The sequence below is a fragment of the Urocitellus parryii genome, chromosome 11 (assembly GCF_045843805.1).
Source record: "Urocitellus parryii isolate mUroPar1 chromosome 11, mUroPar1.hap1, whole genome shotgun sequence".
In the NCBI taxonomy this organism is placed as follows: domain Eukaryota; kingdom Metazoa; phylum Chordata; class Mammalia; order Rodentia; family Sciuridae; genus Urocitellus; species Urocitellus parryii.
The window spans coordinates 30,710,188-30,782,276 of record NC_135541.1 but is presented as its reverse complement, the minus strand read 5'-3'; the positions used below and the strand labels follow the sequence as shown (position 1 = coordinate 30,782,276).

Below are 72,089 nucleotides of genomic sequence, written 5' to 3'. Positions count from 1 at the left end.
CAGCTAAATGAATTAGGTGTGGATTTAGCAATCCACCTCTTTTGATGTCTTTGATTTGCTATAACAGAAATGCCATTACCTCAATATCTGAAAGCAGGACTTCTGAAAGATGATAGAGAAGAGATGGAGCCTGGGGAATTCAGTCCATAGGCTAGACTATTGTGGACTGCTTGCCCAAGAGTTTTTTTGTGAAAACCAATTATCTTGACTAAATGGGGTCACTCTTATGAAGCTTAAATAATATTTCTTTGAATTATGCTTCTACTTTAAATATGTTTCAATAAGTTAACTTACTTTTTAGTTTTCAAGGACATGGTGAAATTCACTGACTCAAATAAGACCACCATCTTATCTAGGTTTAATACTTTTTTGAGAAATTCAGAGCCCCTCTTTCTTTATTTCAGTAAATTTTCCAAGGAGCTTGTGAGGCTAAAATATCTGAAATAGCAAAACAGATAGGCTTGGCATTTTCCTTTGTGATCAAGGAATAACTTGATCCTTGAGTTTAAAGTACTAGCTGGCCTTAAAACTCTTGGCTCAGTGTCCTTTTTCCAGAAGCAGGTACTCTGAAAGATCTCCACAGTTATTCTAAGAAAAATTCTGTTCCAAGCTATCCTCCTTTATCACTAAAGTGTGAAACATTAGGAAAAGAATTTGGAAGAGAAGGATGGTATTAATATATCAGTCATCTCCTTTTCTGGCTATACAGGCAAAGTAGTGACTTGATATTTAGTATATAGAACTTAAAAATATCTTGTGCTAATGAGGGTATTAGGATGTGTGTGAGACCTCTGGAGTATACTCAAAAGAGTACTGACCCTCAGAACAGAAAATTTGAATCCTGGCTCTAAAATTTAAACAAGTCACTTATTCCTTTTGAGCCTTCATTTTCTCATAAAAATGTATTTGTACCCCCAAGCACTTTGGGTATTCCTCTAATGTTGGTCACACTATATAGTAATCAATGCCTCACTTTTCCTCTAGACCAAGAATTTAGGGTCTTCTATATACAGTGGTGCCAAATGCAAGACTGGCACATGGTAGAGGTTCAATAATAATTTGTTTAATAATGGTTACATAAATTTTATTGCAAGTTGTAAAGACATTGTATAAATAAATATTGCTATTAGCATATGTTCTGCTCCTAAGGTACAGTGCAGAAATTTCCATGTCCTAATCTTTTTTTTTTTTTGATGGTGGTGCTGGGGATTGAACCCAGCGTCTTGTGAATGTGAGGCAAGCACTCTGCTGAATGCGAGGCAAGCACTCTGCTAACTGAGCTGATTCCCAACCCCAATCTCCTAATCTTATATATTAAAAAATCAACTAGGTAATTCTTTTGAGAATTAACATATTAAATTTTAAACAAGTTGCTTTCCATGTTGAAAGAACATGAATTAGGAATTGTAAGTTATTTGCTACACTTCCTCCCATTTATGTAATAAAAGTATGTCTGCTTAGCTTGTATCTCCTAAAAAGCCTAAATTATATAATGATTACAATCCCCTTTTAATTCATACAGTCCTCAAGATATAGTATTTTCAGGACTTACCATTTTTATGTATTCATTAGTTAATAATTGTAAACTAGGTTATTGTGTTTGTCTTATTTTTCTCTTCCACTTCTAATTCCTACTTAATGCATACTGACTTCAGAAAAGAAAGAAAACTTTCCTTCTTTGGGATTTTCAACCACCTGAATATGAACATTCATGGATGGGTTTTCTTTACAATCTTACTGAAAATGTGTAAGAAATTCAGTAACATGCTTTGAGCTTCTTTAGTTTAGACTAAATGGGAAAATATTTTTACTATATGAGATAGGTATATTCCTGCAACCCATGTGTAAATCAAATGCCACATTAAAGTACTTAAGGAAGTCTATTACTTGAAATGAAATCATTCAGCAAATATCTTTGAAAGATAAATAAAAATATCTAATTTCATTTTTCTAAATTTTCATATATTGGGCATGTATGAAATACCACCTCAGTTTTAGGGGGGAAGTTTTTGTTGCTAAGTATTTTGAGGAGCTTTCTTTCTTGAAATTTTCTTTGTTAGATTGAAGAGGTAGACACAGTGGAGTGCCTGAAATGTACCAGGTATAATTTTTTTTTAAGAGTTGACTCTTTTTTCCTTTTAATGCCTTTATTTCTATTTATTTTTATATGGTGCTGAGGATCAAACCCAATGCCTCACACATGCTAGGCAAGCACTCTGAACTGAGCCACAACCCAGCCTGTGCCAGGTATATTCTACACAGATATGAATAAGACCCAATCTTGGAGTTTACATTTTAGTAAATTGTTTTTTATTGGTCCTTTGTATCAGTTTTTGGTTTAAAAGAAAGTAAGTAATAACTAATCATGCGGTCTATGACCTAAAAAAAAAAAGTAGGTTTTATTCTGAAGGACCAGCCATTATCAATATTTTATTTTCCATTAGAAGGAAAAATGCTTTTTAAAGAAGAGAAAGCACTCTCTCAGGACTCTGCCTTCATGCTGGTAAATCTCTCAACCATTCAAGAGACATTGTTTCCTAAAGAAAAGGCCAAATATCACCCTGTACTTCACCTAGCATGATCCTTTATCTTCTACTTCATCTGGAGCTTTTGGGTTGATATTGGATTTTAGAAAACACTTTGCTATTTATGAAAAGTATTAAAAACCTCAGTCCTCGTAACAGTTTTGAAAAGTGATAAGACCCCTTGCATTTAAAACTATTACTTGTATGATGTCTCTTGAGCATTAATGGAGCAAGCTTTATAAATCTTCATTGATTAATTGAAAAACTCCTTATTTGAGCTGGTTAGTACTAAGCATTTATGTATCTCTTCTTGTGTGCTTGGCCAACTGTGTTAAAAACTTTACATCCATTCTCTTACTTAATTCTAACAATCCTGGGAAGTACATCTTATCACTGTATTACAAATGAGGAAACTGAGTTCAAAGAATGTGAATAATTTGCTCAAAATCAAAATGTTACAGAGTTTCATATTTAACTCCTCTGCTCATGATATTTTTTTATTTTTTAGCTACCTGACTTAAAAAAACTGCAATGCCAGTAGTGAAATAGCTCTAGTTGGTCTAGTTGAAATGAGGGCTTAGTGTTAAATATATGCATTTAGTATATAAAATAACAGTGGATTTGGTAATATGAATTTGATCATTATCATCCCAGAGTTAACTTTTATTAATTTATCTTCTTTCCAACTGTGTGATTATTTTTTCATCTTGGAATCATGAGGGAAGCTTATTTCTATTTATGATTTCTTTTTTTCCTTTTAGTGGAATCTAATCAGAAAAGCTCATTCCAGGAAATACCCAAACTTAATGAAGAACTACTCAGTGAACAGAAACAACTTGAGAAGATTGAGTCTGGAGAGCTGGGCTTGAATGATGTCTGGCTCAACATCACAGAAATGAATAAGCAGGTAGCAGTGATTTTATTTCTGTATTAGCTATGAGGGTTGTGAATTTACTTCAGGTTGCTAATTTTTTAAATTGGGGTTTTACATACTATGATCCCAACACATTTAAAATATGTATTAGTTATGCATTTGCCAAATATTTAAAATTTTAACCCTTTCTTAAATAAACAAAGTTCCTCCAAGTTAGAGCAGTGTAGAGGGAGTTGGAAATTGTTGAGTTGGTGTTTCCTATGAGGCAGTATAGGTATCATAAAAAAGGAGTGTCATCCAACCCCCAAGAAAAATGGATAACCTGTTTTTATTGGATTCTGAGAGCTTTGTTTTATTTAATAGAGTTAATAAACGTACAGTTGCAGCCTTGGGATATAGTGCTGTATACTATGCTAAACCAAATCTGGAAATCATACCTAGTGGTGGTTATTCTAGAGTAGCTTAGGAGCAGGTGGTAAAGTAAGCTAAATACTTTGGCCAGGCAAAGAAGCCTAGAATATAAACTTTTCCAGTCCCTAAGTTGGCTAGAGTTCAGTAGGCCTTAATTCCTAAAGAGTGAATGTGACAGGGCTGGGGTTGTGGCTCAGCGATACAGCACTCGCCTGTCGTATGTGAGGCCCTGGGTTTGATCCTCAGCACCACATAAATAAATTAATTAATTAAATAAAGGATGTTGACTATGCATCTCATATATATTAGGAGCTATTGTTGTCATTGGGTCTTGTAGCCTGTGTCTGCAGTTTATTCAGTTTATTTGGGAAAGGTGTCATCATTGAAAAGAAAACTCAAGTAACAAATGAATTAAAATAAAAATGAGCAGTTTGGCTAGAGAATACATCAGGTGAAAGCAGACTACACTGAAACTCTGAAAGATAATTAGCATCTCTCCTGAGGCAATCAAATTCCAGTATATCCCATCTCCTTATAAATCATGGAGTTTTTCTGAGATAAAGATGAGATTGTTTAGCATGAATAGGCAAAATGCCTAAAAATAGGTGTGTCATGTTTGTGGAACTAAGAGGATATTCTTTTCTTCAGAGGGGAGTCACAAAGTTCAGAATGAGCCAAACAGTGGGAGTTTGCTGTGGGAGAGAACACTGTGCTAGAGGAAGTACTTGTGATTATTTCTGAAGCTACACCTTTCAACAGTTGTTCGTGAGCTGAGTAGTTCAGTACTTAGGAACAAAGATCAATGACCTGGGCACCACATGGCTTCCAAACTTTTGCCTGGAACCCACAGTAAGGAATGTTTTATATAATGACTCAGTAATCACATTCAGACATATGTGTTGTAGTTTGAATGTGTCCCCCAGTAGTTCATGCATTGAAATTTAATCCCCAGATTAATGCTAATGGTATATTAATTGAAACTTAATCCGCCAATGCTAATGGTATATAGGGGTAGACTTTTTTGGAGGTAATTAGAATTAAATGAGGTCATAAAAAATAGGACCCCCAATGATGGTATATTAAGAATGATGGCACACTGTTCTGTCTCATCACGTTCATTTGATGTCCTCCATTATATTACCATGCAGCAAGAAGGCCCTCCCAGATGCTGGTGCCATGCTCTTGGGCTTTCCAGCCTCCAGAACCATGAGCTAAATATAAATAAACCCCTATTCTTTATAAATTACCCAGTCTCTTATGTTCAGTTATAGCAACAGAAAATGGTCTAAAATGCTATATGTAACTGAGATAAGTTTCTGAAAACAGTGACACACCCTAAATATGTATGATGCCTTATGGCTTGTTATTTCCTATTCAATTCTATTTTGGAGTTTTTAAAAATTATTTATGAAATAATTGATAGGCTATAGTACCTAGTACTTACTAGTTGCCATTTATGCTTGGACTCCGTAACAAAATAGGGACAAGCAGGTATTCACTCCTTTCATGCAAAAAGAATAGGATAAACTGTGGCCTTGCTTACATTCACACAGAAAATGAGCAATTTGGGCAGAGATTATATCAGGTGAAAGTAGACTACACTGAAATCCTTTGAGATAAAATTAATCTCTCCTGAGGCAATCTGAGGATTCCAGTAGCTAGTCATGGAGTTAACTATTCTGAGATGAGGATGAGATTGTTTAACAAGAAGAGGCAACATCAGCTATTTCCCATCTCCTTATAAATGGCATTGTATGAAGAATCAAAGGGAAATTGGTTCTTAGTATGAGAAGACAGATTTTTTTTCACATGTTTGGGATATATTTTGATTTCCAAATTCTCTTTAACCAGAAATCTGGACACAAAAGAATCACTTTTATTCCTGGCCTGGCCATTATTTTTAATGCAAAAAGTATCTGGGAAGAAGGCTGGGGCAGTTGCTCAGTGATAGAGTGCCCACCTCCCATGTGTGAGGCACTGGGTTCAATCCTCAGCACAACATAAAAATAAATAAAGATATTTTTTTTTAAAAGTACCTGGGAAGACAGGTATATCGAGAAGTTTACTTCAGTCCTTGGGTTTTATATATGAAACTGGGAAGATTGAATTGCAACCTTTTCCATTTTAGCTTCAATATACCTTCAGAAATGCTGGGAGTGACTAATGAAGTCAGCCTAACACAGCAATTCTTTACTGGCCTGGGCCCAAACAGTGATTGGATGGTGGTGAAGCAGAGTTTCATGTTGTTTCCAAAGGGAGTCAGCAGCACTCTGAGTGTTTTTCTAATGGCATCTCTAATGGCATTTGTCCTAAACCAAAATAGTTATAAAAATAAAATTAATATTTAACTATGTTTCTATATCTAAAGGTAACTGTCCATTAAGATGCTTTTAGTGGCATTTTTAAAAGTAATTCAAAGTGACTTAAACAACAAGAAAATGTATTTCATCACTTAACAAAGCACTGTCCTTACCACAATGTAAGTTGAAGTTAATGCAGTTTTTAAAACAAAAGCTATCAGTTTGGAAAGCATAAAATCGTATTTTCCCTTGAAAAGTCTTTAAACTAGTAGTTGAAATGTATTCATAAAAACCTCTGAATTTATATCTATTTCTTCTTGACCATTATAGGGACTCTTCTCCCTTTTCTTTGAAGATTATTAATGCCACAAATGTTTACTAAGCTGTTTTTATGAAACTAAGTCTTGGATTCTGTTTTAGTCCATTCAGGTTACTATAGCAAAATACCTTAAACTAGATAACTTACACACAACAGCAATTTATTGTTCACAGATCTAGAGGCTTGGATGTACAGAGTCAAGGCACTAGCAGGCTTGATGTCTAGTGAACATTCATTTTTCTGCTTCATACATCCTGCCTTCTTACTGTGTCTTCCCATGTCAGAAGGGGCAAACAAGCTACCTTGGATCTCTTCTGTGAAGACACTAATTTCATTCATGAGAGTGGAGCCCATATCATGTCTCAGAGGCTCCACCAATTAATGCCACCACATTAGGGATTAAGTATCACCATATAAGTTTTAGGGTGACACAAAATTCATAGCATAATAGATTTAAAACCAAAAAGATGTAATTTCTTTCCTCAAGGGTCTCACCAAAAAAGTGGAAGTTTTTTTTTGTTTTTTGTTTTTTGGTACCGGGGATTGAACTCAGGGGTTCTCAAGCACTGAGCCACATCCCCAGCTTTATTTTGTTTTTTTATTAAAGACAGGGTCTCACTAAGTTACTTAGCACCTCGCTGTTGCTGAGGCTTTGAACTCATGTATCTCCTGTCTGAGCCTCCAGAGCCGCTGTAAGTATATATTCAACCAAGGCTGGGGTCAGTTGAGATTTCCCAAAGATGTTGAGCTGAGTCCTGAAGGACAAATAGGAGTTGGCCAGGTAAATTTTTGAGAAAGAGAAGAGGGTACTTAGCTTAAAGCATTAGTATAGCCTGTCCTCCTAATTTGTAAATTCCATATTTGCAAATTCATATGCTGAGTAAAATTTATTTGTAACTCCAAAGTCTATATTTGGGAGGCTTTTGTAGTCATTCACTGACTTGTTCACAGAAGTAAAAATTTGAGTCACTCAGTACACATTTACAGCTGAGGTTGAACAATGCAACACACTGCTTTCTTGTTTCAGGTCTTATACTATAAACAAGTGTCTTCTTTATAGTATATTTAATGCCACATTTTTCCTATTTTTATACTTTTTGTTGGTGATTTTACTGTTTCAGTGTCGCCAAGGCCTAGAGATAAAGTTCTATGGTGTTCTTAAATGCAAGGAGACTGTGGTATGCCTTTGAAGTAAGTATATATATATATATATACTTGCTTCCTTCAAGCATGACTTGAAGTAGTGCTGTTAGTGAGTGAACAATATGCATTAAATAATATTTTTAAACAAAAACATGCATAAAACAAAATTATGTATTATATTGATCAGTTGACAAAAATGTGATGAAAAAAAGGTCTGGTAGGAACGTAACCCTGCATTTCCCCTAGGAACAGCAGTTTAGTATTCACTAGTTCAATATTTGCTGCAACTTTTCTAGAAGATAACTACCACTACCAATGAAAATGAACTTTATGTGCAAGAGAATAGATGAATAGAAACACAATGTGTTTAGGGAATTTTAGTCATTCATTATAGCTCTATCATAATAGAAAGAGTCCAGAGATCAAATCCCTCAACAAGAACCATTAACAAAAAGAACCTTGAGTGCCCTTCTATAGTACTCCCTATATCTTTACGCACTTGGTCCAAATAACGTGTGTAATGGTTATTTGCATGTGTATCTAATTGCACTAGAAGGTTATATAATGTATTCTGAACCTTAAACATGATGATGAAAGTGATAGTGATGATGGTGGTGGTAGGTTACCAGGTAATGATAATTGCCGTTATTGAGTATTCTCGTTGTGTATTCCACTATTAGATGCACTGCATCTGTGATCGTCTTTATTTATATAGCCCTATAAAGTAGAAAATGGTATCTCCATTTTATTCGTAAGAAAATTAAGGATCAAAGAGGTTAAGTAGTTTGCAGAAGGTCACACAGCTGTATAGCAGTGCTAGAAATCAAAATACATCTTGAGAGCCTTTTTCCCATTTCCCATTCTGCCTCCCATCTTTATGTCCCTTTCAGGATTCAATAGGTGCTTGGTAGATAAAGTTGAAAGGATAAGATGCTGATGGAAGGTTCCTATTCATCCTCATTTACTCTTGATGAGTGTCTGTTTTAGTAACTTTTTTCCTTACTGTTTAAAGAACACTTAATTTCAACCTCAAAGCAAAAAAATTAAAAGAGCACCATTTTTTACTTTATAGTATAAAGTGATCTCTTAAGCAGATGATTTACAGTGGCTATTTTTAATTTTGCTAATGAAAAGTCATGTAATATGCATAAAAGTCATGACTCATCTTTTGGCTGAAATATGAATTTTTTCTTAATGGTTTCTATTTAATTCAACTTTAGATTCTTCAGATTGCAAAATATGACTTAGTGATAAGTTCTGTGACGCTTAAATCAAATCTGACATTCCAGAATGCACGTTTTAGAAGGCAGGGCAGTTTCAGAGATAGTAACGAGAGGGTGCCCCTCATCTCTCCTTTCCAGATACACACATAGCTTTGCTATAGTTTTCTCCAGATTTTTGCATTAGTCCCCCGAAGAGAGGAGGGCTGTAAGATGGAATTCAACCTTGTAATTTATAGGACTATAGCTTAGAGACTGACCATGTGTGATCCAGGTCTTTTTTTTTTTTTTTAATGTTTTTAGTGGTAGATGGGCACAGTACCGTATTTATTTCTATGTGGTGCTGAGGATCAAACCCAGTGCCTCACACATACCAGGCAAGTGCTCTGCCACTGAGCCACAACCCCATCCCGATCCAGGTCTTTTAAGTTTGTTAGGTAACTGCCAAGTTGATGGTCAGCTCTTCAGAGCATACTCTTCAGTGGTGCAACTGAAACCCTAGGCCTAGAGTGTTTGTGTTATGAGGAGAGGGGAAACAGTACCTCACCTGATTCTACCTACATTGGCTTCTAGCTACTTCTCTGGTTTGGGGTAAAATGACACCTGCTAAATAACCACACTGGCCTTTTGTGAGGCCGAAACCATTCCTGAGCTACTTCTGACTAGTTCTGCCATAACCTCAGGATGTCGTGGAATCTGGGACAATAGTTTCTACCTAGATCACTCTACCCAGAGAAGTTTGTTGTCCCTTTAGAAGGCCAGCTGTCATGGGAAGGAATTTGTTCCTTCTGGTGGCCAAAAGGTAATCACATAATTAATAGGGCATTTGAAGTAACTATGTTCTTACACATCAAATTGGTTTTGAGCCAACTGTATATATACTGTGGGGCACTGAGTAAAACATAACTTGGTGAGTGAATTCCTTCCTCCTCTTTATGATTGGATGATCTTAGAAGGTCCAGTATAGGGCATGGAAGGAAGGGGCGGCTGAGGAGACCCTCCAAACCTCTTCCAAAGTTATGTGGTAACTTTTTCATATATGTGTATTTTTTTCTCATCTCTTCTCTTTTTAAAAATTTCATAAATAATATATGAATATAGTCTTAAGTAAGATTTAAATAATAAAATACATTTCATTGTTATTATTATTAAATAATTTTATTATTTGTTATTTAGTCCCCATCTGTTTGTACCCTGATCTGTCTCACACACACACACACACACACACACACACACACACACACATACATTTGTGTTTCCTTCCCCTGTAGTTGTCTATTATCAATAATATGAGCTGCATCTTTCTATTTGTCTTCCTAAGTATTTAGAAAACCATGACAGCTTTTAGTAAGAATTTGCTTATTGGTTAGCATGTGTGTGTGGAATAAGTGGTATTCCTTAATATGTGTTGTTCTATAACTTGTAGAACATGTATCTTCATTCTTAGTGATAGATATTTAGATGGTTTCTAGTGCTTTGCTATTACACATAAGGAAGACCTTAATATCTTTGTGCATATATCTTTGTATACATGAGCAATAATATTCAGGGTAGCTTTCTAGAAATGAAATTGCTGAATAAAAGACATAAACATTTCAAATTTTGAAGGTTGTTCCTAGATAACTTTCTAACATAGCTTTTCCAATTTATAATCCTGTGAACAATGCCTGAGAATGCCTTTTTCCTTATGTCTTTTTCAAATCTTAATATTATTCATAGCCTCTTAAAGGCCTGAGTGAAAACCTTCTTAATGTCATTGCTACTCTATTTAGAGTTTTATAGATTGCTGAGAATCTACCTTTGTGGGCTAAGGTTTCTCACTTTTTTGTTTTTAGAGTTAGGATGCTGATGAGTGGTCTGAATATTTTGGAACACTTATGGAAAATTCCCTAAGTGCTCATTAAATTGTACTACTAAAAAACTGTTGCTTATTTAATGTTTTGTTTATACCAGGTACTGTGCTTTAGTTACATATGTATTTAATCCTCATAACTTATATTAGTCATCTGTTGCTGATTTACATGTTGTCCTAAAACTTAGTGGCTTAAATCAATAACACTCAGTATCAGAATTTCTGTACTTGGGAACTGGAGAGTAGTTCAGCAGAGTGGTTTTGACTAGCATCTCTAAGGTTGCACTGAAGATATCAGCAGGGCTTCAACATATGAAGGCCTAACTCAGCAAGAGATCTCAGTTCTTCCTAACATGTACCTCAACCTAGGAATGTTTGTGTGTCCTCATAATATGGCAGCTAGCATTCCCAGAATGAGTGATCCCAGCAAGCAGAGAGGAAATCATAATGCCTTTTATGTATGACCTAGTTTCCAAAGCTGCCGATTCTTACATCCATTTTATTCTGTTCACTAAAACAAGTCAGGTTAGTCCAGAACTCACTCAAGGAGAAGGGAAAGGAAGGTAAGACTGTCAAAGATTTTGTAAACATATTTTAGAACCATCACACATCCCTCTGATATGGTTGTTAAACAGTAGTTGTTATGCCTACTATATTGAAAAATAAGTTTTACTACTTATCAGCCTTATCTCCTGCCTCCTGGCCTCTCCCCCTATTCTGCTTGGACTACCCATCTCAAGGTTCATCCCAGACAGAGTGTTTATTCTCAGCCATTCATTTATTCCACGAATGCCTACTAATTACTGTCTTCGTGACAAGCATACTCTGGAAGATACAGCAGAAATGGTCCTTGAGCACATGAAGCTTACAGTCTTGTGGAGGAGAGAAACCTTAATCAGATAATCACACAAATAAATAAGTCATCACCTTGAGAAGTACTATGAAGAAAAAGTACCCCTGAGCTTATTTATGCTGTTTGTTCATTACCCATTCCTCAATGCCACTGTCATCCTTCTAACCTCAAAAGAATGCCTGTTTTATCTTTTTGTTTATAAAAGTTAACTTTTCCATCAGAGTCTGAGTTAGGACAGGCTTCAATAAAGCCTGTCCCTTCCCACCTAATATTATTTCAGAACTTTATCCAATATCACATTTAATACTTAATCAGTTGTTTAATGTGACCTCTTTCTCAGCTTTTTTTTAATACTTTTATTTATTTATTTATTTTTATGTGGTGCTGAGGATTGAACCCAAGGCATCACGAGTGCTAGGTGAACGCTCTACCACTGAGCCACACCCTAGCCCCTCAGCTTCTTGAGGTAGTTTTCCTTAATTCCTCTCTCTTCCTCACCTCTTCCCAGCAAATCATGTCAGTCACAACTTCTACCACTAACTCTGCTACCACTGAAGTTCAAACTACCATTGTCTTTTACCTACACTACTCAAATTGCCTTTTTTTCTGGTTTCCATATGTCTACAGAGTAGCAATAGTCATCTTCCTACAGGTTATCTTCAGTCATGTAATGATTCTGCTATACCTTTTCCCATCATAGCTCAAATACAATTCATATCTTTGTTCTGATTTATAAAATTCTGCCTGTTCTGGCCCTTTCCTGCGTCTTTGGCTTCACCTCCCACCCCCAAACCCTCCTCACACACATTATTTGGTCCTACCACCTGACCTTTTTTCTATTCTTTAAATATGTCAAGCTCTTTCCCTAGCAATTTACCCTGAAATATACGTCATCCAATCTTTGTATGATTAATTTCTTTTTATTATTTAGATTTTAGTTTAACTTTCTTTTATAGAGGCCTTCTCTGAATTTGATCGAAAGTAGCTATTCAGTCACTCTTACCAGGTCAAGTTATTTTAATTTTCTTCTAATGCTGTCTACCATCTGATATTTTTCTTATATGAAATTGTTTATCTACTTGCACCGAAACATAAGCATCGTAAGATTCCTGATATCTGTGTTGTTCACCATGGGTATATAATAGGGTTTAATAAATATTTGTTGCATTAAAGTGAATGAAAAATGGGCAAGTCTTTGAACTTACCTGTCCTAAAGGGAAAGAAGGAAATGAGAACTTGAATTCCTGAGTTCCCAAGTTCTTTATTGGATTCCCTTACCCAAACCAAGCTGCTGCTCATTCCAGGAGTTCTGTTAACTTCTTTGCATAGTATTTAGTACTTTCTGATTCTCTTGTTTTTCAGTCACCTTCTGCTGAGTTGAAAGCTCCATGAGAGCAGAACCCTGTCATCTTATTTGCCACTGTCTCCTCAGTGCCTGTACCAGTGTTTGGCACAGAGAAGATGCCAAGCATCTGTTGAAGGAATGATAGGGAATATGGTTCTTTTTTGTCTAATATCCTCCTGGTTCCTGCCACAGTCCTTGGCCTGTGCCTAGAAACACTGAAATGTTTACTCTATGGCCATTCTTAATATCATTGCTTGGTAGATCTGAATTCTCATCCTAGAATTTGAAATAGGAAAGCAGTGTGGATCTGAGAATCTTTGAAGAATGTTTTTTAATTAATTTTTTTATTTATATATGACAGTAGAATGCATTATAATTCTTATTACATATATAGAGCATAATTTTTCATATCTCTGGTTGTATATTCACACCAATTTGTGTCTTCATACATGTACTTTGGATAATAATGTCCATCACATTCCACCATCATTTCTAACTCCATGCCCTCTCCCTTCCCCCTTTGAAGTTTTTTGAGCTACACTACAAGCCTCCTTAGAATATTATCTCTGCAGCCCGAAATTGAACATTATAAAAGTTACCCCAGTCTTCATGCAAGAGAGAAGTTCAGCTATTTAGAATTCTACCCCTAAGTAGCAGAAGAGAAGCCACATTTTATTTTTATTCAACTCCTGTTTTAATACATTCATTGAATCAGTCAATGAGTCAGTGGTATTTATTGAGCCCCTTCAGGGTACAAAGTAGTGCTTTGGCTGAGTTATTGAGTTTGAAATATTAATCACATTATTAAACCAAAACCAAATCCCTAAGTAGTTGAAAGTACTGTTCAAATTGTCAAGGTATAGTTCCTTAGACTATATTTTGTAATGACGGGCTTTTATTTTATAAAATATGTTCCCACATGGACTGGAACAAAAGTCAGTTAAATAACTGAGGGTGTTATATTTTACCAAAATGAAACCTTGAAGTGGTCCTTGATCATTAGCTTTCTTCTTGTCTAACTATTGAAGGATTGTATGTAATCACTGCATCTTTTGGGTAATTTAAGATTTTAGACCTTATAACTGCTAGGACTAGGATAAAGAATAATAACCTCTCTTTCCCTCTTTGGCACTAGTTTAAATTGGGCAGGGAAAGAAAGGGTATTATTGCTGCCTCCTGAATCTCAACCCTATCCAAGATACTTTTAGTTCCTTATTCCTGTGAACTGAAAGTGTACCTTGACTTCATCAGCCTTGTAGTTTGTGAAGGAAACATATCTGTGAGTTCTGTTTTCATTGTTTGTTTTTCCTTTTCTTTCCAGATTTCTCTGTTGACTTCTGCAGTAAACCACCTTAAAGCCAATGTTAAGTCAGCTGCAGACTTAATTAGCCTGCCTACCACTGTAGAAGGACTTCAGAAAGTAAGTGCTTTATATAAGTACTGAGGACTTCTAGCTTCAAAGTTTTCTTTGAAAGCCTGGCATCTAAAATCAGCTGCTCAGAGAGGCAATAATAGAATCTTATCATTGTGTTCTTCAGAGTTCAGAAAACTTTGTTTTGGTCTGGTTAATTAGACCTTTAATTTGCAACATGTTACTTTAATGATGGTTTATAGGGTTCACACATTTTTGTCTATTGCAGTCCTAGATTTACATTGCTGGGACTCGTATGTTAGCTTATGGTCTTGCTTTTCAACACTTGCCTTTTCAGTGTTTCATTCATGTAGTCTTTATGAAAGCAAACCATTTGTACATGAGTGTTACCCTAAATCTCTGCTATTTTCCATGGTTTAAAAAGAGTTGGTTTGGGCTGGGATTATAGCTCAGTTGGTAGAATGCTTGCTCGCATGCACAAAGCCATGGGTTCAATCCCAGCACCACAAAAAAAAAAAAAAAAAAAGAGTTGGTTTTTGTTTTTGTTTCCAGAGACACAGAGAGATGTATTTAGGAAATCAGATACACATCCAAAGGAGAATGAGGGCCATCTCCAGAGGAAAAGATAGCCAAGAGTTGGGTATTTTCCCTTAAAAAAAGATGTAAAGGAAAGTAAAATGTAAGAATTTAAGGAGCAAGTGTTGCTAAAGATGTGAAGCAAACACTCCTGCTGAGAGTTTAAATTGGAAAAAATATAACTTTGGGAAACAATTTGACATTTTATAAAGGTAAATGTACACATCCTCTGAGCAATTCACTTGTAGATATATGCATAGATTCTAGTTTAGAATTCTAGTTTAGAATTTCTCTTTACGTGATCCGTAGGATTCAGACCTAGAGAAGGAGGCAAGAACCAACCAGATGGATGATACTTAGGAATCCTTAGAACTGGATGGGGGTTGGAAGGGGAACGAATGTACCTAACCGAACATAAGGAAATATCCCTGCATCCGGAAATGGAAGAAAGGATTCAGGAGTAAGAGAATCCCAAAGAGTGGGTATTAAGTCTAGGATCTTTGGCTTTTTTCAAAGTTCGTGTGTGGTAAGTTTGATTCAGTTATATGCCAGTCTTTATAAAAATTTCAGTTGTTTCAGTAACAGTGAGAAATTCCTGAGCCGTGAATAAAACAAAACTTGCTATTTTATAGACACAACATCATATGTGCTCAGTTGTCAGTTTGCTGTTTGTCTGTTATGGTGATCTGTTTTAAACATTTAAAAAAAAAAAAAAAAGGTAGAGACATCTTTGATGAAGCCAGATTCTTGCTATTATTCCCAAGAGCCAAGTAGGGAAAAGGCCTCTGTAGGCATTAGTACAAAAGCAACTCTGGCAGTCTTTCATTAAAAAAGGAAACTGACTTATTCTTACATTCATTAATTCAACAAATATTTGTGCAGCTTCCTCCAGTGTGTACCAGGCTCTTTGCAGTTGGTGGCAATACTAGTTTCAGAGTTTGATTCCAGAGTTTACATGGTTGTGTCAGCTGCTTTCTTTAAAAAAAAAAATCTCTAAACAAGAGCTTACTATCTTCGGGCATCCTACTGGGCTCATACATCCAGCCAGTGAGGATTCTCTAACAGTAGGTGTCTTTGAATGCCTGTAGCTTTTGTAACAACAGAGCTTACATAGCATTCCAACTTAGAGACTTCTACTCTTGTGTCTTTGCAAATCCTTATATTGGTAATGCTAGATACTGCTTTTATTACAAGTGGCTCACTTTTGAAGCAGTAAGTCATCTCAAAGACCTGACTTCAATGCGTCTCATGTATTTATTTTCTTTTAGTGTTGAAAATGTTATCTTTTTTTCCTCTTGGATTCTTGTATATCAGTATGATAAAACATTACCTTGATTAAAAATACTAATATGGGGGGGCTGGGGATATAGCTCAGTTGGTAGAGTCCTTGCTTTGTCTGCGCAAGGCTCTGGGTTCAGTCCCCAGCACCAAAAAACAAAACAATCAATCAAAATACTAATATGACACTATAAATTGTCAGCAAGTTTTTATAAAAGGCCAGAACCCACCAAATGGTGACATTCTTTAATGTTCCCTTAAGACAGGGTTTTTTAAAAAGATGGCTTCTGAATCCTGTCCCCAGTACACTTAGGCTCCTTAGGCCTAATGAAAGCAAAATAAGTTACTCCATGTACTCAGCTCTACCCAATAGTTGCCGACAGGATTCTATAGAAATGGAATTTTTCTTCATCTCTGCAATGCTGGGTTTTTCAGAACCAAAAATAGTTCCTACCCATTTTTGCTCAAAAGTCATCATTTGCCTCTGACCCAGTGGCAGTCCACAGTGTTGTACCTAGCCATCTGCCTGCCCACAGCAGGGCTTGACAGAAGCAGTTTGTAGATGAACCTTATCTCTTGGCCCCACATTTATAAACCTCTACCACGCGGCCTGCGCAGTGGTTTCATTAATGAGGTTCTAGGCATAAAGTTAGTTAGACGAGATCGAAATAAAAACACAAGACTCAATTACCTTAATTTTATTGCTAGGTCCGAGACGGCTCCCCTCTCTGGTTCGCTCCTCTAGCCGCCCAGCAGGGCAGCAAGGATTACTCAGGGCTAGCAGGAGAGAGAGAGAGAGCACGCCGGGGAGTAGCCTTTTATTAGGGAACCAGAGATTCAGGGGAGAATTCCATCCAATGAAGGTTGAGGGGGGGCTGCACTCCAAGGTCAGGGTCAGCGATTGGGTCCCCGGGGTCAGTGGTCAGGCACACCCCCACACGGATGGGCTCTCTCATCAGGAGAGGGACAGGAAAAACTTCGACATGTGCCAAAGTGCCTCAGACCCTCAACAGGAGGCACCCGATCACGTGTGAGAAAGGCTTCCCACATAAACCAATATCTTTTCTTTAGAAAAGATTTTATTTTCCTCTAGAAAAAGTTCTTTAAACTGAGAAAATTTGTTAGTTTTATATATGTAGGAAATTATACATATTAGAATTCATAGTTTGAATATATTTGAAGTAATTAAAAACACTTATCTACATTTGGTTAGTTGTTTAATGTAAATTAAAATCACAATATGCCATTGTATGTCCATTAGAATGGCTAAAATTGAAAGGACTGATTGTACCAGTTTCAGTGAGGATATGGAGTAATGGGAATTCTCATACACTGCTAGTAAAACTGCAAAATGGCATAACCATTTTAGAAGATGATTTGGCAGATTGTTATAGAAATTAAAGCATAGATTTGCCATATTATCAGCGACTCGCTTCCTAGCTATTGTGTTGATGAGAAAGCATATGATGAAGGGAAATGAAAACATAAGTCCACATAAAGACTTATAGATGAATGTTTGTAGCAGCTTTATTTGTAATAGTCAAATAGAAAACAACCTAAATGTCCATCATCAGGTAAGTAGAGAAACTGTGATATGACCATACGATATAATGTAGCATCCTGAGTAGCTACAACATGAATGAATCTCAATTATGCTGAGTGAAAGAAGCCACAGTTTAAAAGTTTGTACTCACTCACTGGTTCTACTTATATAAAATTCTAGAAAATGCAACTGATACAGAGTGACAGAAAGGGTATCAGTGGTTGCTTGGAGATAGGATGGGAGGAATTACAAAAGGCATGAAGAAACTTCTGGGAGTGATAAGTGTTTATTGATTTAATTGTGGTAAAAGTTTTACTGCTATATTTATGTCAAAATAATCAAAGCATTTTGAATATATATGGTTTCTTGCATGTCAGTTATATCTTAATAGAGCTATTAAAAAGGGAAAAAAATTGACATCCTTTCATGTTTCTGTTCAGAGTGTAGCTTCCATTGGCAATACTTTAAACAGTGTCCATCTAGCTATGGAGGCAATACAGAAAACTGTGGATGAACACAAGAAAACCGTGGAATTGCTGCAAAGTGATATGGTAAGGAGATCAGCAGATACTAAAAAAGGCAGCATGCTTCTCACCCTTTTTTGTAAAAGAGTCATGATGCCAACTTTCCACTCATCTGAACAGGCCCTCTACATACTTTTTAAAAATATCTAATAAGCAATATGTGCTGACTGTTCTGCAGCCTGTGAAGTAAGCAGTTAATGAAAATAAAACTGAAAACTGGGTCTTTTGCAAACATGGTGCTGGAGGAAACAGTGAGAAAACACTGTTCCTGAGGATAGAATGGGTAGGGTGGAAAATAGAAAATAAGGAAAAGGATGTGGAAAATTGTCTCAATTTATTGCTATACAACAAACCACCTCAGTTATTATTTCTCATTATTCTGAGCATCAGGAATTTGGGCAGGGCTTTTAAACTCTCAAGCACTGAGAGGCCATCAGAGGATGAAAGGCCATCTTGGATGTTCCAGCTCCAGCCTGGTATCGATGGAATGCAGCTAAACATGTGATCTCAGTCTATACCACATAGAGCAGGACCAGCCCTCCTACCTCAGCTGAGCACAGTCACAGAATCATGAGAATAATTGTTGTTTATTGTTATTTTAAGCCACAAAGTTTGAGGATGATTTGTTATGCAGCAACAAATAGCTAAGATGGAAGTAAACCCCTACAGTGCCCAGTAATTGTTTTTAACTGTCTCTGGGTCTCCTAATGCTGTTACATGTGTCTGCAATCATTCAGAGACCTAAATTAATCACTTAGGGGTAACAGCGCCAAAAAGGATTTGTGAAGGGTGTAAAAGGATGGCACAGCCCTTACTGTCTTGCTGAAGAGATGAGTTATATGTATGAAAGCAGGACTAGTCAAAGCACATACAAGCACATACACTAATTTCTAGATCTGACCCACGTGCTCTCTACAAATTTCAGAGATCTGAGTTTTAAATTGGGTAGTTTGTACCAAGGGGACCAGAGCTCTATCAGAGAGCTCAGGAGGGAGGATTTTTCATTTTCTTCAAAAACAAAAATTCTTGTTATTTAGTGGGAACTAACCCAAAGGGAAAAGCATTGATCTAGGCATCGAGACAATTGACTTCTAGTTGGATCTGCCACTAAGGAACTCTGACCCATAATAATAAAGACCCCTTTCACTCACCAGTTCTTTAATCTTGAGCATGTTTTCAAGTAATTAATCATTTTCTGAAATACTTTTTCCTAATTAAAAAAAAATGTCTGCTTTGCTTTCTAGAACTATTGGTTTTCCTTCCTTTTCTCTTTAATGTTGCTTTTTTTCTTTCTTATAAAACCAGGGTTGATAAATGCCTACATTGTCAGATTTCAAGGAAAACAGTTTACTCTCACCAATTACATTCTGTTGTAAATAAGTCTGCCTCTTTTTAAACTTCCATGGCTGCCAATAGTAATCCTCCTGCTGACGTACTTTATACTAAGCCATATTATAGGCTGTGAAGGATTAATCTGTGCAGTTTTTCCCACTGATAGGAACAAATGTATATAAGATTTAGACTGAGTTGGTCACAGGAATGTTCTGGTGATTATGTAGTTTCTCTGGGAGTATGGTGATGGGGGAGCAGAGAAATGGTTTGTAGGGAGTTCATTCCATTAGAGACTGAGAAGCAGACTAGGAGGATCTCAGTTTCTTGGGGCAATCTGGGTGCAACTGCTCCAGCCCATGCTTTGGGCTAGACATCCCCAAAAGTCCGTGATGCCTTCAAAGCCTAGCACAAGACTAGTCACACTATATATTCTTAAGGAATGCCTATAGATTAATCTGTGGGTGCACTCTGGGGGAGGCTAGAATGTTACAGGATCTTCCCAGATAGTTAAGTAGACCTAGTAACTGTTGCCTACACTAAGCTCCGTTTATGTTAACAGAATCGGCACTTCTCAAATTGGACCAATGGAAGCAACAAAATCATTCCAGCACCCTCAGCTACATCAGAACTTGATAATAAAACCCACAGTGAGAATTTGAAACAGGTACCTTTGATCTGTGGCCCACAACGGGGTGTGATGGAAGCCTGAGGAGTTTGGGCCTAGCTTCATGGTGCCTCAACAGGCACATCAAACCTCTGTCTACTTGCTGGAGAGCAGAGAGGGATGCATGTTGAAATCTTGGGATCCAGAATCCTGCCCTGTCTTTTCTTTGGCACTCTGCTTTTTCCCCTACATGTCAATCAATGGAGTAAATTCCTTTTCACATCTTGAAAGACATAGAATAACCAGATTATCCTGAAACTATGAAAAATAGCAATCTAGGCAAGTCAAAGATGGATGGATAGCAGATTAATCCAGAGTGATGGCTATTTTAAACCACAGTAAATTCTAAGAATGTTAGGAAGCATATCCTTGAAAATCGGGATTTTCTAAAGTCTAAAGACGAAAGGCAAGAGAGGAGAAAAAAGAATATTGAGTTCGGAATCACATTAAAGAGAATAAAGGAAATCTTCACTAAGAAGAATTTCTGTCCTGAGTTTAATGCCCTTTAAAACCTATAGTCATCATTCCTTTTTAAGTAGCAATCAGTTCTAGAGGATGTCAATAAAAATAATTGAATCTTGTACTAAATAATGCACTACTTGTTATGGTTTTGTTACAAGCCAATTCAGTAATTGGTATTGTTCCTAAGGTAGTTTTGTACTGACAAATTAGGTTAATGGAACTTTAAGTTAATAACCCAGCAGGTTTTCCTGCCAGCAGGTGAGGTAAACATTGGGAAATTAATTCTCAAATGCTCTGCTTTCTAGGACCAGAGAGTGAATCATGTAGGTAGTCCTCTTTTCCTTCCCCTCCTGTCAAACTGAGATCAAACAATTCCAGAGGGCGAAAACTAGGAACAATTTAGTGTGGAAGAGACAAAGCAGAGACAGACAATTGATAGTCACAACCAGGAAAAGGAGTTTACTTCAGTAACTTGACATAATAATGGTTATTTGGTGTTGTTCCTCTGCTTTGCCTAATATTCATCTTTAGCTGGATTCTGCAACTTGCTTTATTTCCACTCCAGGATATCCTGTACCTTCATAACTCTTTAGAGGCGGTAAACAGTACCCTAGTAGCATACCAGAGACAGAATGATCTTAAACTCGAGGGGATGAATGAGACACTCAGTAATCTCATTCAGAGAACCAACCTGATAGAAAGCAATGTGGTTTTTGCTCTGAGTGAAGTAGAAAACACAACAAACCTGACCTCCAGCATGGTAAGCCTTTTCAGATCTTTTGTGACGTGTTTTGTGTTGCACTGTTTTATTTGTATCTAGATGGCGTTCCATCACCTTTGAGGACAGTCTTCTGGCATATTTGAAAGGCTGCACATTTGTAATGTGCTTAGTCCATGTCTGTGTTAGTATTTACACTAGGTCTATGATGTGAATGGCACAGCAGTGCTAGACTAGATTTGGAAAGAGAGATGTGGCAGAATCAGGTTGTTTGTCAAGGCCTCACCACAAGTTGTTGGCAGAAATGACAAGTTATTGTTACCAGTGCCCCAACTGGTAGGGAAGTTCTGTCACATACTTCCAAAGGCAATCTTGTTGATCTTTTTTATAAGTCATTAAAGCAGGAACAGAGACAGTGACAGTTATGAAAAATCTTCTGCTATTTCTTTTTTTAGAGGGGATGGGTGTTACTGGGGAGTGAATCTAGGGGTGCTCAACCACTGAGCCAACATCCCCAACCCTTTTTTGTATTTTATTTAGAGACAGGGTCTCCCTGAGTTACTTAGGGCCTCAGCCTCCTGAGCCACTGGGATTCCTCCAGGTGCACACCACCACACCTGGCTAGTTCTTTAAGCCTGAATTTGACTTTCTGAATTATCTTACTTCTCTCTGCATATAATGTCAGGAAATCTATTTAAAATAGATTAGGTCAGATCAACTCAGCTTACGAGATGACCAAGTCCAGTACCTCATTTTAAATATAAGGAAACCAAGTAACCTACTAAATCACTGATGCCCCCTTTCTCTGCAGTTTTCATGTTCTCAATGAATAGAATGTGATTTGTTTTGGTTTTGTTGTTGTTATTGTTGTTGTTTGTTTTGTTTTAATTACCTTTTACATACATTGTATGGGTTCCCTGTAGATTATTTTCTTAACAGCTATAGGCCCTACCCTTAAAAGATTTCATACATATTTTTGTAAAGATATGAAACCAAATACAGGAAACTGTACTATAAATTCAAGTAACCACCAAAGCTGTAAGCAAGCCAACACAAATTCAAACCCTGGCAGATGGCAAGGAGTGTTTGAACTGGCTCTGCCACAGTGGAGCCTTGGCAAGTTGCCTGGATATGGCTTTGAGGGGTAGAATAGGACGACCTCTCCTCCTCCTCTCCTTCCTGCTTTACAGGGGTGTGTAATTTACTACAAAGCTGTGAAGATTAAAGGAGCCCTATTCTTTTAAAGCCCTTTTGAACTCAGCTAATCTAAGTAGGAGCTGAGAACCTTGAATGATTTGATGAATGTTATACCTTGAAGGTTTCAAGGCTTCTTGTGAAAACTTAACACCCTCAAACTTCCTGTACTGTCTCTGCTTTCCCATTTCATTTTTCTCTAACATAAAAAACTGGTAATAGTATACATCTGTCTTACTACTTTTTCTAATGGCATCCTACCCAGCCTAGATCTGGATAAAAATTCTGTCACCTTTTATACTTCATAGTTTGTGATTGAAACATCTAGAAGCACCATTTTCCACTTGGTCTCTCTGTAACCTTCCTCCCTCACTCTTCCCATTCTACCACTCCTCTGCCATTTCTCTTGAAAGTGTTTAGACTCTTTAAGTGAGTTTGACCATTTTTTTAAAAAAATACTAGATGTCATTCAAATTTTTTAATGTTTATTTATCTTTAATCTTTCCTCTTATTCTTTTTGCCCTCTAAGATGAGTGATAGAGCTGCCATTCTGAAAAGAGAGTCTTTGGATCAAGGGGCCAACAGAACTGATATCATAAAAACCCAAAACATAAAGGTAAATAAGAGGAAGTTTAACCTAAAGTAAAAATAAATGCATCAGCATCTCTCTGCTTGTGACATGCTACTTTCTTCTCAAAAAGAGCACTTTGGTCTCACATGCTAAAACCTCAAGACAAAGCAATTAGTAAATTAGTATATTAGTGAATAAATGAATATCAGGCATGTATCTTGTGCCAAGCTGGGAGGGCCATGGTGAGCAGGATAGACATGTGATCCTTATTCTGGTGAAGCTCAAAGTCCATCAGTCAAAAAATCTGACACAGAAGTACATAGATAACTAATCATAAGTCTGATGAATGCTATAAAGGAAATATATAGGGTATGTTGAGGGGGATCAGGAAGGCTTCCCTAGGGAAATGACTTAAAACAGTTGCTTATTTATGATGGAGGGCAAAGGTATAGATCATCTAAAAATGGTGTCCAGCCTCAAAATCATTTCCTGCGTTTTGGTTGCAGTCTTAATACAGACATTAATTCACTTAAGTGTCAGTCAGTTCCCTTCACCTGTACCTTTCTCTTTTTTGTTCTACCCAAACATATTGTAACTATTAGGGTAGCGATAGAAGAGAGAAAAATACATATTGAATAAAAGAAATGTGAGATGAATTGATGTTCTAATACCTGTGAGATCAGATCTTTCTATAGTAGCATAAGCAGTTAGAAACTGGCCTTATAGAAGGCAGACTTTTCTCTTTATAATTAAATTTATTTTTATGTGCCAATCTGGATCTTCCTAGGGATAAAACAAAGTGTAGGGTGAAAACTTTTTAAAAGATTTAAACAAATAAGACTTTGAATTAAAACTATTACAGCTCCTTTATGTTTCTGACAGTTGTTGCTATCCATTGTCCATCACCATAGGGGAACAGAGGGAAGTATAGAAGAATACTTGTGGTTTGTTTGTGTTCAGCTGTTTTTGTTATTTTTTCTTATTTGTTTTTTGGGGGTTTTTTAGGGTGGTGCCGGCATAAAGCTCTACCTCAAGAGGTCTGGTCACAAGGCAATGTGAGATATTTAGGACAGTTATTTCCTTCGTGTGATATAGCTCCTAAAAAAAAATACCCTCCTCATTTAGGAAATGGGTGTCATACAGGTACCTGAGCAAGGGTACATTTTCTTTCTTGCTGATCATGCATGCCTTCTCCCATCAGCCAAATGTTCACAGCAAATCAGATCATCTGGAGCATAATGTTGCCTTAATGGTCTAGCCTCAAATCCAGCTAGACACATATCAACACTGAACAACAAAGATATCCCTGGTATTTGTTCATTCATTCCTTCAATGCCTTTAGAGGGAACTTTCTCAGGGTCAGGTAAATAGTGGAGACTCAGGTGAGATCTTACTTCTACCTTAAACCTTCTTTGATCTTTGTTTTGAGCAGAAGGAAGAGAGTCCAAATTCTCAGGTATCCAAGCTGCGAGAGAAACTGCAGCTGATCAGTGCTCTCACAAACAAACCTGAGAGCAACAGGCCTCCAGAGATTGCAGATGAAGGTGAGCACTGGGCTGGCTTGTGAATATTTCACGCAGGCTTGGGCAGCTTGCTCCCACACAGGGAGTGGGAAAGGTGTTTCAGCAGCACTGATCGAACCGAGTGAGTGATGCCTGAGCGCACCGAGATGAAGCTGATGCACTTTGCTTTCATTTAGAAAAAGCCCATTTTGTACATGATTTGTACTCTGGTCTATTAAGGGAAGAATGGGTAATGTTTAGCTGGAAATAGACTTCTCCATGCTGTCTGCATCCAATTATAGGCAAAAATGTTACTGTCATAACATATTAAACCAGCCCTAAATGTTGTTTATGGGATTCTTCATTTCTGTATAAAATTTACTTAAAAATAAATTTTAGTCTTTCTGTAAATCATTAAGATATAATGGTAGGATTATTGGTTTAGAAGGGTGCTTGACTTTGGGTAGGGACATAACTAATTAATATTAGTAGATGCATTTACCTCCATTATGGACATAACAAAGGCACTAGACTGTGTTGGCTTTGACCCCTCCTCCAACAATTATTATTCAGTTTGAAAAAGCAATATAGCCTCCCTTGAATTCTTTTGGTTGAGAAACAAACTACAATGGGAGGCCTTGTCCTAACATTTGGTGCTATATAATCTTATGGTGACCCTCTTTTAGCACCAACTTACCTTGTAGCATGTATTCCCAGACCAGGCTTATGCACATCTCCCAGGATGTTAAAGATCTTTAATATCCAGCTTCTATGCTGTTGTCACTTGGCTGCTTAAACTCCTACCATCTACATATGTATAATGCTAACTTGTACTATGGTTGGAGTATCTCTTATCCAATGTTTGAGACTGGAATTATTTCAGATTTTCAGATTTTGTAATATATATATATATATATATATATATATATATATATATATATATATTGGGATATATATTTTTGGGTATGGGTAGACAAGTCTCAACATGAAACTTATTTATGTTTCATATACACTTTATATACATAGTCAGATAGTTGTTGTTTGGGGGGACTTTTTTTTCCTATTGTTTTGTTTTCTGCAGTTCTGGGGCTTGAACTGAGGACCTCACACATGCTAGGCAGGCACTGTGCACTGAGTTAGATCCCCAGTCCCTGATAGTAATCTTATGCGGTATTTTTATGCTCCTTTTTTGGGGGGTTGGGGGGACTGGGGATTGAACCCAAGGGCACTTAACTACTGAGCCACATCCCCAGCCCTTTTATATTTTATTTAGACATAGAGTCTCACTAAGTTGCTTAGGGCCTCGCTAAATTACTGAGGCTCAAGGTCCTCCTGCTTCAGCCTCCTGAACCACTGGAATTACAGGCATGTGCCATGGTGCCCAGCCCACCTTCATTTTGACTATGACCCATTACAGGATGTCACATGTGGAATTTTCCACTGGTGTCATGTTGGCACTCAAAAAGTTTCAGATTTTGGAGCATTTCAAACTTTTTAATTAGGAATTTTCAACCTGTATCCCATATTCCAGCAGGACTTCTACTTGAAAACTTAATGTAATGTGATCTTGATTCACCTTCACTTGTCTATATACATCTCAATCCAAGTCTTTAACTTCACATATCACTGTGCTTCTTAATTCTCAACTATTTCTCTTAAATTAAGTACATATCAATTGCCCTAAAAGGTGACCTTTAATACTAATTTAATTGGGTGTTAATTTGATTATACTAAAGCGAACGTGTTTGTTACAGAACAAGTACAGAGTTTCACATCAAAGCCATCAACATTGCCAAAATTCTCACAATTTCTTGGAGACCAAATTGAGAAAGCTGCCCAACTAAGGCCTGTCTCCCTACCAGGAATTTCTAGCATTGAAGGTAAATTTTTATACTTTGGTATAATTGTGGGAGTGTTTAAAGTAATAACTTTTTAATGATTTTTTTAACTTATGAAAAAAATACATCTAATATTTATTGAGTACTTCCTGTGGACACTTGATATGTATCATCTCATATAATCCTGATATCTCTCCTATGAACATAAGTATTCAAGCATTATGCCTATTTTACTGATAGGGAAACTGTCTTAACTCTGAACAGCAAATAATTGGTTAAGGCAGAATTCAAGATGAGACTGTATGACACCAAAGCTTGCATTCTTAACCAGTATACCATCGGGTTTCCCCATTAATGTTTCATATGAGCTTCATTCATTCACTAAGTACCTCATTAAACCACATACTTAGCAGTGAGGATACAGTATAAGATTCAGTCTCACTTTCTTTTCTCAAAGATATCATAGTATAGTGTAGAGGGCAGAAAAGCAAATATAATAATGTGAAAGTAGTAAAATAAAGTAAAAATTGACCCAGTTTTTCAGGGCCCTCCAAAAATGAGGGGACTTTTTCTGAATATTAGTAAAATAAACAATAGGAAGTATGATTCACATAAAATATATTTGCATTATTTCCAATAATGTGTTCTACTCATTGTGATGTTAAGACCTTTTTGCATTTGCTAATTCCCTGGAAAATCACTCATTCCTTCCACCTCCCTTTCTCTTGCCCTTTACTTTAGCTTAGCTGCAATTCCACTGGGAAATATTAACTCCTAGGACTGGAGTAACCTCCTCCTGTATGCTGCTATTTGAATTCGCCCATGTTTAGCACATGTCACTCTTGTGATTTCCTGAGGTCATATAAAATGTAATTTACATGGACAATGTCCATGTCTTATTCACTGTCTTATTCATTCCCTAATCTCTAGCACAATTCCTGGTACACACAAATATGTTAAACAAATTAATGTGTTACCTACACACTGCAATTAATACTTAAAGCATAGATAACTTACAGATTTAAATCTCCATTTAAATGTTATCATTTTGTTTTTTCCTATCCCTGATTTTTGTCCTATTTTGGTGTGGGGGATGGAGAGTGCGACATTGAAGGGCAACATAAGTTGTATCCCCACTCTCCTATATCAAGAATTGATGAGTATGAATCAGGGAAAGACTGGCTGTTCAATCAGATTAAGGAATACCAGTCTGAACATTTGTACTTCAGTCTTTAACATAGGCCTGAGACACTTTTGAAATGACCCAAAGCAGCAATCATTTTTATTTGAGTTCTGCTACAAAATACATAGCATGTTATATAAACTCATGGTACCAAAAAAAAAAAAAAAATTGTTTTTTCTTCTAGCCACTTGGTGGCAGGCATGAGGAAGAAGTGTTCCACTTAATTTTCTGGTTTTCAGAGAGCTTTTGTGGTTTTACTAGCTGCATTACTGGTCCTATGACAGGAGAGTAGGGTCCTGTTTAGAAGTTGTTTACAAGAACTCATTTTTGGACTGGATTTGCACTGCAATGGTTTTCCCTCCCTTTGGGACATTTTCATTCTTTCCAGGTACCAAACAGCAAAAGGCTCGTTGAATGTAAGTATAGTCTTAAATAAATGAAGAAAAAAAAAAGAATTTAGGAAGATTTTTAAAGAAATATAAGCCTTCTTTAGTGTTAGAAATTAAATCTTCTATTTGACTGTGAGGACAAAATGAAGTCCTTTTAAGTGTTAGACTATTGATAGAAATTCTCCAATCCTATTCACTGAAATAGTGTCTTGAGAATTGAATTAAAAAAATACAGATCATCTGGTGGCATTGCTCTGTTTTTTAGCTACCAGAAAGAAAATTGGGAGTGCGGGGGGCAGTGGAGAAAGACAATGCTTTGAAAAGACACAGTCTTTTGGGATAGGGCTGTAGCTCAGTGGCAGTGCCTAGCATGTGTGAGGCACTGGGTTTAATCTTTAGCACCACATAAAAAATTAAATAAATAAAGGCATGCTGTCCATTTACAACTACAGAAAAAACTTTTTTAAGGAAAGATAGTCTTTGCGTGTGTGTGTCTGTCTGTCTGTCTGTCTTCTGGGGGTTTTTGTTGATTAGTGTTTGAATTGTTTCCACATTGGAACTATTGGGAATAATACTATTATGAATATTAGTGTGCAGGGTCTTGTAGATGTTTTTTCATCCCCCTTGTGTATACGCCTAACAATGGAATTGATGGTCATTGCTAACTTTTTGAAGAACTGCCAAACTATTTTCCAAAGTATCTGCACATTTTACATTTTCGTCAGCGATATATGAGGATTTAATTCACTTTTCCATATACTCGCCAACACTTTTTGATGACAACCATCCTAGTGATTGTGAAATGGTATCTCATTGTATTCTTGAGTCCCTGGATCTTAAGCTGCTCAATTTATGGATCCAAAGAGACAGTGTTCCATAGATAGTAAGAAAACTAGTCTACATCTAGCCATGTAAGAGTTATATGACCTTAGGCAAGTTGCTTTCCTTTATGAGCTTTGGTTTTCCTATCAAAACTGAGAGAACTAATTGTAATGCATTCTGCTGTCATATATAAATAAAAAAATTACATTAAAAAAAACAGAGAACTTTGAATTTTTGACATTTTTACTGCTTATGGATATCCAAGACATTCCTCCAGTCCCCACTCAGACATTCAATGAGAAATATTACAATATATCATACTCTGTTTTATAGACTAATTCCTATCTATCAAACAGGCCTCTATTCCTTCAACATAGATTAAAATCTGGGAAATTGAAAGGGAAGGCCATGGACAGAGAGAAAGTCAGGTCATGCATTTCTCCCACTGCTTGTATTTTGGGGGGAAGGTGTCATATAATATTCCTTTCATTCTTAAAGGATCAAAAATTAGTCTGATTTAGTGAAATTCTAAATGTTACCCTCTGGAAACAAATCTGCAAAGTAGTTTTCTTTTCAATATTGTAAGAGCCTATTTTTAATTGAATTTCTATATAATAGATATATACATTTTTCATAATTCCTTTTTGACAGATCTTCAGGATTTATTCCACAAGACTGGCCAGGATGTGGATGGGAAACTGACCTACCAGGAAATCTGGAACTCTCTAGGTTCTACCTTGCCAGATCCAGAGAGCTTGAGAGCATTTGATTCCAATGGAGATGGAAGATACTCATTCCTGGAGCTAAGAGTAGCTTTAGGTGTCTAGCCTCAACAGGCGTTATTTTAGGAATGGATGTATACCCTGGACTACCTAAAAACTACTTACATAACAAAAACAACCCTTTTATGCATCAGCCCTCTAGTCCTCCAAACTATTGTAGCAAACATATTGCCACCTTCTAACTTGTTTGAAAAGCTATACAAAAGTTATTTTTTTAAAAAAGAAAACCATTTTACTTATAATCTGATGTTCAGAAATCTATATAATTTCTTGAAACCAGTAATATCTTACATTTTAAAATTGCCAGGAAAAGAAATAATAAAGCCCTCTTTTTTTCTCCTTCCTTTTTTTTTTTTTTTTTTGAGGGGAGGAGACCTTATCTTTTAAAACTGGAAAATGTATATACAGAGAGAAAAAGCCACCTTTTATATTTCATATAAATTTGCCTTAAATAGCTGCACTTTATAGAGACTCAGAAAATGTCTTGTCTTCAAAAGATAGGCCTTTTCTGTTTGTAAATATTTAAAATGAAAGAAAAATTGTGCATATTGTGTGGAAAGTAGAAAGAATGATTTTAAGCAGGATGTGAACAAATTACTTATTTTAAAAAATCACTTATTTGGGTAACAACTGAAACTATATTCACATATACTTAACTCATCCCCTCCTCCAAGGACAAGGTGCTGCCATGGGGTTTAGCCTGCAGATAGGGGCATTGATTCAGGGACTGGATGCTGTGGGACCAGTGCTGGCTCCATACTTAAAAAAGTTGGCTTCTGAGAGTTTATTCCTATTCCCTCAATGAATCCCAACATGTGAACCAGAGAAGTCTTCTTGAGGATTTTTCTCATTTTCTCATTTTTAATCCTCTTTTAGGGTTTAGGAACACAAAAAGTTATCCAGTGGGGAGCTACATTTTCCCTCAAGTGAGTTATATTATCTTTCCTTATCCACCTACACAAGTCTATCTTAAGGCTATAGCTGGCTCCTACCTTCAGTAACGTCTCCATTCTGAATGGCAAAACCCAAGTCCCTAGTCACTGTCAGGGTATTAGACTAGCCACCCAGGGTATTAGAGGAAAAGGGTACATCTACTTTTAAAACAAGAAACTACCCCTTTGAGATTTTACCTGGGAGCCAACCAAGAACCTGATGGATTTCTTGGTGAGATGACTAAAGCCAAAAATAGTTGTGAAATGAAATGTGTGAAATCATATTGTTTTCTTACAGATATCAGCTCAGAAGTAGATACAGGCTTTCTGTCCAGAGGATGCCAAACTATAGCTGGCACTACAACAGAAGCCTTCATACGATGGTAGCAAGTGCAATACTTCTCCCTTATGGACCTGGCACAGCAGGTCCCGGAACTGGAAGGAATGGTCTAAGTCACTTGTATGTTGAGTTACACTTGCTGTGTTCCCAAAGGCAATCTTTGGGTAGCACAAAAGGAAAACTTACAAAACTTAACTTTTCTGTAGTCAAGTGAGGGAGAAACTAGAGAAGCTCTCATGGCACCAACTTCTCTAGTAGAGTTCATTTTTCATTTAATTTGTCCAAGACCTATAAGCCAGAACAGTCCAGTACCCTGAAACATGTAAAGACTGGTTTTTTCTTTACATTACATTCAGCTTGGTGTTAGCTAACCTTAAATTTTTTTTGTAGAAGTATTAAAATTCAGTTAAAGCAGGACAGCGTCTCTTCTAATGAATGTGTCTGCTTGTCATTATTGCTTATGTTTCTCCCTTTTAAAATGTTTTTCTTTAACATTTCCCTTACCCATCTATGTTATTTCACTTTCATGGAAAAGTTAAAATTAGCCTGGCACTTTAGGAAACTTGATAATTTTTTGCTCTTCTGGCTGCTTTCCATGCCCTTCTCCTTTTTAATATATACACCCTTACAGATTTTGTAACAACCAAATAAAGTTCTAGCAATAAATTGAATTATACTGCTATGTTTGTATATACTGTACCATAAATAGTATGTCTGTACCTGGAAGGTATTTTTTTGATAACTGATTTATATGAAATATACTTGAGGGTAATGTACCTTGTCCTTTTTAGTTTCAAGTTCTTATTCATAGGCAGATACATTCAGGACACCTTAACTCTTTGTAGTACGTAGTTTTCTTTTACATCCAATAGCTATATCCATGGAAAACTCAAGGTTTCTTTTTTTTTCAGTTTCTCTTCTGTTCTTCCTACTTCAAGCTTGTCTGCCAGCATCACCCCTGAGCTGTATATAATGCCAACCCCTCCCCTGCCAAGTCTGCCAGAGGCATCGATGCTGCACTCAGGCCTATGATACCTTTGTCATCCTGCCTGAGTAACTACCATGTCTCCCAGATAGGTAGGTATCTCAACTTCCTTTGTTCAAGTTGAGCAGACTCTCCAGTTTACAAGCCCCAGAAACCTATCACTTAGTGTTAATTTGGGATTTATATCTATATGCTGTCCCCACTTACCCAGCCTGTGCCTTGTGTTTGGCTATAGTGAAGCCTCACCTGCCACATTTTCAGCTCTGTGAGAAAGCTTGGGAAGTGAGTGGTATGAATTTGACATTCATTGTAAATTCTTTTACCTATTCCTTCTGGCAGCTCCTATCACTTCTCTCCTTAGTTTCCCAAAGCACAACCTTCTTGACCCTTTTATTCCATTGCCTTATATATATATGTGTCGGCATAATGTTTACTTAAATAGCCTCCCCATAAGTCAGAGAGGCAAACAGGTACTGTAGAAAGAGAAGACCCAAAGGAATAAAGTGCCTGGCTTCAAGATGACTGCAGAGTACCTAGCACTCAGGAATGAGTCTGAGGCAACAAAGCTGAGGAATGGACCTTTCCCCTGCTGTTGGCTGTTTTGCATTCTCCTGCAGTTTTCTTTCTTTGCAGTTGCTGGACATAACCCCTAGAGCCCCCCTTGCTGGTCCTGCTGGTCACAGTTGAGGATTTTGACTATGATGGGCTCATACTCGTAATGGCCTGTTGAGTTGTTTTTAGTGACAGCTTTTGTTTGCTGCACACCTCATTGGCTTGCCTGCCAACACCAACTAGATGTGGTTTCTTTCATAACCAAACCAGAACACATTTGGGTATCCTGAGACTTTATAGAGCGTGTATTGTTTGTTATATAAACCTAACCTACCTTTTTTCGCATATTAAGAAATACAAATCTACTTTGTTCTAGTGGAGCTATTTTGGTAACATATAAGCAATTTTGGTTCTGTTTAGGGAGTGAATTCAAGGTTTTCATGACTCAATTTGAGCTTTATTTCATATCAGTGATACAGCCATTTTAATTTATCTAAATAAAACATTTCTTTTTTTCTCTCACTGTGTCTTATTAAAGCCTCCTCCCACTCCTTTGGTTCTTAAGAGAAAGAAAATATGCTTTGATCCCTATGTTTAATGGATTCCTTCCTCCTTTGAAAGCAAGGGCTAACAAAGGTGGGCACAAAGCAAGTGTTCTAGAAAGAATCTACCTTCAGAATTAAAATATTGGGCCTAAAGAAGTGAAGACTGTAGGTCTTGGGCTTTAGGCATCTGCAGGGTTGAAGGGGGCAAGGTGAAGAAGGGGCAAGTTGAGGGAGGAGTGAACCTCTGCCCCTGTTCTACCAGAGAAGACCCACTTGGTCCTGTTTTATATTTTGAGATACAATATTAGATCATGTTTACAAAGGGGGAGGAGTCCACTTCCTTTAAAAAAAAAAAAAGTAAAAGAAAAAGGCTTAAATCCATTGCTTGAGAGAGGTCATATAGATAGGACTAAGGCTTTACAGTTGCTGGACCTAATCCTTCAGCCCACACCACACACAAGAAAAAAAAGAAAAAATTAACTACATGTTTACGAAGTTCTGAGAATCACAATATCTCTCTCTCTCTCTCTCTCTCTCACACACACACACACACACACACACACACACACCCCACTCCACAAAATAGGCAAAAACTGGCCCTACCTCAGGGCAGTCTACATTTAAAGTTTAGATCAAATATGGTGAGTGGGTTTGCTCATTTCCAAAGTAAGTGCAGAAAATTTCTGTGACAGAACCAGGCTTTCATATCTTTAAGTTGGGGTCAAATAGCTCATAATTATCTTTGTGTCTCCTTTTAGGACCATTTCTAGAAAGTATAAAAATTATTAATATTCCCATGTAAATAGAGCAATAGGGGACTCTTAACTTTTCGGCAACCATGGATTTCTTAAGATACACGATATAGATATTTTTATGTGTATAATTTTAGGAGGTACTCAGCAGCCCTTCCTCTAAGCCACTTTGTAGACCAAGTTTATGACACTCTACACACACTAACGCATTCACCAAGTATGTTTTAACAAGACATGATTAGGGAAGGGATACCATGGGGTAAGGTGGAAAGACCAAGAACTTTAATGTTAGGCAGATGTAAATTGGGCAACTAGCTCATCAACAAAAAGAAAAGATGATATATGCCCTTGGATCTTGTTTCTTCATCAGTATGAGAAGAATCATAAGCCATTTTGCAGTATTCTTGTATTAGAAGGTGGCATAGCCACTGTGGACTACCATAGCGGTGTGCCCTCAGCACCTGTCACTCTGGCAATTGTATTTCCCATCCTGCAGAACAGCAGTGCCTTTGAAGACCTAGCCCAGGGCTTGAACACAATAAATACTGGATGGAGGGATTTGAGCTCATCTGCAAGTATTGGTTCAATGTGTCTCTTCAAAGACAACCTCCAATTCTCATTGTATTGGTGAGACTTGTGCCCCCATCAAACAGCGGAAGGATACTGTCCTCCTAAGGCAAATGAGACACAAAAGAGTAACTTTTCAAAAATCTTTAATAATGTAACATCTAAATGGGCTCTGATCTCTGTGTCAATATTACTTTCCTGAGGTTAGCTCCCTTTTCTAATACCCCTAGCACCTAAAGCTCCCACCTTCAGCGAGGAGGCTATAGCTCTGAAGCAAAAGGCTTTGCATTGAAACAGTTCACTCCATGGGTCAGTGTAGGAAGGGAATAGAAGTGGACATTACTTTTGATACAGATGGCAAATGAGTAGCAGGCAGAGTGGTTCAGCATTGGAGGTTGATTGCGAAGGGGTGGGGCAAAGGGTATCTCCTAAAACATAATTGGGAATGGAGATCTGGTCCTGTGCTGTGGCATCCAGTTAGAAAGAGGCTGCTGTGGAACCACCAGAGCAGGTTGCAGGGGAACAGAGGCCTCTGCCTTGGGGCTGCTTGCTGAGAGCCATTGCCAAGTAGGAATGACGCATGGCAATTTCTTTGTCAGCCTACTCCATGTTGCTTAGAGGAAGGACTCTCCATTGTGGAAATGGGCTTGCCTTTGGACCCAGGTCATTTGCAGTGACATTGCATGTATGCTTGAGTAAGATGACCCTAACCCTAACCTTGCTCAAGGACCAGGGCGGATCCAGGTTTAGGGTGTATCCTGCTGGGATTAGGGAGTATCCTGCTCCTTGGGTTTAGGGTGGTTCCAGGTTTAAGGTGTACCCTGCTGGGAATAGGGTGTATCCTGCTGCCTCAAGCGCCTGCCTGCTCCTTGAGTGCCCGTTGAGTTCTCCCGGGATTCAGAGAGTATTTGGGATTCAGAGCCTGGTGGAGTACGTGAATTTTTCCCAGAACGTGTGTAGAGTGCCGGTGTGAGTTCGGGAATAAAGAATTGTTGTTTGAATCTACAAAGCTGTGAGTGGCTCGTTATTTTGTGCCCAGCCAGACTGCGGCATTTGGTGGCCTGTACACGGAATGTCTGAAGCTTAGAGGTAAGTGAAATTGCTAGTCCCTGAGGGAAGGCAAGATAATGGGTGACCATTTCAAAAAACAATGTGTTCTTGTTTTGATTTGTTTTCGTTTCAAGCTGCCTATCCCTAGAAATTTCTCAGGCAAACTGGGAAAAATGGTTGGCTCAAGATTTGAAGTTTGTCGGCCCTGAGGAAGAGAAAATTGATACATGATTTTTTATTCCGTTTTTGTTTCATTCAATTTCGGTTTTATTTTGTGTTATCTTATTGGGTTGCATTATCTTTATAGTAGATTAGAAATTAGTAAAAATCAAACCGAAAAAGTGTTAAGTAAATTGTTAGAGGTTCAGAACATGGAGAAAGACATTTTAGATCAAGCAAAAGAGAAGGTCTCTTGAGCTAGTCAGATGAGGAAGGAAATTTGAAGGAAAAGGGGCTATTAGGAAAAAGGCTACAACAGGAGGCTGTTACTAACTCCGTTTTATCACCAGAGGGCATAATTCAACCAACAGCCCCACCTATGGAGACAGCTGAGTGGCCCTCAAACCCCGTAGTTGATAAATGGGATCCTGAGACAGGACCTCAAAGATTAGCAAACCCTGTACTTGAACAGGTAGGAGGGCAGCAAATTCACCGTGCTTTAGATTTTAAAACAGTGAAGCAGTTAAAGGAGGCTGTAACAAACTATGGTCCCCAACCACCCTTCACGGTAAGCATGGTTGAGTCCATTACTAACTTGGACATGACGCCAGCAGATTGGGCTAGCATGTGTAAATCTGTGCTAAATGGAGGAAAATATTTGTTATGGAAGGTTGCCAATGAGGAATTTTGCACGGAGACAGCTAGGCAAAATGCAGCAGCCAGTTACCCTCAAAGAAATCTAGATATGTTGTTAGGAAAAGGACCTCATGAGGGTCAACGGCAACAAATTGAATATGATCCTGCTATAAATGCACAAATTGCTGCAGACACAGTTAGGGCATGGAAGACTTTACAAGGACATGGAGATTTACAAGGTCAGCTATCTAAGGTAATACAGAGAACTAATGAACCTTACGCTGAATTTGTAGATAGGCTTATTCAAACAGCTTCCAGAATTTTAGGGGATACAGAACAGGCAATGCCATTAATAAAACAACTGGCTTATGACCAAGCAAATCGTTGCTGCAGAGAGGTCATTAGACCATGGAGATATGAAGATTTAAACACATATTAAATTATGTAGAGACATTAATGAACAAGGGCAAGTCTTGGCAGCTGCAGTACAACAGGCTTTAGATGCCAGGCCAAAAACATGCTATAATTGTGAACAAACAGGACATTTTAAAAGGAGTTTCCGGGGCTGGGGATGTGGCTCAAGCGGTAGCGCGCTCGCCTAGCATGCGTGCAGCCCGGGTTCGATCCTCAGCACCACATACAAACTAAGATGTTGTGTCTGCCAAATACTAAAAAATAAATATTAAAAAATTCTCTCTCTCTCTCCCACTCTTTCCCTCTCTCTCACTCTTTCTTTAAAAAAAAAAAAAAAAAAGGAGTTGCCCCATAGGAGGAGGGTTTAACAAAACTAGATATCAAAGGAATAGAATACCGGGTATTTGCCCACGATGCCATAGAGGGAGACATTGGGCTAATGAATGCCGTTCTCAAACCACCATAGAGGGTACTCCCTTATCAAAAAACGGACAAGGACCAGGTATTTGCCCACGGTATCGTGGAAAAAGGCATCAGGCTCCATTGCCAAAAAACGGACTGGGGGGCCCAATGCTCCGGGGCCCACAACTGCAAATATACGGGGCAGTGGAGGAACCCAGCAACACCATCAGGGTAGTGCCCAGGACACATTGTCCATTAAATCCCTCATCAGACAAACCCGAGGGAGCGCAGGGTTGGACATCTGCGCCTCTGCCAGAGCAGTACTAACTCCAGAGATGGGAGTTCAAATCATTCCCACAGGAGTAAAAGGACCTCTTCCCCAAGGAACAGTAGGCTTATTATTGGGACATAGTTCATCTACATTAAAAGGATTTATGATAAGTCCTTGGGTAATTGATCCCGATTATGTAGGTGAAATAAATTTATAGCTAGTTCTTCAAGAGGTATATCAGTAATTTCACCAGGAGATAGAATAGCACAGTTGTTAATAATATCCAGCCTACATGATAAATTCTCCAGCCGTAGTGTAGAAAGAGGTTCCAGGGGATTAGGCTCCACAGGTGTAGATTGGGCTATGCTTTCTTTAAATTTAGATTCTCGCCCAATGCTAAAACTAAATATTCAAGGTCATGAGTTTAATGGGCTACTGGACACAGGTGCTGACCTTAGCATCATATCTCTTCAAGAATGGCCAAAACATTGGCCATTACAACAAGCCACTCAAACGCTTCGAGGCCTAGGAGTGGCTACTAATCCACATCGAAGTGCAATGATATTAGATTGGAAGGATCCTGAAGGATGTGAAGGAACTATACAGCCATATGTATTGGATCATCTTCCTATAAATTTATGGGGACGAGATGCCCTAGATCAATTAGGTTTGACGTTAACAAATAACATAAATCCTAATGCGCCCACTACTAGGGCTAGACAAGGTTTTAGGAAAGAAAAAAGATTAGGAGAACAAGAACAAGGTATAGCAGCACCAATTCAAATAGATCAAGGAACAGACAGACATGGGTTGGATTTTCAGAAAGGGCCACTGAGACAATCAAAATTACTTGGAAATCAGAAAGGCCAGTGTGGGTTCCTCAGTGGCTCCTGACTAAAGAAAAGATACAAGTAGCCCATGATCTGGTCAAACAACAGTTAGTGGAAGGACATATACAACCTTCCGTATCTCCCCATAATACTCCCATTTTTGTCATCAAAAAGAAATCTGGTAAATGGAGATTATTGCAAGATTTAAGAGCCATTAATAATGAGATGGTTATTATGGGACCTGCTCAATCAGGGATTCCTCAATTGTCTGCTTTGCCAAAAACCTGGCATGTTTTAGCTATAGATATTAAAGATTGTTTTTTTTTTTTTTCGATTCCAATTCATCCCGAGGATAGTCCACGTTTTGCATTTACTATCCCTGCACTAAATCATGAAGGTCCTGATCAGAGATATGAATGGAAAGTACTCCCTCAAGGGATGGCTAAGAGTCCAACTATGTGTCAAATCTATGTTAACAAAGCAATCCAGCCACTTAGAAATCAAAATCCTGAACTACAAATATTTCACTATATGGATGATGTATTATTAGCACATAAAGATAAAAACACATTACTGGAATGTTACGCCACACTTACAAACTTATTAAAAAATTATAATCTAGAGATAGGAATAGATAAAGTACAATTAAATTTTCCAATTATTTAGGAGTTCTATTATCCTCAACCATGGTCCATCCACCAAAAATTCAAATACGAGTAGATCAACTCAAATCACTTAACGACTTTCAAAAGTTATTGGGAGACATAAATTGGATAAGGCCTTATCTAGGCATACCGACAGGAGAGTTGGGAGCTTTATTTGATATTCTAAAAGGTCCATCAGATCCAAATTCACCCCCACATGTTAACTCCTAAAGCTAGAAAGGCATTAAAAATCATTGAGACATATATGGAAAATATACATTTGGATAGAATTGATATAAGTTTGCCTTTATTATTTATTGTACTACCAACAAAAAATATTCCTACAGGAGTATTTTGGCAAGAAGGTCCATTATTGTGGATACATTTATCTTATTCTCCTAACACTATTCTTACTAGGTATCCTGAGGCTGTAGGACAATTAATACTCAAAGGAATAAGAGCAGCAAAGGGAGTGTTTGGAATTTCTCCCAATAAAATTATTACTCCATATACTATGGATCAAATTGATGAGTTAGCTAATGAGTCAAATACTTGGGCAATAATCATGTGTAAATCTAATGTTTCATTTGATAATCATTTACCATCTAATCCTTTGTTGTCTTTTTGGTCTAAGCATCCTGTAGTTTTTCCTAAAATGACAAGAAAAACACCTATCATGAATGCTCCAAATATATTCACTGATGGGTCTAATAATGGTACAGCAGCAGTAGTTACCCCTGATCAAACTTTTACATTTTTAGTACCCAAACAATCAGCTCAAAAGGTAGAGCTTAATGCAGTTTTACAAGCTTTTGTGATGTTTAAAGATTCTGTATTTAATTTATTTTCTGATAGTCAATATATAGTTAATGCTATTGTATCCCTTGAAGATGCTGGTAGGATTTCCCCTTCCTCTACTGTTTTCTCTTTGTTTTCCACTATAAAAAGTCTAATCTGGGACAGGAAAGATCCATTCTTTATAGGACATATTAGGGCACATACAGGATTGCCTGGAGCCCTTAGTTTGGGCAATGATTTAGCAGATAAAACTACACATGACTTACATATTTTCTCTACACTAGAAGAGGCTACAAATTTTCATAAAAGGTTTCATGTTAATGCTAATACTTTACAAAAGCGTTTTAAAATAACTAGGGAACAAGCCAGACACATAATAAAACAATGTCAAAATTGTGTGACCTTTTTACCACAAATTAATCTTGGAGTCAATCCTAGAGGACTGATACCTAACCATATTTGGCAGATGGACGTCACACACTTGCCAGAATTTGGAAAATTAAAATATTTACATGTTACAGTTTATACTTCTTCCGGATTTTTGATGGGCTCCCTTCATGCCAGAGAAAAAACTAAAGATGTTATAGGTCATTGCTTACAAAATTTTGCCACTGTGGGCATTCCTAAACAGTTAAAAACAGATAATGGTCCTGGTTATACCTCTACCTCTTTTAAACAATTTTGCTCATCATTTGGCATTATTCACATAACAGGAATCCCATACAATCCACAGGGACAAGGCATTGTTGAAAGAGCTCATCAAACTATTAAAACGTACTTATTGAAGCAAAAAGAGGGAATTGGAAAAGGTCATATATCCCCCAAAGATAAACTTAAAATAACGCTTTTTACTCTAAACTTTTTAAATTTGGTTTCATCAGGACTTAGTGCTGCGGAAAGGCATATGTATCCAAAAAATGTACATAAGCCTAAGGTACTTTGGAAAGATATTCTAACAGGACAATGGAAAGGTCCTGACCCAGTGATTGTCTAGAGTCGGGGTTCTGTTTGTGTTTTTCCACAGGGAGAACAGAAGCTGATTTGGATTCCAGAGAGACTAACCAAAGCAATTTCTACAGACCAAAAAGAAGATGATTTGACTCAAATCCATAACAGCTGATATCCAGAGCTCCAGCTTGGCTATTCTTACATCTGCCACAGTGATTAACTAGGATGCTTTTTTCAATATCTATTTTATTATTGCCTTTTCCCACATCATAAAGTTCTATTTTATTTTTTGAGCTCATACAGACCTAAGTTAATGTTTTTCTGATCAGTTTTATTTTTTGACTGTGGAGTTTTTAAACATTGCAATGGAGATTTCACCTAGGTAAAGCTACAAGGCCTTTATTATTGTCTTATGTGTTGTACGTTTGTGTGCACATTTGAGTTTTGTGTTGTATGTCTGTGTGCGTATGTCCATAGATCATGTATGAGGAGCGCTCATGAAAAAATGGATCCAAATTATTTTTTTATTCACGTGATTTAAATGGTTTAATTTAAATTAGGTAAACAGCTGTTAATGATTGTTTTTAAAGGTGGTTAACAGATCTGTTTGTTTACTAAATTAAATTAGGTAAACAACTGTTAAGGATTGTTTTTAAAGGAGGTTAACAGATCTGTTTGTTTACTTTCACCTTTCCTTTTCATTATCTTTAATAATTCTGTTCAGGATAATGTCTCTTTAGCATCATTGCCAGAATTCCCATTTCCACTGGGAATAGGGCGTATCCTGCTGCCTCAAGCGCCCGCCTGCTCCTTGATCATGAGCCACTCAGAGCTTTGTAGATTCTGGGCAAAATTCACATACTCCACCAGTCTCTGAATCCCAAATAATCTCTGAATCCCAGGAGAACTCAACGGGAACTCAAGGAGTAGGCGGGCGCTTGAGGCAGCAGGATACACCCTATTCCCAGCAGGGTACACCTTAAACCTGGAACCACCCTAAACCCAAGGAGCAGGATACTCCCTAATCCCAGCAGGATACACCCTAAACCTGGATCCGCCCTGGTCCTTGAGCAAGGTCACCTTACTCAAGCATACATGCAATGTCACTGCAAATGACCTGGGTCCAAAGGCAAGCCCATTTCCACAATGGAGAGTCCTTCCTCTAAGCAACATGGAGTAGGCTGACAAAGAAATTGCCATGCGTCATTCCTACTTGGCAATGGCTCTCAGCATCTGCTGCCTCTGTTGGCATAATGCCTGACTTCAGGGGTGTCTGACCCCCACAAAGAATCTGGAATCTCAACTTTAATCTCAGTTTTGGTAACAGCCCAGGGAGGGCCTTTGTGGATAGCTGCATTCATGCCATATTGGCATCGCTTGTTTATCCAGTACAGGAGTGAGCTGTAAGTGCCCACTGCTGGGCACGCTCCTCCTACTGGAGGTTCTTCTTCCAGTGCAGAAAGAGAATGCAGCTGCTAGTTATAATAGAGCACAGCCCCAGAAATCCAAAGTACAACGCGACCCCCACTGAGACAGTTAAAAAAGGGGAGGGGGGCAGGGTGACACTGCTCTAGCTTGGGACCTGAACTGTTTCTCATTCCTCGCCTTGATTTGGTTCATTCATCCATTTATTCCTTCCCTCCCTCCTCAAAGATATGCCTCATCATTTTCTTAATTCAGTCAAAGCTAGATTTGCAGGGAGTCTAAGAGGCCACTTTAGCCTTTTACAGATAAGGAACACTAGGTCTAGAGGGGACATGACCTTCACGGACTCAGTCAGGCCTTCTGGCTCCCAATCCAGGACCCAACCAATCCATCAGATTGAGAACCCTCACTAAGGACAAGGCCCTCGTGGAAGTAAAAGTTCACCACTTGACAAGGACACCAATGTATCTTTTCTGGTTGGGCAGAACATGGTCTCTGCCTTCTAGGAATCCTTACTTTCCTAGAGGAGTCTATCTCTTACTATTTAGCACTCCATGGAGGCATCCACCACTCCATTCATGCAAAGGGAAAGTTTGTCCCCCACACTCAAAGGACTGAAGGAGTACTTACTGCCAGGAAGGCCCATATCCTTCTTTTCGGAATCCATAAGGTTGAGTCTTGTTACCAGGCCTATGGCTCTGGAAAGAATGAACTCACCCACTAACCTGTCCACCAATAGGAATCTCAGAAGGCTCAAGCCCCACTGTTCCCTAAAGAAGTCATCACCAGGTTCTGAACACTGGGAATTCCAGGGGTGGTGCTTGTGGAAGGATTCTGAGCTGATGGGAGGAAGGGACTCCATATGATGGCATCTCATGAGCATAGTTGTCTTCCATCAAAGACTGGTCCACCACAGAATTATCTGTTCCCAACTTCTTATGGTGAACTCACAGAACAGCCCCCCAGGAAAGGGCCCTCACACCCTCAGGAGCTTATATTTATGTTGTCAGTTATTAGGGAGCCATTTCTGGATATCTTTTCCAGTGGTGAGTGGGGCAGATAGCACAATGAACATTGGGCAGCCCTGCCCTTAAGAAGTTTCTGACCAAGTTGTCAAAGGAAAAAAAACACTGCTCAGGGGAACCAAGTGGTCCAAACCTCATTGTTTGGCTCTTGTATCTCTTTTGTTTCTCTAACAAGTGCTGGCAAAGTATTTCCTGGGCATCATCAGGGCCTGTGGGAGCTCTGCCCATGTGATCTTGCATCTCTTTCCAGCTTCATCTCCCTCTCCATCTTTCGTATACCTCTCCCTTCCAGTCATGCCAGGTTCCTCAAAGACCCTGTTTATTTACCTTGGGAGTTTAGCTCACGTGGCTCCTTCACTCAGGAGTGTCATTTCCCACATTTCCACTAAACATCTCCTTATCCTCCCAGGTAGTCAACTCCCCTACTCTAGAGGCAAATAGTCCTTTCAGTTTGATTTCCCAAAACCACATCATCTCCAGTTCGAAGAGACTTGGAGCATTGTCTAATCCAACTTCCATCAGATACTCGAGTACTGAGGTCAGAACTTCCCTAACTCAGCAACTAATCCCCCAGAGTTCATTTGACTCAGGAACTTGCTTACCATCTCCTGAGGCAGCTTGCTTCATTTATGACCAGCTCAGTTAGAAAGCCATTTCCTAATCAAGCCTAGGTCAGCTTCCCAATAGGTTGTCCTGGCTCAACTCCTTGGCACCATTTAGTTACTTCCAACTTTAACAGTAGCCAGAATGATCCTTTTAAGAATAGATCATGTTACTCTGCTCAAATACACAGTGAATTCCCATCTCACTCAGATTTAAAACCACAATCCTTGATCAACTCCTCCAAATCCCTGAGCAATCTAACCAACCACTCCCATACCTCCTTAGACTCATTTTTACTGCTGTCCCCTTCACTCATTCACATAGAAAACCTCCTTGTTGTTCCACAAGCAGGGTACATATGCTCCTGCTTCAGGGTATTTGCCCTTGCTATTCCCCCTTCCTGGAAAGCTGTTCTGTCAGATATCCATACAGATCATTCCCTCGTTTCCTTTGGGTTTCTGCTTTGGTGTTCCCCTTATCTCCATTTCTCTTAAACTGCTTTGTTTTTCAACATAGCATGTATCATTACCTAACATTTATTTATTGTCTGTCTCACTCCACTGGAATGTAAGCACCTCAAGTTAATGTAAACAAGAATCTAAGAATTTCAGATGGTGATAACTGCTATGAAGAGAATAAAGTAGGGTAAAATAAGAGGGCAAAATAAGGTTAAAAAAAAAAAGAAGAAGAGAAGATTCATCAATAAAGGTTCCTTTGAGGTGCTGACATGGAAACTAAGCCCTAGATGATAATGAGGCAGCAAGTGTGGATCTATACAGAGAGAACAAGTGCAATGATCCTGAGCCAGGAACACGCCATACTAATCCTCTACTACATTGCTCCTAGCATAGAGCAGGGCGGATCTTCATACATATAGGTTCAACTGAGCAGAGTTTGAGGCTCCATCCCTGCCTCAGAAGAGGTTTCAGTCAGATAAGACCTAGGCAAGACTTCCACACAATGCAAACCAAAGACTGCTTGACAGAGAGTCCATTCATGCTGGGAGCAAGTGAGACAGATTTGGCTGTAACTGTCCCTGACTTCAAGAGTTTACACTTGGTTCCAGAGGTGAAAAAGATAGTGGCATCTGGGTTGAGGAAGAATGCATTCCAGGATCCAAAATGAGCCTAAAGACTTTTCAAAGTCAATTCCTGATGACTCTGGGAAGTAGTTCAGTTTGGCTGGCGCTGCAATTAGGAAACAAGGCTTTGGAAGCAGCTGCCATATTGAAAAGGCCATCTCTCGGGCAAAACATGGAGAAGTTAATATTAGACCCTCAGCCTCAGTTTCCTCGTCTGTAAAATGAAAATAATGCCTGCCTCAAAGGATATGAATCGCATAAAGTTTACTACACCTAGAGGCCTTAGTAAAGAGAAGCAGCAGCTGTGAAGAGGATTGGAGAAACAACCTTTGAAGCTTGCTAAAGGAGTGCCAAGTGAATTTTAAAAGGAGCAAGCTCCGTGAGGACCCTAAGGCTCCACCAGCTCCCCAGAGGAGGACTGGCGCGCAGAGACTGCTGGTCTCGAAAGGGAGGGAGTGAGTCCGGTCGGCTCCCGGGAGGAGGCGGGTCGAGGCACACGCAGGGCGGACCGGCAGGGCTGGAGCGGCGAGCCCCCGGTCCCCAACTCTTTACCCTCTTCCCCGTTTCGCCTAGCGTATCTCCTGAACCCGGAACCTGGGGCGCGCGGAACCACCTTGGTGTAGCGCAAGCGCCGCAGACCCGGAGGACGATGGAGGGGACGCGCGGGCCGGGGGCCGACTCTCCTGAAGAGGAGGAGACGGGGTCGGCCATGGCGGCTATGGTGATGGCTGCTGGTGGCGCGGGCCCAGCTGTCCTGCAGGTGGCCGGGCTCTACCGAGGCCTGTGCACGGTGCGGAGCCGCGCCCTGAGCCTTGGGTTCGTTTCACCCGCCCAGCTGCGCGCTTTCCCTATGCGCCTCGGCTCAGGCCGGCCTTCTGGGGGCGCGGAGGGCAGTGGGGTCGGGGCCGAGCTCGAGGCCAACCCCTTCTACGACCGCTACCGAGACAAGATTCAGCAGCTGCGCAGGTGCGCCCCGGCCGGCTAGCGGGGGGGGGGGGGGGTGCTGGTACTTGGCGGTGGCCGGAGATTCCGCGTAGTGGGCACTAGTGCAGTCCCCACTGTGAAGATAGTGTATCGAGGGTCGGAGAGACTAGAGCACTCTAAGATCTCAGGGCTATTTAGTTTCTGAAAAGCCCTGGCTCTTTCCACAGTTGTCTTTATGTTTTAGTTGTCACAACCCTGTGAGTCAGATGAGAGAGATCTATTTTCATTGTAGAAATGGGAAAATGAAGCCTTCCAGAGAAGGGACTTTATTTGCTCAAGGTCACATATTGAGTCAGCAGAGGCCTGGCCCAAAGCTTGGATTCCCAGGCTCCTCATTTAGGGCCCTAACTGCATGGCAAGGAGGTTATGGTAGGGAGAAGTGCCACAAAGACCAGTTTTGTCATAGTTGTTTCATCTGTCAAACTCTCATTATGTTAAGGAAACTGAAGACCAGAGAGAGGAAGAAACTTGCCAAAGGCTACCCAGCTGGTTGGAATTTGACTGAACCCAGTGTTCCCAATACTACCCCTGAGCTTTTATAGGGAAGGACCTAGAGATTAGAAGGGGTTTGGGAAGCTAGGGAGCACGGAAGAGCCTGAAGAATTTGAAAGAAAGAGCCAGCTGAAAGAGACCAAAGGTGGAAAGACTTAGGAGAGACTTTGGCAGAGTAGTTTCCAACCCAGTCCATCTTTATTGGCAGCCAAGCCAGGAAGCCTGCCTGGATCCCAGCTACCTGCATTTCACCACCTGCCTGCGTAGGAAATAGGCAAACAATAGAAAAAGAAATTTAATGTAGTTTGTTTAAACCGGGGGAAAAGTAGCTAGATTGCTTTCCCACTGGTTCCACAGAAGCAGTTGCATTTGTAGAAACAAAAGCCTGGTGGTATAATATGAAGATTAATCTGTGCTTAGCCAGAGTGTATGTCAGTCTTCCTTGGCCTCTGCCCTCAAGCATGAGTAGATTCAGGATGCAGAAAAGCAATGATCAGGAAGTTGCTTTTAATTTCAAAGGGGGTCTGTTTCAATCTCACTGCTATTATCTTAATCTTTCTCACTTTTTGAAACAACAGTGGAATAAATGAATGGAGTCATTTTGCCCTCTGTCATTTAGATATTTTCAAGTATTTGTTATTTCAGAAACTTTTCCCTGACCTACATTCCTCTCCAATTTTTTCTTTTATCCCTTAATGCACAAGCATCTGAAAAGTTGTCCACTCACATTCAGATGATACAAGCCTAACATCTCCCATTCATTCTTTTTTTTTTAAGTTTGTTTTTTTAGTTGTCGATGGACCTTTGTTTTATTCATTTGTATGCGGTGCTAAGAATTGAACCCAGTGCCTCACACATGCTAGGCAAGCACTCTGACACTGAGATACAACCCCAGCCCACAGCTTCCACTCATTCTGAACTCATGAACAAATAATGGTTTTGCTCTTCTTCCCTACCAGATCATTCCATCAACATTTACACAGACTGTTATTTCCTGAAGAGCAAGCTTTCCAAGGTGCCACATTGACTTCACACCCTAATATCTGTTGTTCTCTTTAGCCTTATTTATTACCTAAAATTCCTTTGAGTACTATGGTCTAGCACTCATGCATACAATAGAAATGAGAAATTCCAGATAAGGGGAAGACTAACATAATCAAAAGTATAGAGCATGAAACCACCTCAGTCATTCGGGGATATTTGAACAAATTTTCATGACAATACCTGTAGCATTCTTATATACTTATTTACATGTCTGTCTCTCCCACTGGATAGTAAGCTCCTTGAGGTAGGGACTCTGTCTTATTTATTTCTCTATCCCTAAGGCCCAGCAAGCCCTCTATTGCCCAGGATGCCTCTCCTCTCTATGGGCTTACCATGACCCAGGTGTCTGTGGCCATTAGTAGGACTGACACAGTCCTTCCAGAGGGAAGGAAGAAGATATGCATATCTACATGTCAATGAAGGGAGTGATATTTGATCTCACCTCCAGAAATGAATTTTATGGGAGAGGGGCTCCGTATAATACCTTGACTGGGAAGGTCTACCAGAGGGGTAGCCAAGATGTCCCTGGTTCCTATAGATCTCACCCATAACACTACAATCCTTACAATCAAGGAGCTAGAGAGTCCCTGGATAATGTCTTTGCCAAATATCCCACTGTCAGACCCACAGCCTGAAGAATTCTTAACAAGGATGGCAGCCCAAAACTAGACTTCAAGCCTGAAGCTCAGGCCCATTTTAACATAAAAGACAATTTCTCATATTCTATATGCAGGTTCTTTGGAAAACAGGTCAGGGAAACCCTCAGATGCTAAATCTTCTGCAAAATAGGATAGTTGAGTTCTTTGAGTTACCCAGATCTGAATAAAACTGATGTTTAACCTGAGGAGATACCAAAGAACTAAATATGTTCAATAAAAGCTTGAACACTACATAGATATGCTATAGAATTCCTTCCTGGGGAGATGACCCAGTAAAATGATCTCAAAATACACTTTCCATCCTGAGGATTCTTTGTCACTAGAGTGTCAATATCTGAGAGACCAATCCCTGTATTTGCCTGGGAAGTAGCCTGCAGGAGAAAAAAAAAATGTTTTGTTAGCCCCTTAAGGATTAATAATAGTTACGTGGCTGGATTTGTTTTTCTACTTTCTTGACTTTCAGGCCTGTGCCCAGTCCAGACAAATACTTCAGCCTCTCTGAATTCCTGTGTCCTTTCTCTGTTGAGATGGAACACAATGCTTTATTATTTCAAAATCCAGAGCAACCCAGGTGGTTTATCGTGTTTATCTTTGATCAGGTCTGACCCAGCTGCTTTTGAGTCTCGCTTAGAGAAGCGCAGTGAGTTTCGAAAGCAGCCAGTGGGGCACTCACGACAAGGTGATTTTATCAAGTGTATGGAGAAGGTAAGACCTGCCCCTTTTTATGCTGTTGGCTTACCAGTACCCCTCCCTATACCCTACAACCCTTACCCTTGAAGTGGGCTCCTTGATGGGTTAACTAGATAATCTGTTCATAGCCTCTCTCTACTCAGTCTTCAACCATATATGTTTAACCTGCTGTTTCAGGGCAACATAGTGTGGTCATGGTGGAAATATAGAGAGATGAAAAAGATAGTTCCCTGCTCCCAGCACAAGCAGGCTAATGGTGAAGGCAAGGTGTAAACAACACTGGACTGAAGGAATCAGGGAAAATTTCTCAGGGAAGGTAGGACTTGATCCAGGATAAGAAGAGTTTGGGTGTGTTAGCTTTTCATCTCTGTGATAAAACACCTGAGAAAATCAACATAAAGTAAAAAATGTTTAATTTGATTCGTGGTTTCAGAAGTTTCAGTCCATGGTCTGCTGGCTCCATTGCTTTGGTACTGAGGTGAGGCAGAATATCATGATGGAAGGGTATAGGGGAGGAAATGGCAGATAGAAAGGAGCTGGAAACAAGATATAGTCCCCAAGAGCATGCCCCCAAGGTCTCATCTTCTATAGTTTCCACCTGTTTGCAATAATGCCATCAGATTATGAATCCATCAATGAATTAGTCCATTGATAAGATCAGAGTCCTCATGATCCAATCACTTCACCAAAGCCCCAACTCTGGACATTACTGCAGTGTGGACCAAGGCTTCAATACATGAGCCTTTGGAAGACATTTCAGATCCAAACCATAATGCTAAAGGATTTGAATTAAGCCAAGAGGAGAAAGGGGAACTTTGAAATAGAACGGGGATCATTAAACATTTTCTGTAAAAGACCCAATAGTAAATATTTTAGGCTTGGTGGGCCATATGGTCTCTGTTGCAACTACTCAGTTCTGCTATTATACTACAAAAGCAGACAGTAAGTAAATGAATGAGTGTGTGGTTATGTTCTAGTCAAATTTTATTTATAGGACTGGGGGTGTAACTCAGTAGTAGAGCACTTGCCTAGCATGCACAAGACCTATATTCAATTCCCAGTGCCCCCCACCCCACCAAAAAATAAAAATTATTTACTAAAACAACTGGCAAGCTGGATTTAGATTGCTGATGTCCAACTATTGCCCATTCATACTCCACTCCCACCCGTTCTTTAGGAACTAGGTTAAATAGAAAAAGTGTTTTGAAAGTAAATGATTTTAGGGGATAGTGAAGTATTTTGCCTAAGGTCAGTCCAGCAAGAGCTGTGTATCCAAAGGATGCCCCTAGTCTTCAGCAGAGAGAAATGTAAAGACTAAAGAAATAGGTTAGTCATTAACCTCCAAGTGAGGATTGGGTTTTAGAAGTGGAGATAGACAACTTACTTGGTAAGATGATGGGCTCTGGAGCCAGATTTCAAGAACTGAATCTTAGCTCTTCTACCTACTATCTGGGTGACTCTCCAAGCAACTTATACAAGTTCTCCATGTCTCAGTTTGCTTCTCTGTGATAAAGGAATAATAACAGTACCTACCTTACAGAGTTGTGAGATATTATGCAAAACTTTTTAGCATCGTCCCTAGCACACAAGTAAGTACTTATGTAATCACATAAGAAGTATTTAGTACATATTAGCCATTATTATCCTTAAACAAGGAATCAAAGCTGGCTGGAAAATATGTGGAAAGCTGTATATAGGAAAATTAATCTAATGCAGTATTTTTCAACCTCTTTGACCATGACCTATAGTAAGAAATGTATTTCCTGTAATAAATGTTTATAGTAGCAAGATTACCAGTCAGAAGCTCTTGGAAATATTACTGTATTACAAACTTTCAATGTTATATAGGAAACCTCTTTGCACCTTTTTTTGTAAGCACACTAAAAATTAACTATGTAATGATAAGATACAGAATAAGTACTTAATTTTAATTATTGCAACTATTAGGTAAATATTCACTTACTATATATCTTCCTTATCTAGCTAGACAGAGGAAGGCTGATGGTAACCATATAATCAATTAGTATGACAAAAAAATTCTTCCCCAGACTCAAAGTAACCATCTCAGGGAAAATGGGTGTTTTGTTTGTTTTGTTTTCATGGTATACCTGGGAATGAGTAGTAAGAACTACTCCTTTTTAGTATGCTTACATATGAAGAAACAGCTACTTTAGGATGCCACTAATATATGACCAAAAGACAAGACTATATTTTTGTATAATGGATTTTTCTGCACCAGGTTTTTTTTAAAAAAAATATTTCTAGTTATAGATGAACACAATACCTTTATTTATTTACTTATTTATTTTTATGTGGTACCAAAGATTGATCCCAGGGCCTCACATGTGCTAGGCAAGTGCTCTACCACTGAGCCATAATCCTAGCTCCTATACCAGATTTTTCTCTCTTTTGTGGGTCCAGGTTCTATATATATAATTTTTGAAAGGTTTGGATTCATTAAATCATAGAGTGACAAAAGCAAGGTCTTATGCAGAAAAAGTATTTTTTAGCTTCAAAATCCTATGTATAGGCTGTACTCCTTACCTTTGAAAGTCATAGTCTTTTTTTTTTTTAAAGAGAGAGTGAAAGACAGTGAGAGAGAGAGAATTTTTAATATTTATTTTTTAGTATTTGGCGGACGCAACATCTTTGTTTGTATGTGGTGCTGAGGATCGAACCCAGGCCGCACGCATGCCAGACGAGCGCGCTACCGCTTGAGCACATCTCCAGCCCTGAAAGTCATAGTCTTAAACTTAAAGACTGAATAGAAGATTCAGAACTATCAGTTATCCACCAGCATTCCTATATCAATAACAACTCGAACTAGGATTTCTAGTGTGTAGCTTCTGTCAAAGCTAGTAAGCCAGGAGATAAAATAATCACTTTCAGTTGTTTTTTGCCTTTTTGAGAGAGAATCTAATTTAATGGAAAGACCATTGAGACTGAGTACTCAACTTGCCTATCATGTATGAGGCCCCCAGGTTCAATTCCTACTACTAAAAAAAAGAAGGGAGAACTTGGGATATAGCTCAGTTGGTAGAGTGCCTGCTTCACATGCACAAGGCCCTGGGTTCAATCCCCAGCACCATGAAAAAGAAAAAGACTGAGTACTCAGAAAGACTCTAGTCTATTAAGGACACCTGCCATCGGAAATGAGAAGCAGTCTTAAAAAAATATCTTTATATTTTTATCTCTTCTGTAGCTCAATGTGAAATAGTTGAAAGAGCCAATCACAGAAAACCCAAGCAGACCAAATTCTGCAAAGGAATCCCTCATATTCATAGTGGCAAGTATAGAATGAACTCTCGGTACTAGCTGATAATGGTTACTGACAAATCTTTTCTCATCTCTGCATCTCAAAGTCTTAGTCAGGGACAAGTTGTTTCATGAACAGGAGTAATGTGTACAGTTGTTATAAAGAGTGGAAAGAAGTGAGTTCTTAAGTGCAAAATTATTTAATGAGTTTGTGCACTTCAGCTAAATGGATTTCCTTTTTCCTATGAATAAAGCATAGATTGATATCCTGTCTCATCATGTATTTCAGACAGATACCTTGGGGAAACAGTCTATAAGCAGAGGATTCACTAAGGACAAGGTAGGTTTCTAATTAAATATAAAGATCCAAATCTAAAGTCATAGGAGACATTTTATATCAAGAGGCTAAAAAATTGAACATATTTATTGTGGTTAAGTGATTTTGTATAAGATGATTTTTCACCTAGAGATGAGAAATATTTCTATGAATTTTTGTATCCTTGACCCTAGTTCAAGTATAGGTTCTAGAGAAAATTTGAAGGAAACATAGTAACATCCTTCCTTTCTTTAGGAAGTAGTTTTAAAAATCAAATAAAAACATATTTAGTCTGTCACTTAATTTGCACATAAGGAACCATCTCTGGTAAAAGAGCAGTTACATTAAAAATAACAGCCACCTTTCTCCTTTTAACAGCTGCAAAGTTCTATAGAACTCATTGGTGAGAGTGAAGCATGAACATGGTGACCTAATAGATAGCCCCCAGGAAAAGAACTATGAAAAACTGTGTGGGCTGGGGACTCACTGTCTCTGAGCATATATAGATTTTCATATACTTTTTCTATACTTATTGAAGCTCTGTTTCGATGTGCCAATAGGTTGTTTCCTACAAGAATTCCTACAGAATCAAGCTGTGGGGAGGGGGTTTATTATTATTGTTTTTATTGTAGGTGTTAATTGCTTTTTATTTTCTCTTTCAAGACTCTCAGTTCAATCTTAAACATTGAGATGGTGAAAGACAAAACTGCAGAAGAAATAAAACAGGTAATAAATGAAAATGAATTGGCATACTCCATGAAAATGTGTTCTATGAACCAAATCTGAGAGAAGAAAGAGCATACATTTTCTGATACCTCTTTTTAGTCAAAATGAAAAAGTAGTTATATGAGGCAAAAGTGATGTATTACAAGAACAGTGGCATAAACTTGTCTTTCTTGGTCTTGCTCTCACATACCTAACCAACTTGTATTTTCCCTTTTTCATTCCTGTTGCCTACATCTAATTTAAAACCAAAAATACCCTATACCTGGATTACTATATTATCTTTCCAGTAGGTTTCCTGTTCCCATTTCTTCCCCCTCTACATATCATATTCTCACCAGCTGAGTCCTGCTTGCCTTATAGGGAAGCATAGCATACTGGTTAAAACATAGATTGCCAGTTTTAAGTCCTAGCTTGACCACCTCCTAATTGTCTGACATGGACAAGTTAGTTAGCTTTTTGAGCCTTAGTTTCTCTATTTTAAAGTAGAGATAATAGTACATACATTCAAAGAGTTAAGAATTAAATGAATTAATATTTATAAAGTACTTAGAACAATGCCTAGTACTGAGTAAGGGCTATAGTTCTTAAATGAATAAAAATATTATGTTGGGAACCTGCTTGCAGATGTTAAGTAACTTCTCATTTCTTTTTGTTTCTTTCTTTTTTCTTTCTTTTTTTTTTTTTTGACATTCATAATCTTCCACGATTCCAGAACCTTCTGCAAGAAACTTCTTGAACTCCTTCCTTCAAATACTCCTCATCTATCCTGCCCATTTGGTCATTGTATATGCCTTGATTTTCATTGCCAGTTACCTTTTTATGTCTGGTTCTTTTCTAATGAGACTATAGAAGAAGCTATTTTTTGGCATTTCTTGAATTTCATTTTAGGTATATGTACTATTTCTCAAAATAATAATAAAAGTAACATATCTGTCAGGTATTATCCCTAGTGCTTCATATGCATTATTTAATTAAATTTTTATGACCACTCTGTGAAGAAGGTGTTGTCAGTCTCAATTTATAGTTGAGGGAGCTGGAACTCAAAATCCATGTCTGTTTGACTTTGCATCATATTCACTTAGAGTTGTAATGCATTTCCTTTGGATGTTATATCATTTATTTTACCAAGCATTTACCAAGGAGTGCAAGAGGAACATGGGATTGGAGCTGGAATCTACATCCATGTCCTCCTGACTCCAGATCCTGTACCAAACAAAATTTCCTATTCTCAATAAGTTTAGTGGAGGGACAAACATAAAAACAAATAAAACCAGCACAAGATTCAGTTTCTGTTAGTAGAGACGTATGCAAAGTCTCAGGGGGACATCAGGCTATGACTTTGGGAAGGAGTGCCAGTGGAACTTGGGCACCATACATGTCACTTCGGAGCAAGAAAACCAGGTCTAGGAGGCCTGATCATAGAGGTATCATTTAAACCTATAAATGTAGATACAAACTTGTGTTCAATGAAATATTTTTTGAGTAGTGAAGGCCAGCCAAGTTAGGAAATATCTAATAGTTTCAAAAATTTCAGTGTTCATTCATAAACTTTGCTAATATCATAAATTAAATCAAAATGATCAGAATATGCTATCCTTAAATTAAGAAGTTTGGCCTGGGGATATAGCTCAGTTGGTAGAGTGTTTGCCTTACATGCACAAAGCCCTGGGTTCAATCCCAAGCATAAAAAAAAAAAGAAGAAGAAGAAGAAAGAAAAGGCAATGTTAGGCTGCATTAGTTGAGTGGTTTGCTTGGGTTCTAGGAAGTAGTGGGGTTTTTTGTGCTTACGTGCTCTATATTTTGGTAAGCTAGATCACACTTTGATTAGTATCTTCAGTTGGGACTTGTGTGTGTGTATGTGTTTGTGTGTGTTTATGTGGTGCCAGGGATCAAACCCAGGGCCTTGCACATGCTAGGTAAGTACTTTACCACTGAGCCATCGTTCTGGGGCCATATATTTTATGGGAATATTGACAGAGCAGAGCAATTTTAGGAAAGGATGACCCATTCTTCAACATGTGCTCACTCAGAGGTCTCCTTGGTTCTGATGCCTTTCTTGACTTCTGTGCCCTTGTTAATGTTGTCATTCTGTGTATAGAATGTGTCTGTTATCTCCTCCTGCCTTATTTCATTTCATCTGATTGAAATGACCAAGTGAGACTACGTGGAAAAAACGTAGTTGTTCTCAGCTTCAGAGAACAGGAAAGATTGGGGGGTCAGAGATAGAGAGGAAGGCTTTTCCAGTGAGAGCCAATAACATAAAAAGATGGAAAACAATAAAAATAATAGTAATGAAAAATATAAACACAGAGCATGTATGTGATATAGAGGGGATTAAAAAAACAAGATACAGTATTGCATGTATATTATATCTATTTATATTATAACAAAAAATATTCTTAAGATATGCTAGAAACATATCAAAAATAACAATAGTGATTCTTTTCTGGTAGTAAGACTATGGGCATATTTTTTTTTCCTTATTTTCTAATTTTCTAATTCCATTATTTAATTTTGTATTCCCTACACTTTGGTATTTGCATCATGAGAGTCAACTTCTGTCTTATCTATACCAAAGTCACCTAGAAAATTTGATCTCTTCCTTATATGAAAGACTTTCAGGAAGTAGGAAGCTGCCTATAACATGGCAAAATTAGCTAATAAAGACTAGCATTACTTTTAGTGTTTACTTTGTGCCAAGTACAAACCTGTATTAGTTCAGCTAGTCTTCACAACAATCCTGTGAGGTTGATATTATTGCTATTTTATTGATGTTATTTAGGGAGTTTCAGTGATTTACCCAAGGTAGCACAGCTAGTAAATGATTGGAACTGGAATCTACATCCATGTCCTCCTGACTCCAGATCCTGTACTCTGAATGACTGATGTTCTGGCTATCAGTAACAGGCCCACAGTTGTCTGGAGAGATGAGGATTTGGGGAGGAAAGAAAGAAGATACCAAAAAAAAGGATCTCAAAAGAGGATCACAAGGCACATCTTGAAAGGAATGATTTCAAAGGTCATAGAATCTATTTCTCTGGCAGAATTTGTTAGTAAGAATTAGAATTTAATCATTTAGAGGAGTGTGTGGCATTAAATCATCTTTGTAATTATATATTAGTTATAAAAGCACTACAGTGGGTTTTTCCTCTTTGCTATCAAGTAGAATATTATTCTGAGCAAACGAAAATTATCACCATTTCTTGGCATAGGTTGAAAAGATTACCCACATATCACAAATTTACCCCTTTTTTTTCTATACAGATTTGGCAGCAGTATTTTGCAGCAAAAGATACAGTCTATGCAGTTATTCCTGTAAGTAGTTTGGACGGGAAATGAAAGTGTTACAGTATGAAGGTCAGTGCTCTGACCTTAGCCGGCAGTTGCCTTTACTTTTCTTGTGTTTATGGCCTCTTGAGAACTTGGATTTTACAGCTCTGAGGGTTTTTATTATGCCCTAAGTGCCAAAGATTGGAAGCTCCATATGGTATATTTATGGCTTTTGTTTTTCCTCTTTCTGGTTTAGAAATGTCTCTGAGTTAAGTCTCTGACAAGGGAGCATGGAATAAGTTCATGTTGCTGAGTAATTTCCAGATGTCTTTTATTTCTTTTTGATGTTTTCAACCCGGCTGTTGGAATTTAAGACATAGCCTCTAGTATAGCTTTCTTCACTTCTTATCTATAAATAACTTACCCAAGCTGACTTGGAGCTTCCTCCTAGTTTTCTGTGGCATTTCCCCTTAGCAAATAGCATTTTCTTGTTTTTTTCCCTCTTGAAATTTCTGTCTTAGAGATTGTCACTGGCTTGACCATTAAGGTCTGTGACTGGAAAGGGATGCTGTTGGCTTCTCTAGTTTAATGCCCTTCTGCTGACAGGAAACCATTTTAAATACTGGGTTATCAGCTAGTTCTTCAATGTTCTTTTTCTTCTCTGAAGAGGAAGTGGCTTAGATTAAGCTTAATTATATCATGCATAAAATATATACTTGCTTACACGAATAAGTGTAAGAATAAGGAAGAAAACAGATAGAAGGATAAAGCCAGACCTTTTGGTTGTTATGTATGAGGGTATCACTATCAGTTTTTGCTTTGTTCTATTTTTTAGCCTCATATACATACATATACAGCTATACCCTTCATGAGTTCAACAGTCCAAACAATCTGTACTTTTCATTATATTTTAGATTTCTTATACCAACTTAGTATTTGAGCAAACTTTCTCAGCTCTCCCTTGGACTGACTTAGTGAGTTCCCTGGAGAGTTGAAGCATTATTTTCACTCTTAATTCTGATAATGAACAGCAAAGCACACATCTGACTTCTCTTGTCTTTCTGTTACAAGAGTGATTTATAAATTATGAAACTTAAAATATTGTTTTAGTTATTGATAGTTCTAGAATCCAATCTTGGTGAATTTAATTATGACTGTGGTCTTTTGTGTTTCCCTGTTTGTGAACTAATTTACTCTTTTCTAACTTACAGGAAGAGAAGTTTGATTTGATCTGGAACCGGGCACAGTCCTGTCCAACAGTAAGTTTTTGGTGACCGTGTAAGGATTGCTTAGCAGTGCTGCCAAGAAAGGTGTTTTCCAACCCATTCCATCATACTCTCACTTGTTATGGTGTACTGTTTATTTAACAAAGATGCCCACATATTAATTGTACTGATAAGTGATATTTATAGCCTTACAAAATAATATGGGTTTTACCCAATAAGCCTTGGGCTTTTTAGCTCTCTACCACATATCAGGCCTTTCTGATGTTGGTCTTCATCTGTTAGGGTAAGTGCATATTAGAAGGTACCTGAGACCTTGATCTTTGCAACCTCTCTCAAGTTCCTAATTTACTGGCAATTTTCTTTGTAGTTGTGGCCATGCTATTCTGGTAATATGTGCCTGTTTTTGAGGTTGTTGCTGGAATAATGAGCTTTCAGAAGGTTCCAGGGAAAGAGAATGGGTAGCTGACTTTCAGCTGGGCTACTATTGGTAATAATTTCAATTTTTTTTCCAAACATAGCTGACAGAAAATAAGGAATTATTTAAAGCTGGAGATATATCTCAGTTGGTAGAGTGCTTGCCTTAATCCCCAGCACCACACATACACACACAAAAAATCTAAGTAAAAGGAGAGATATGTCATGTTCTTGGATTGGATAACTCAATATTGTTAAGATGTCAGTTCTCTACAAATTGATCTCTAGGTTAAATACAATTCCAGTCAAAATCTCAATAGGCTTTGGTATAATACTAAAAACAGTATGGAGCTGGGCATAGTGGCACATACTTATAATCTCAGTGACTTGGAAGGCTGAGGCAAGATGATTGCAAGTTTGAGACTAGCCTGAACAACTTATCTTATCGAGGCCCTAAGCAACTTAGAACCTGTCTCAAAATAAAAAATTAAAAATGGCTGAGGATGTGGCTCTGGGTTTAATCCTCAGTACCAAAAAAATTGTGGTATTAGCATAAATAGACATAGAAATCAGTGGAACAGGATAGAGTTCAGAAATAGACCAATCTATTTCAGGTTAGTTGTTTTTCAAGAAAGATGCCAGAATAATTAAATAGGAAAAAGATAATGGTTTCAACAAAGGTGCTAAAATGATTGGATAGCCATATGAAAAGAAAATGAACCTCTACTCTTATCTCATACTACATAAAAGTTGATTCAAAATAGGTCATAGACGTAAATAAAAACTAATGGAAGAAAAATAAAAGAGGAAGTCATAGGTTTAGTTGAGCAAAGATTTCTTAATTATGCCATGAAAAGCACAAACTACAAAAGAAAACAAATCATTAGATTAGGTTTCATCAAAAGTAAAATATTTGTACACTTGTACACTTATATTCTTAACAGCACTAATCAAAATAATAAAATGGTGGAAGCAACCCAAGTTATGTTAAAAACTCTTATTACAATAATAAAGAGGACAGACAATGCAATTAAAAAAATGGATAAGAGATTTGAATAGATGTTTTACCTAAGGAGTGAAGTGACAGATAAGCAGCTGAAAAGATGCTTATTAGTTCTCATTGAATTCTCATTAGTTATTATGAGAATGCAAATTAAAACCTTAATGAGATACCACTAGAATAATTGAAATTAAAAAGACTGATGATGCCAAGTGTTGGTGAAGATATGGAGCAACTGGAACTCTCTTATATTGCTATTGATTGTATAAAATGGTACAACCATGTTAGAAAATAATTTCTTTAAGTGTAAGCCCACACCTACCATATTAATTAGACATTCTATTCCTAGATATTTTTCTGAAAAAACTAAAAGCAATCATATACTGACCTATTCATGAATGTTCAAATAGCTCGGTTCATAATAACTAAATAATAGAAATAATCCAAAAGTTAGTCACAAGTGCATAGAAATTATGAGGGGAGAGAGAAAAAACATACATCTGCACCTATACACACAATAACCTTCAGCAATAAAAATGAATGAATACATAGAACAGCATGGATAGATCACAAAACAATAATGCTGAGTGAAAGAAGCCAACCTTCCCTGATAAAAGACATATTCCATACTACCATTTATACAAAATTCTAAAATATAGACTGATCTAAAGTCACAGAAAGCAAATCAGTGGTTGCATAGGGACAGTAGGGGACGGGGAGGTATGAATTACAAAAGGATACAGAAAAACTTTTAGAGACCATAGATGTGATCATTAAGTTGATTATAGTAATAGTTTCACAGTATGCAAGTAATAGAACAAACCAAATTTTAATATAAATATTAAATGTATAATATGTACTTCAAATGTATATAATTTATTATACTTCAGATATGCCTAAATAAAACTCCATAAGCTTATTTCCCCCTAATAAAGAATATCAAATAGCCACCAAGGTTATCTCAGATATTTAATAGTAATGAATCAGAGCCTGAGTGGTTGCCAGTAAGAAAACAACTCTGTGACTAGTATTATTGGACTTTATTTTATTCTGGCACCATTCTCTACTGCTCATCTTCAATTCTAAGCATCCTGGGCATAAAACTAATAATTTCTTGGTATTTAATCTAAAGTCATGTGCCAGTATTATTAAATGATTTTATAGCAATTCGAACAAGTTATTTCAATACCATTAGTAAACTTAGAAATTGAAAAAGACCCAAATGTTCATCAAGAAAAAAATACATGAATAAATTGTGAGAAATGTTTGTAGTAGAATTGCATACAATAGTGAAAAATTAAAGGATTACATTTATCAACATATATTAGTCTCAGAAGCCTAATATGAATTCAAGAAAGGAAGTTATGGGTTGTGGCTCAGTGGTAGAGCACTTGCCTAGCATGTGTGAGGCACTGGGTTCAATTCTCAGTATCACATATAAATAAATTAATAAAATAAAGATCCATCAGTGTCTTATAAAAAAAAAGCAAGTTATAAGAGGATATATACAGTTTGATAAGATTTAAAGTTTTTGAATGCTCAAATAGTATATTTTTCTTATAGATTTACACATATGTATTAAAAGTATAAAAACAGAAGGGAATGGTAGATATATACAGGACTGAATGTAAACTCTAGAATGGGATTGGAATGGCATGCAAAGGGATCCTCAAATTATATCTCTAATGTTTTATTTCTTAAGTGGGCTGAAAAGTGTTATATTGTCACATGAATTTCATAATTCTAAAATGTTTTAAAAAACAAGTATTGATAAAAATGGAGTAATAGATGCAAGAGGATGGACCTAGAGCAAATGGCTTCTTTTATTTAACTGTCTCCTTGTGTATTTTTTTCCCAGTTTCTGTGTGCACTACCAAGAAGGGAAGGTTATGAGTTCTTTGTAGGACAGTGGACAGGTACTGAACTCCACTTCACTGCACTTATAAATATTCAGGTAGGTGACTTGTGCCCTACCAAGCAAAAGGGTAGGAAGAAAGGCCTGCTCGTTGTTGGGACTAGAAGCCCTTTCTGAGGTTTGGGGCACAGAATATTTATTAACTCCCAGCATTATTTGTTATGGCACTGCTGAACTGTCATACTTTGAATGTTGGGCTATTTTTCTAGGCCCCACTTAATGTCAAGAAATTAGAGAAAAGACCTTAGGTTACTTTTTCTTACTATGTCTGGCTCTCTTTTATCTCTTCCCCAGACCTCAGTAGCTCTTACTGCATGTGCCCCACTTAACAAATATGTCTAAGTTAGGATGTTATCTTTTTAAACCAAGCTATAAGCCCACTGAAGAAGGTTCTGTGTCTTTTGTGTTTTGTATTAACCAAGTCAGCACCTTCTGAGGTGCTAGATTAATATTTTCCATTTAATGAATGTCATTTTGTTTGCTTCCTTTTTTTGTTTACTCCTGAACATTAGATTTAAAAAGTTAGATTCAAAGCATTTGAATCTTTTAAACAAAAGCCGATATTTTGCTGAGCAAGGTAGCTCACAGCTGCTTCCTTGTGAAATTATGATATTCTTATACTTTTTCCCTCCTCCCTTCCCTAACCAGATTATATTTTAAAACTGTACACTACAAATCTGGACTATATCTCTAGCTTTTGTTGCAGCTTACTCTATCTTCAGAGCCAGCCAAGGAGAGTAGATTTTAGCTATGAAATGAACTAGTCCATAAAAGTGAGAATTACAAAGGCATATTTCTTTCTTTAGAACTTGATTTGGTAGCTGCTTGTGCTATTTTGGTTTTAAATGTATAGTCACAATGAAGGATTCACCTTCTTCTATAAACATTTTCTGGGAAAAAAGCCAAATCTTTTCCAATTGAAGACACAAATAACATCCTGCAAACTGTCAGTTTCACTGTGCCTTTGCAAGTCTGACCTTGCCCCCACATACCAGTTCTCCAACTCACTAGCCACCCAAGAGGCTTTTAAGAACCAGAATTTCCTCCAGACTCTCTATTGCTTTGAAATTGCAGTTTGTTGTGGTGGTACCTTATTGAGCCTTGATAAGTATTCCTCTTGCAGACCCGGGGGGACACTGCAGCCAGCCAGCTGATTTTATATCACTACCCTGAACTTAAGGAAGAAAAGGGCCTAGTACTGATGACAGCAGAAATGGATTCCACTTTTCTGGTAAGAATCAACATTTACCTCTTTGAATTTACTTAGTGGTTCTGAAGGTGTTACTCTTCTGTTAAAGTTCATGAGAGGTAAAATTCTAGAGACCTAAAGGTAATAGGTATAGATAATGTGGAACTATGGATTATACAACTCCCCACAGAAAACACTCTTAGTATTTCCCTAATTTGTTTCTTATTTACAAAGTTGAAAATAATTTGATCTTGCTCACACTTTTGCTGTTTGAAGCTAGAACACATCCTCAATCATCTTTTCACAACTCTGAAATCCATAGGCTCTGAAAATAATTTTCCTTTTTTTAAAATATTTATTTTTTAGTGAAAGGTGGACACAGTATCTTTATTTTATTTTTATGTGGTGTTGAGGATCAAACCTGGTACTTCACGCATGGTAGGCGAGCACTCTACCTCTAAGCCACAGCCCCAGCCCCTGAAAATCATTTCCTAATACTCATTTGGTCACAAACCTTACTTGACCTTCCCAGCAGCTTGCGACACTGAGGCAGGAGGATTGTGAGTTCAAAGCCAGCCTCAGCAACTTAGTGAGGCCCTAAGCAACGTAGTGAGACCTTGTCTCTAAATAAAATATAAATAAGGGCTGGGGATGTGGCTTGGTGGTTAAGTACTCCTTGGTTCAATCCCTGATACCAAAATAAACAAACTATACTCGGCTTAAATTCATTTGGGAGGTAAATCTTCATTTAAACTGAGATGAGGCCATTTATAGTCCTATTAGTCCCACTTGACATAGAATATTACACATTTTATTAGGGAAATACTAAGTGTATTTTCTGTGGGGAGTTATATAATCCGTAGTTCCATATTATCTGTACCTATTACCTTTATAAAGTAATTCTGAATCCAAGACACATCTGACCCTAAGAATTTAGGTAAGAGATGTGGTGGACAAATAAATGGCTTCCTAAGTGTAGAGAAGAGCTGAAAGTCTAGAATAGTTCTCTCTTTTATCTTCCTCTACACTTTTCACATATGTAACCTTCATTATATACATGATTTCCTTTTCCACTTGGAATCACCAGGATAGAGCACTGACTACGTTCATTGTGTTCTCACTGCACAAATACAAGAAGTAGTTTTATGATTACTATACAACTTCTTTGTCTAGTTCTTGCTCATTTCAATCTCATTATCTGACAGAAATAGTTCAGGGTATCCTCAATATAGTGACACTTTAGAGCCTCTTTACCCTGAGATTCTTCATTACAACACTCACTTATTTTCCCTGTCTCTCTTTCTCTTAGCAGATGCATAGTGAGAAGGACAGTGTTATTCAGCTAATATATCACAATAGCATTAATTAATTCCCTGATTTTTAGTCATAAAACTGTCCAGTTCCATTTTTCCCATTCTTCTTTCCTCATAAATCTTCTGCACATCATATTCAACTGGAAGTCACCTAAAATCCTTTCTAGAAATACAGATTTGCCATTAACTGAGATAGACAAGATTTCAGAAGTAATAGGTTTGGAAGAAAAATCAGGAGCTCACTTCTAGATATGTTGAATCTGAGATACCCATTAGATCTCCAAGTAGTAGGCAGTTAGATATATGAGTCTGGTATTCAGGGGAGAGGTTCAGGCTACAGATACAAATATGGGATTGTCAACACACAGATTGTACTTAAAGCCACAAGACTGAATGAAATCACCAAGGAAATAAGTGAAAATAGAGAAGAAGTCTAACAACTTGAGTCCTGGAGAGATGAAGAAGTATCAGCAAAGAAGATTAAGAAGGAACAGTTGTGAGGCAGAAGGAAAATTAAGATGGTAGAATGCTATAAAAGCCAAGAAAAAAATGTTTCAAGCCATAGGGATTGCACAATTGGCCAAATCTCACTTGCTTTTAGGACAAATGAGATGAGGACTGAGAATTTATTAGATTTAACAAATATGGAGATTTGGGGGAACATTTATGAGAGCAGTTTCAAAGGGATGGTATAATGATACAAGCATGATTGGAATAGATGTAAGAGAGGATGGGAAGAGAAATTAGAAAGAGAAAACATTAATAACTCTTAAGTGAAGGAAAGAGTGGAGCACTAGCTAGAGGAAGAGAAGTGGGAATGTCTTTTGTTCTGAATATGGGATAAATAACATTTATATGCTAATGGGAAACATCCAATAGAGAGGGGAATATTGATAATACAAGGCAAAGAGGGAAAGAGTGATATTTTTGAGTGGACAAGACTGAGAATGAGGGTTTGATTCTTGCCAGGATCATATTAACAGAGAGAAGTCAGGGTATAAGGACACAGAGTTAAATGGATAGAGATAATAGTAGCTTATAGAAGTGCTTGCCCCATTGCTCAGTGAAAAGAAAGCCCAACACTGAGAGTAAGCATGGAAAAATAGATGTTAGACATTTGAGTCAAAAAGAGAAAGTATGAAATTGTCTAGGATTGATCAGCAAGTTACAGACTGTGGACTATATCCAACCCACAGGCTGTTTTCATAAGGCCCATGAGTTACTAATGTTTTCTACATCTTTAATTAAGTTAAAAAGAGAGAGAGAAATTTCATTATATGTGGAAAGCATATGAAATTCAAATTTTAACATCCATAAATAGAAGTTTTATTGCAACATAGCCACGTACATTCGTTTACATACTATCTTTGGCTGCTTTTGTTCTACAGCAGAATAGAGTAGTTAAAGATTCTATGATGTACAGAGCCTAAAATATATACTATTCATGGAAGTGTTTGCCTGCCCATGGTATGACAGCATACAAGAAGAGTGAATTTTTGTATAGGTAGGGCACAGAGAGAAAGTTCAATTTAACTAGGGGTATGGTTTGACCAAGTAGTATAATAAGTGATTGAGGGGTCAGGAAGTTAAAGATAGATGCAAAGGAATGATTATAATTATTGACCAAGGAATGAAAGCTGAGTAAAGGGGAAGTGAATAGATAAGGAAAGTTTGAAACAGTGAGAATTGTGAGGTTATAGATTGTTGGAGTTGGGAGTGAATTAGAAAGATAGGAAATAGGAGACAAAGTGCATATGTTTCACATTGAGATTCGGAGGGAATACAGTTACCTATAATGACAAAGTTTGATTTGACCATGGAAATGTGATAGAATGTGCTATATTTTCTGGTCTTCAGTAAAAGCACAGCATTTGATTATATTTAAAGAGGATTCTAGAGGTCAGAGGAGGCCTTTTCTGCATTGTTCCTTTTTTCCATTGTTCCATACCATCTCACTCTGGTGGTCTCAAACTGCTACACAGTTCTTATCACCATGAAAATTGTTTCTTGACCTTATAATATTTGACAACACACCAGGAAACATTCATTGCCTTGTATAAATGACTATGAGGCTCCAGTATAGTACAGAACTAGATGCATTAGAATTTATTGTAAAGTTACATGATATAGAGAAGGGAAACCTAGAAATGTAATATGCTTATATGTTCCCATATATACTGGAACATGAAAAGTGCACTTTAGGTACAGCATTTCCAAGTATAGTAAAGCATTAATCTCAGATGAATAGAAATGTGTAAAAACTAGAGGTTTCTTCTGAAGTGACCTTCATGCTAAAAAGTTAGTAGTATATTTTAAAAACCTAACCTTGTTTGACTTCACATATGTATCAATAGATGATTTTATTGGAATGCAGTTGGTGCTATATAGGGTTCAGAAGTGGGGTCAGGAATGGGACCTATCCCAAAGAGTGAGAAGGCTTCCTAGAGGAGGGACACATGGAAAGGGAGGTGTTACCAACTGAGAAAATAACATAAGTAAATGTTAAAAGGCATAAAATGGCTTGGGATACATATACATACATACATACACACACATACATAATATATGTATATATTATATATATATGTGTGTGTGTGTATATATATATATATAAAACACATATTTTTTAAGGAGGTTTGTAGGACTGTGTTTAGAAGTTTGGCCTTATCCTAAAGGCATGAAAAGAGTTATTAAAGGGTTTAATATAGAGTAACCCATGAAGAATTAGGTTTTAAGACCACTAACCTTAATTATTTGCTTCCTAAACATTCTGCAGTTCTAGTTGGTCAGTGTGATCATTTAGAAGACATTTGGAATAGTCTGGGCCAGAGATAGTGCAGATCTGAACTAGAGCAGTACTAGTAAAGGTGGAAGAGAGAAAAAGACCGCAGAAATGGAGAGGGGAAAATATGGGCAGGACTTGGTACATTGATTGTAAATATATATTGTGTTAGTCAGCTTTTTGTTGCTGTGATCAGAATACCTAACAAGGATAATTTAGAGGAGGAAAATTTTATTTTAGCTGACAGTTTCAGAGGATTCAGTCATGTTTAGCCAACTCCATTCCTTTGAGCCTGAAGTGAAGCAGAAGATCATGGCAGTTGGGAAGCAGAAAGAGAGAACAAGGAGCCAGGAACAAGATATAGTCCCCAGAGGCACAACCTTCAATGATCTGCTTCCTCCAGCCACAACCCACCTGACTACATTTACCACCTAGTAGTCCATTGAAATTATTAATCCATCAAATGGATTAATCCACTGATGAGCTTACGTCTCTCATAATCCAATCTTTTCATAAAAGCCCTATCTCTGAACCTTACTACATTGGGAACCAGACTTTCAAAACATGAATTTTTTTAGGAGGACAATTCCAGATCCAAATCATAACAGATACAAAAAAAATTGAAAGAGAAAAAAATCAAGTCTGTTAATAATACCTTCTTATTAAGCATCACAAGGAGTTAGTATATTTATCTTTGTGGGTGTTGGAAAGGGAAGAAACCAATGTTTTATGTTGAAGATCAAGAGAATAAAAGGCTGAGTGAATAAGGAGTAAGGGATGCTTTCCATAACCCTCCAGGAGAGAAAGAGAGATGTCTACCTCTCTCCCTATAACCTACCTCCCTACACACCATTTAAACTTTTTTTAAATGGTGGGAGAACCCCTTATCCAAACAAAATCTTATGTAAAATCCCAGGAAATAACAGCTAAAACTGAGAGGAAGGGACCTGAGGCACCTCCACAGAATCCTTAAGATTCTGCAGAATATTTTGGATAGCACTGTTCTAGAATTAACACAGCTAAATTTGCCCCTGCCCAAACCACCTCAAATAAAAGATTGATATCAGAATTCCTACCACTCTGGGGCTCAGAAAATGGTAGTAACTGCCTCATGTGGCAGCGCATTTACTTTAGGGTTTGCATCTGATGCACATTTGAATTTAAGAAAGGTAAATTGATGAAGTAAAGTTAGTTGGCCTCTATCATAATCTTAATTATCAGAAACAGTAGTGGAGTGAAATATAGGGAAATGTATTGAAATGATATGGAAGGATTATTGCTATTAAGACATAAGAGATTATAGCTCTGTCTTGGATCACTCACCCTTGGGTATTATTCAAGTCTGCCACTGGCCAACTACATGACCTTGGCCTTGTCCCTGAACCCCATCTACTTTGGTTTCCTGGCCTATTAAATGAGAACTGGATGATCTCTGAGGCTCCTTCCAACTTTAAAATTCTATTAATTTTACATAGCTAGGTTTTTGGGAAAAGGATTTTGATTGAAGATCCAGTCTCAAAGATTAATGCCTAATGAGAAATTACCTAAAAGTCCCAGGGAGGGAATAGAGGTGAAGCACAGCCTACAGTATTTATAAACTCATCTTCATCATTCAGTAGCTAGACACATCACACTTTGAACAGTCAGTTTTTATGGAATTTTCCAGTATCTTTTGAGGTTTGATTTTGGCCGTATGAACATCATGATGATAAATAAGTGCCTCTGGTGAACTAGAACTGCAGAATGTGTAGAAATAAAAGTCAGAATCATTTGAGGTAATTCTTTTGTGAGGTTTTGAGGGTGTGGCCCTTGCCCCACAGCCCCACAGTCCCGTGCTCACTATGTCCCTGCTCTGCCTTTAGAGAAGATAGACTTTTCTCTCTCTGGGGTTTTGCTGGTAGATTGGTTATAACTGGCTACATAACAAATTACTTCAAAACTTAGTGGCTTAAAACAGCAAACCTTTATTGCCTCATAGTTCTTTAGGGCAGGAATTCAGGAGCAGCTTAGCAGGGTAATTCTGGCTCAAAGTCTCATGAGGTTGCTGTTAGGATGTTGGCTAAGACTGTAGGCATCAAAGGCAGATTGAACTTAAGGATTGATTCACTTCTGGCCCCACTCACATGGCTGTTGGCAAAAACCTTGTTCCTTACCACATTGGGTTCTCCATAGGGCTACTTGAATGTCCTTATGGTATAATAGCTTGGCTTTCCCAAGGGTGAGTGAACCAAGACAGAGCTATAATCTCTTATGTCTTAATAGCAGTAATCCTTCCATATCATTTCATCTTAGTCTGTTTGTTAGCAGCAAGTCACTGAGTGCACCCTCCCTTAATGAAATGCTCCACCAAAGGGAGAAGTATATTACAATTTGTGGACACATTTTATTTGAAACTATCACAACTAGCTTTCGCATTATTTTTCACACTGAGGTGGTATCAGTAACAGATTTTATTCAAGTGTAAGTCTGGTTAGTCAAGAACTTAGTATTTACAAAGTAGTTCTCAGACCTGGGTAACCCTTGCTCTTTTTTTCCCTTGTAGATATATTTAACAGTTATTTAGAAATTGAATGTAGAAGGAAATTGTGAACATATGCATTAGTTTATTCAGCAAACATTCACCAGATGTCACTGTGTGCAGAAATATAAAACAAGTCCTGGTCTGTATCTTTGAGGAATTTGTATTAGGCAAGACAGAAAGAGTGGGGAAAAGGACAAATATAATACAGTGTGATAAATACTTTTATAGTAATAAACATAGGACGATTTGGTTTTATGGAGTAGGAACACCTAACCAAGGCTTGGGAAATCAGAGTTAGAGCTTTCGGAAGCAGTGATTCCTAGGAGCTCCCAACCACCACAGATCTTAGACTCAGAGTTTTGTGGCCCTATACAAGGAGAGAACTTATAATTCTTTTTATCTTTCAGAATGTTGCTGAGGCACAGTGCATCGCCAACCAAGTCCAGCTCTTCTATGGCACTGATCGGAAAGAGACCTATGGTTTAGTGGAGACCTTTAACCTCAGACCAAATGAATTCAAATATATGTCTGTCATCGCTGAATTGGAGCAAAGTGGACTTGGAGCAGAACTGAAATGTACCCAGAACCAGGATAAGACTTAGAGTTGTAAAGTTTGACCCTTCATAGAGCAGCTCAGCCCTGGATAATCTAGAGCCCACCCACCCCCTTGAATTTAAGAGTTCAGCACCTAATGAGGAGTCTATCTTGAGTTGCTCTATGTGCTTATTGCAAAACGGGATTGTGGAGATGAGCCCTAATACTTGATATTCAGGAACAGAGGTACCCAGATGTTCTGATAATTACCTCAGCACACTTGAGGTTTCCTTTTTAAGTATTTCTGGTCATAAAAAGAGACAGCCAGGAAGCTGCAGAATGGTTGACTTGATTTTACATAATATAACAGTGCAGTTGCTCATTTTTCCCAGTTATGCATCTTTGTGAACTTGTGCCATGATGATAAACTTGAAGATATGTAGTTAGATATGGGTTTTATATACTTTTCCCATGTGCCAGTCAGCTGGCCAAAAGCACAACCCAAATATCCTGTTAGGCTCTAATATATGTTGTTATATATTCCCATCTAGATGCACCGCCCCCCCAGAGTTTGCTTTAGTATAGCTGGTTTGGGGTATCAGCAGATTTCAGGTACAACTGGATAAACAGATATAGTGCCTGTACATTGTTAAACCACAATTTGTGGTACCTATGCCTCTAACTCTTCCTATTAGAAGCTATGCATTTGAAAGGGGTGAATCAGTACAGTGTAAATAAAACACTTTTTTAAGGAGGAGATCATTCCAGATTTGCATGATTTTTTTTTAACAACTAAGTATTACATGAAAAAATGGTTAGACACACATGTTCCCAGATTGTGAGAAATTGTAGCAATAATAAAATCTGGCTCACAGTCTGTTATACAAAATAGTGAAATCTAAGCTGTGTGCCGTCTGTCCATGGTATCAGTGCTGTGGGTTGATTTTATCGAAACTCATCTTAGAGCTAGGCATATGGCTAAGTGTTAGAGCACTTGCCTGGCATGAGTGAGGCCCTGGGTTTGATCTCTCAACACCAAAAAAACTTCATCTTGGGACTCCACAATTTCTTGAAACTCCAGAAATAAGAAAGTTGTTCTTCAACACTGGAAACTCATGTGTGATTTGTAGTATCACTGTTACGGCTCTAAGCTCAATGAGAAGAGAATGGTGGTTACACTCCATCCTTCTGAGCTCAAAGTGCCTGGCACCTGCTGTATTATTGTTAATCACCTGTACCATGCCTTCCCTTTTCTTTATCTAATGTGCTCCAATTGTCTGCTACCCCTTTGGAAGATCTGGGTGACACCGAATTATGGTGAGTAGACATTTAAGCTGTGTGCTTGCATATGTGTGTGTGTTTTTCATTATGGAAGACTTATTGGACCTGTCCAGAAGCTTTTTAAAAAGGATTGGTTTTCCCATTATTTATTCTAGCTGAGTATTTTGTTGTGCTTCTAAGTCAGTGTGTAGAGAGTGTTTATTTTAACTTAGAGGAGTTGCTAACCTTTCTACATTTTCTCTAAATATTGAGCCATTTCCAGCAGACACCTGTAATCCCAGCTACTCAGGAGGCTGAGGCAGGAGGATGGTAATATTGAGTTAATCTTGAGCAATTTAGTAAGACCCTGACTCAATGTAAAATATAAAAAGGGCTAGGGATGTATCTCAGTGGTAGAGTACTTGCCCAGCTTGTGTAAGGCTCTTGGTTCAAGCGCAGTACCATAACAGAAAACAAAAATGTTGAGCTGTTTGCAAACTCTGGACTAACCCTTGGTCCTGACAATTCATCTTTTGAGAAACTTGTCTGGTATCAGCCCTGCCATTCTGAATACTTTGTATCCCAAGAATCTTTGAAGTCAGGTGGGATATCATTCATAGGTAAGTGGTTGTTTGCCTTTCCCTTTAGACAGACCCAGTTAGTACATATTCTTCCTTACCCCATTCCCCCCACCCCCCAGTACCAGGCACTATATCACTGAGCTACATCCCCAGCTCCCTGATATACACACTTTTTTTTTTTTTTGGACAGCATCTCACTGAGTACCCAGGCTGGCCTCAAACTTGCAATTCTCCTTCCTCAGCTTCCCAAATCACTTGGATTACAGGCGTGCAACACCATACCCAGTGCTATAGTGCATTTTTCATTACACTAGAGGTGAGAAGATGATGAAAAAAGAAGAAATGGCCATTTGTTTAATGGTTCCCCTCATCTTTGCCCTCAATCCCAACTTGCCAAAGAAGGATGTATCCATGGATAAATTGTATTGAGTGTGAATAAAGTACCATCTGGCTGTTCTTTATATTTATTTACCTAGAGAGATCTAACAAAGAACTAAAAGAAAATTGTAACATTTAATCAATTAATTTGTCCCCAGTGTCAGTATGGTGTTATAGAAAATTGGCAGACTTTAAGAGAATCTGGGTTCAAATGTTCAAATGTTTGCTTTTCTCTTTACTTTATAATGTTGAATAAATTAAATTCTGTAATTCTTATTTTTTCATCTGCAAAATAGGGATTATTATACCTACCTCATAGGATTATTCTAAGAATTGTTACCTTATATAGACTGTAATAAAACTTGATAAATGGCAACCCCTTCCTCCTTTCCCCTGCTCCTCATTAAAGACTAACACGGCTTAGTATTTCATATGTACAGATCATTCCTCATTCCAATTAAAGGACAAACCCTATGTCACTGGTTCTCAAGTGGATTCGCTCAGAGTATTTTAAAATACAGATACCCAGGCCCCTGACCTACTTAATCAGAATGTTGGGTGCTGGTAATCTGCATTTTAATAATATATTCCAGATACTTCTAATGTAAGTAATTACTGAGCCACATTTGACAACCATTATTTATTTTTTACAAAAATATCCATTAGCTGAGTCTTGTCTTTTCTATAGACATTGACCATAGGATTTAAGTTGTTCTGCTCTTTGTCTTCCATAGTGGTCCCCTTTGCATGTTCTAGTTATATTATATTTATTTATTCTTGTGTCTTTTCCCCACTACACTGTAAGCTCCTTGAGGGTCAGGATTTATCTCTGTTTCCAGCACCAAGAACATGACCTGGACTATAGAAGATAATCAGTTGTCTTTTGACTAAATAAATGACATAGATTTTAGCCAAAACGTTATTTTGTTGGTGTGTTTGTGTGTGTGTGTCTAATTAGAGACTGTGGATTTAAGAGAAAATCAATCTCT

The 72,089-nt window shown here is 37.9% G+C and overlaps 3 protein-coding genes across 6 annotated transcripts in view; 2 read left to right on the top strand and 1 right to left on the bottom strand.

Moving 5' to 3' along the window:
- The window catches only part of Efcab14 (EF-hand calcium binding domain 14), a 36,369-nt gene extending 4,834 nt beyond the window's left edge, over positions 1-31,535 (top strand). Inside the window, exons 3-11 of one of the 2 annotated variants that reach the window (XM_026397745.2) lie at positions 3,287-3,432; positions 14,164-14,262; positions 18,052-18,162; positions 20,027-20,131; positions 21,159-21,353; positions 23,035-23,121; positions 24,509-24,620; positions 26,333-26,458; positions 29,462-31,535. In XM_026397745.2, coding sequence (XP_026253530.2) covers positions 3,287-3,432; positions 14,164-14,262; positions 18,052-18,162; positions 20,027-20,131; positions 21,159-21,353; positions 23,035-23,121; positions 24,509-24,620; positions 26,333-26,458; positions 29,462-29,637 — 1,157 coding nt within the window. In that variant the 3' untranslated portion in view covers positions 29,638-31,535. The remainder of the gene's footprint in view (positions 1-3,286; positions 3,433-14,163; positions 14,263-18,051; positions 18,163-20,026; positions 20,132-21,158; positions 21,354-23,034; positions 23,122-24,508; positions 24,621-26,332; positions 26,459-29,461) is intronic. The other variant, XM_026397746.2, reaches the window with a different exon arrangement.
- A 2,990-nt stretch (positions 31,536-34,525) lies between these two features.
- On the bottom strand, positions 34,526-42,509 carry Tex38 (testis expressed 38). The gene is given in 4 exon segments (XM_026397667.2): positions 34,526-34,815; positions 41,658-41,828; positions 41,831-41,944; positions 42,473-42,509. Coding segments are annotated over 4 exon segments (612 nt in total).
- A 2,569-nt stretch (positions 42,510-45,078) lies between these two features.
- Atpaf1 (ATP synthase mitochondrial F1 complex assembly factor 1) lies at positions 45,079-71,743 on the top strand. 3 transcript variants are annotated; one of them, XR_013342155.1, is made up of 10 exons: positions 45,079-45,517; positions 48,330-48,435; positions 51,965-52,015; positions 52,655-52,717; positions 55,982-56,032; positions 57,199-57,246; positions 60,486-60,581; positions 61,666-61,773; positions 68,755-70,198; positions 70,965-71,743. XR_013342155.1 is itself a non-coding variant. In XM_077791211.1 (9 exons), the coding sequence occupies exons 1-9, from the start codon at positions 45,201-45,203 to the stop codon at positions 68,947-68,949; spliced, it is 1,035 nt and encodes a 344-aa protein (XP_077647337.1). In that variant the 5' UTR covers positions 45,079-45,200; the 3' UTR covers positions 68,950-71,743. The 3 variants fall into 3 exon arrangements, 1 of the variants encoding a protein (XP_077647337.1); XR_013342154.1 differs by having other exon boundaries at positions 70,913-71,743; XM_077791211.1 differs by having other exon boundaries at positions 68,755-71,743.
- The last annotated feature ends 346 nt before the right edge of the window (positions 71,744-72,089 follow it).

Excerpts from the sequence above, each read along its gene's own strand:
- Atpaf1 (XM_077791211.1), top strand. The coding sequence starts at position 45,201 with ATGGAGGGGACGCGCGGGCCGGGGGCCGACTCTCCTGAAGAGGAGGAG. Across the intron at positions 52,718-55,981 it reads CTGCAGAAGAAATAAAACAG|ATTTGGCAGCAGTATTTTGC; the intron begins GTAATAAATGAA and ends TTTTCTATACAG. Across the intron at positions 60,582-61,665 it reads CTGCACTTATAAATATTCAG|ACCCGGGGGGACACTGCAGC; the intron begins GTAGGTGACTTG and ends TTCCTCTTGCAG.